Source organism: Theobroma cacao, chromosome 3 (assembly GCF_053813885.1).
Source record: "Theobroma cacao isolate CCN51 chromosome 3, ASM5381388v1, whole genome shotgun sequence".
Lineage (NCBI taxonomy): Eukaryota > Viridiplantae > Streptophyta > Magnoliopsida > Malvales > Malvaceae > Theobroma > Theobroma cacao.
In genome coordinates this window covers 42,720,950-42,783,065 of record NC_142641.1, presented here as the reverse complement: position 1 = coordinate 42,783,065, position 62,116 = coordinate 42,720,950, and the positions used below count along the sequence as shown (strand labels likewise).

Genomic DNA, 62,116 nt, shown 5'->3' with positions numbered 1-62,116 from the left:
ATATATATATATATATAATTATGGATGAAGTTTATAAGTTTTAATATTATAATTTATAAAAAAAAGTGATAAAATTTTGATATATTGATCCAAAACCGGACCAACCAAACCAATCCAATCATATGTTTGGTTGGTTTGATCTTCTTTTATATTTGATCAATTTTTGTTTATATTTTAAAAATGATTGATCCATTTTGTTTATATTTGATAAAAATGATTGATCCAATGGCCAACATTCCATAATTTCGTTTGTGATGGTTACCCACATTTAAAGGTGAGTAAAATCAATTCAAATTAATTATCGTCTTAAATTAAATATGATTTGAGTAAATTAGTTCGATTTAATTAATATATTGGATTAATTGGCGCAAAATGTTTGGTTCAATTAATTTTTTTATCGGTTTTTGATTTTAAAATTTTTGGACCAATCCACTTTAAAAACTAAACTAATTTTTTACATATTTATATTATTAATATATAAAATATTATTTATATATTAAGAAGAATTGATAGTAAACTTAATTAATAATATACTTAAAATATATTAGAATATTATGTGTACATATACAAGTCATAATGATAGCAATTTAATATTAATTATATTTATTTATTTATAAATCTATATTAATATGAAATTACAAGTTATATATTTTAAATGATAATTTATATGTTAATATTATAATATATGATAGTAAATATCTTACATGTTAATATGTTATAATTATTACACTTTACTAATGTTTCGTAATATAAAATGTTATATATATAATTGTATAAATATATTATATATACATATATTTAATTTATGCATAAATATTACTATAATTTATAATAAATTTTATTTATATGATTATATTTAATAACTTTATTAGTTATTGCATTAGATTTTATAATATATTATTTATAATTAGTTATTATTTATACAAACTTTAATATAAAATATTATAACATATAAATTATGTCATTAATTTCATATATATATATATATATATAATAAAGTCATATATTATATATACATAATAGACTTTAGTTATATGATTACACTTAATAACTTTATTAGTTATCACCTTAGATTTTATAACATATTATTTATAATTAGTTATTATTTATACAAACTTTGATATAAAATATTTTAACATATAATTTGTATAATTAATTATATATATAATAAAATAATATATTATATGTACATACATTTAATTTATATATAAGTATTACAATAACTTATAATAAACTTTATTTATATGATTACATTCAATAAGTTTATTAGCTATTACCCTAGATTTTATAACATATTATTTATAATTAGTTATTATTTATATAAAATTTGATATAAAATATTATAACACATAAGACATATCATTAATTTCATATATATATATAATTATGGATGAAGTTTATAAGTTTTAATATTATAATTTATAAAATAAAGTGATAAAATTTTGATATATTGATCCAAAACCGGACCAACCAAACCAATCCAATCATATGTTTGGTTGGTTTGATCTTCTTTTATATTTGATCAGTTTTTGTTTATATTTTAAAAATGATTGATCCATTTGGTTTTTAAATATGGTAGACTAAACCACTTAATCCATCAATTTACTCACTCTATCCACACGTCAATATACTTAGAAAATTTGAGACATATAAGAATTTTGCAGAGATATTAATTGTCTAAGCAAGTTACGTCCAACTATATCTAATTCTATCAATAGAAAATAATTATATATAATTAAAAAAATATTCTATGATTTAAGACGGAATGAATTTGTATTTCAAAATTTATAATTTGATATTGTTTTCAATATTAATAATATAATAAAATCAGACAATGTTAAATAAAAAAAATTCAATACAATATTAATTTAAAATTTCCGGTGGCAAATTTATTGTACCTAAAATCACAGAAAATATTTCTGTCATTTATCGTATATGCCTGTATAAGTTTGTTATTTAACCTAGCATATTTATTTAAGGCGTACATCTGCTAATAAATTCTATGAGGTATACTAATTTTGTCCGAACGTTCTCTGTTTAGCCTTGTCCTTTTCCAAAAATCAAATAACCTTCTCTTTCTGCTGACGGAATTTTATAAAGGGGCGTATGGTTGTCAAGCTTTAATAATTTAGAGAAGATGGCTACAGGAGACAGTTGAGCTAAGGTGAAAACCATTGCCACCTTGGTTTGAACACAAGAATGAAAATCTCATGCATTTTATCCTGAAAAGCATCAGGGATTATAGTAAAGGTTTTTCCATCAGGGCAAGAAGGAAACTCACGACAGCCACAATCATGGAAGAAAATATCATTGACTTGATTGAATATGCAAAATCTAGTTTGGAACAGTGTCCAGCTTCCAGCAAAGAAGTATGCAAAATCTGATGTGAAAAGCATTACGGTTTTACTTGACAGGACCACCCACTTTTGTCTGTAATGAACCATGACCCACCAGATTGCAATGTCTGACCTTCTTATACACTCAAAGACATTGGATGAGCATACCACACATGGCATTGTCTTGCTTCTGCCTCTTCACTTGAATCAGGCTCTGATGGGCATTCTAGGCTAAGCCGGCCTTAGTTTTTCTGGTTTTTTGACTGATCGCCAAGCTGTTCGTGGGGTTGGTTCAATGCCAGATCTTAGCCAAAAGGCTGAGAAAGGTATAACAAATGTAAACATTTCCATGGAATCTTCGATGATCAATGCAATACCTAATCATGATCTCTCATTTCTTAGGAAAAAAAAAAGGGTTGAATTATTGCAAAAACTGATTGACCAGACATGTTAAACATGTTTAATTTATATCGGATTCAGAGTAAGCTAATTGAATATTTGACAACTCATTTCCTGAGAATCCCTTTTTAACAAACTTGTTAAAGCGTTTAATAGAGTTCTGACAGATGGATTTAGACTAATCAGTTCGCCTAATACAGGAAGAGAATCAGTCCTCTGATAAGATACAGTCTTCACTTCTGGCTTGATAGCAATGGATCACCTCATTGAGTTACTGTTAGTTTGGCATAGAAATCACAAGAAAATGAAGGTGGGGAAAGCAGCTTGATCAATTCTGAATCTTCAAACTTCTAAAAATTGCCAAAAGTTTGTGCTTTATCAAGCAAAAGAGACACGAACATCTAAGCAATGAAAAAAAAAAATGAAAAAGAGCGATTATCACACATCTAAAATTAAACTAACCATATTTTTACATTCAAAGGCATATTTACATTTAAAATATATTTGCAATTACAGGTTACGTATTAGCTGCCTTCTTCGCAAAAATGGTAGTACTTCTCAATATAGAGACAGGCTCCATGGACTGTTACCCTTGTTTTGAATGCAAAGAAGAAACGCATTTCCACAAGGCAATAACAAGGGCAGAAAGGAGCAGTGTACAGTGATCTTGAATTGTTCAGTTGCCTATACAGTTGATCTCTTGTGAGTCAACGACATTATAGTACAGAGAAGATATTTTATCATCAAATCTAGAAGCCAATTGATGTACAGACAATCCACAATAGCGCTTTCCCAGGCGGTCAATGCAGATATCAATGACTTTCTTGAACATGCAATCTTCTCGAATCAGTGGTTGCTCCACAAACTGAACTAAAGGCATCCACTGCACGATTGCCAATTGACAAAATTAATATTTATTAAGCCAACAATTATTCTTGATAATAATATATAGGAGGAAGAAGATTAAACAGAAACTGATCTGTTTCATCATCTGTTGAAAGACTTTAGTGGTTCAAAGAGAAGAAAGATGTCTTTTGAATCAGTATATTACACCCCAAAACAGTAACTGGTGAGAGAGGCAAGATGAAAATCATAATCTGAGTTGGTACTTACCTTGGCTGCGTGAATTTCATGATCATCAACCATAATCTGAGTTGATAGTGGTTTTAGCATGCAGATGAAAAACAAATCTGACTTTTCAAAGGCCACATTGTGCACATGCCTGGGATGGAGTTACAAGCAAGTATCAGTAATCAAAATATCACAAATTTACTGCATGAAGTAGGACTTGCTATACAAAAATTCTTTGGACAGAGGTGGTGACATTTGCAAAGTCAGTTCCATTGTGTTACCTGAATGCTACTACTTCCACAAACTCAGTGTCAATCTGCAATGTGGAACAAGTGCAGCTAGTATTAATACGTTAGCCCAATTAGACAAATTTGAACTCTCTGAACTGAGATTAAGTTACTGATAACAATACGATTGAAATAGCATCTTAGAGGCAATGTACCAAGCAAAATATACTTACCCCAGTTTCTTCCTTGACTTCTCTTACAGCTCCAGTAAAAATCTCCTCTGACTATCATACCAAACAAAACTTAATTAATTGAAAGATTCAGCCGTTTATAACAAAAAAAAAAACGGTTGGTATTTTCTTCTTTGATCTAAAACTTTCATTAGGTCAATTCAAACCCAATAATATACCTCAGCAATGAAACCGGTTGGTATTTTCCAAAGCTCAACAAATGCTGGAGCACAGTATTTCTCTTGTACTACAAGAACCTGTAATAGATCGTTGCAAATACTTGCATTAGAATTTAAGTTATTGGTTTTTAATGCTTGTAAAACTTTATACAAGTAACTTAAGAAAATGGAAGGTCCATGTTATTAAAGTAATATAAAAAACTCAACCAAATTGGTTTTGTATATGGTCTGCTTTTTCTTTATAAGGAAAGGATGTGCAAAGCCATTAAATACATCAGCATAGTATCGGTCTAACTTCCAGCCTCAAAATCGCTAAGTCCATGAGTTGCCACGTCCAACTATCAGTTTCTATAAGAGAAATATTATTATTAGGGTAAAATGCTTTACTTTTTAAATTTTAATCGAAATTATACGAAAGTTCATTAGTTTTCAAAATGAACATCTTATCTTAAAAAAATATTTTTTTGTTAGATACGTAAGTTTAACCATTAATCAAATGTTAGTATTTTTATCAACTTACTGTGATAAAGGTAAAAAAATAATTTCTCTTAATTAATTTTTAAAAATACTAATATATAATTTTATTTTTTTATTAAGTAAAAAAAAAAACCTCTCAAGATGGGGAGCATCGGAGGTCCCTTGGGGAGCCCCAATCGGACTCCCTAAGGGAGCACCAGTGCTCGGGATCCCCAAGGGGAGCACTGGTGCTGCTCTCTATTGGGAGCACGGATCGATGCTCCTTTCTTTTCTTTTTTTTTTAATTTTTTAAATTAATAAAAAAAAATTTAGTTTTTTTTTAATTTCTGTCAACAGTGCTTACATTTTTTGAATAGAGTATCTATTTCAAAAATTAATAAACTCGTTTGGAATTTCGATTAAAACTTAGAGATATTAGAATATTTTACCTTATTATTATTGTGATAGTACCTTATTATTATGATTGTGATAGTATTATCTTTATAATAAACTAAAGAAGCAGCACTAAAGCAGCTCATGAAAATTGTCCTAGATGTGAATTATATGGAATACCTCGGAATCGGAAAAAATACATATTCTTGCCACTTTAAAATAGATAGCTCAACCATGGTTCTCTCTTCTCATTCATATCAACTCAACCTCAACTAACCCACATACCTCATTTTTGTCATTGATGACAAATCCTCCAACCCCTACTTGATGTGAAGCATTAGCAGGAAGCATGCTGGGTCCTTCAGGTAGCCAATAAGTTAACATTACATATCCTCTCTCTGCGTGATGATATTCAAATCCTTCCTGCATCGGGGTTGCTAATATCAGAGATCATTGAAGAGTGAACTGAATGTAAAAGAATGGGAGGGAAGAACTTTTCCTTCTTCCCTGAACATTTTGTGAACTCATGCAACCTAGTTGCTAATTGCCAAACCCTGGAAAATTGATTTCAATTCTACTTTCAATTTGAAAGAAAAGTAAGGAGTAATTTAGTGAAGCCAGTGAAATGCATGTGCAGGTTTTAGCATCTGGAATTACCTTGACAGCAACTGGAACAAGATCTGATTTTTCCGCTGGCAACTTAAGCCAAATTCCCTTCTTTTCCTGCAGTTTGATGACATAAGATCAGAGTAATCACAAATGTCATGAACTATAGAAGAATTGAAATTTGTCCCGATGAGCCTTTTTTTTCCTTTCTGGTGGAGCTATGGGCACAACAAATTTTTGTGGTTAGCGAGGTGAAATCCTAAATCAATTTCAAAGCCGATGGTAACTTTAGTTATAAACAAGAAATTTACTCTTATGTTATGCCATCGAAGAGTTGCTATGTGAATATACAGGGGACTATGGTTAAAGGCAAAAACCAGTTTCATGGACGAGAAATTTGTAATTAACTAAGATGAGTTAAAACCGAACAAATTTTCTTTAAGATGATCAACAAAATGCATACCTGAATTTGAAAAATCATAGACAGGGATAATTAATTACCTTCGCCTTCCAGTGAGAAAGTGAGAAACGAAGCATGGATGCAAAGACATTTGGATTAGGCGGTAATCTTTCTGTATCAACAATGACTCCACCATACTCATCATCAAAGGCATCGAGTATTCTCATATTCCTGGTGAACAAACTTGAATTTGATCCATTAATCTGATATAGTAAATTCCCTGCTCCAAGTTTTTCTTGCTCAACTGAACTGAGAGCTTTCTTTGGCAAATAGGTGTTATTCGGGGTACTTGAATAAGAAGCCTTCGGAGATATACCTGGAAACAAGTGTGATGGGGAGAAAAAGGGAAACAAATCGTTAAAACCAGAACTTTCCAATCAATGGCATCTTACATTAAAGAGTGAGATAAGATGATGGTTTTCTTTAGACCTGGGAAAGAAAGTTGATTTGGTAGGTTAGTTAGATCGTTGATGCTCAAATTTCATCTGGTAATACGTACTAGCTTAAACAAATTTAGACAGCAAAAGCTTAAGGCTGAAAATGCAGAAACTACTAATGAAGAACCAAGAACACCAGGAATGGCCTCTTGTTTGATGATTAAACATATTCATTGGGGCCTTTCTTAGTTTTCACATAGTTTTTGGTTTCTTTCGTCAATTGACTATGAAAAAACTACTTCTAACAGAATCAGAATCTTAAAACAGGACAACTAATCCAGTAGTTTATGTTTATGGACAGAACCAAAACAACTCTGTTCTACTAGTGCAGAAAGCAGAAAGGAAAAGAAAAGAAAAGAAAAAGAAAACTCAGAAATCTGAAACAAGGGAGCAACAATATTCACTTGACTGACAAACTGCCAGCTGATTCAAGCCGTAGAATTACCTCTGCTAAAACAGAACTGCGGGGTCGACTTAAAATCAACCAATGGCCTGAAACTCAAAAACTGGCTTGAATATGTCCTTTCCATGTATGCTATCTCGGACATTGGCATACACTTGGAACTAAAAAAGCTGCACTCCATTTGCAACAGTATCTAAAACTCCCAACTACTCCAGTTTGGACGACTGACCACAACCCCACTGGTTAACAATATCAACTGCTTAATATATAAATATCCCCAGATGTAAAACAAAATAATTGTACCTATTAGAATAGTTTTGATTCCGGAAAACAAGAAAGAGTTATAGAATTTAACGCTGGGCCGGGGGAACGGATTGACCAAAGAGATTGCATGAGAAACTAAAACACTATGGAAATGCAATGAGGGGAGAAACCAAACACACGAAGCATGAGGATTAGAATCCTTGAACAAGTTTTAACGGTGGAGACAACCCATATAAGCCATGACTAAGCCTATATACCTTCATCCAATTAAGGAAAAGATTAAGAAATTAATTAGAGTGATGTGTTGCTGAATTTGTGGTGTGAAATGGGTGTTGAGTGATGATGACACGCAAGGAGAGACGCTGCTTTAAAAAGATCTCCAATTCATTCACAGCTAAAATGAAGAAAACGAGGGAAATAACTAAATCTTGAAAATTGTTATGTGGAAATGAAATAAAAAAAAAAAAAAGTGGGATTTTTTTTTTGGTTCATACACGCCTTAGGGGAGCGTGGAAGGCTGCCGCTTAAGTCAACGAGCTGAATTTCTTGGAGGCGAGCAAAGCATATTCTTACTAGGAAACCACATATAAGGTCAAGTTTAGATTTATGTCTTCTTCCATGTCAACATTCCAAAGGATGGGATCCATTGAATTGGCCGGAGCATAATATGATCAATGGAAGCAAAATAAGAAAAAAAATTATAGAATTCGAATTTGCTTATCTCTAATTTCTCCAGCTTAATTATCTAAAAAGAGTTAACAAGAAATTATGCACTTAATAGTAGCATTCCTAATTCTACTTTATCAAGACTAAGGAAATTCAAATCAGTTGTTGCAATAACTTTGATATCAACTTTGGCAAGTGACGACCCTTTTAATTATATGATAATGGTGCCTCACAACATTATTGACGTAGTTGTTCCCCCAATAGACTGAGTGCAATTATAAAATCATATTAATGCTTCATAATTTTAAGATAATAAACTTATTCCACTTTCAAATAATAAATTAGACTAAATAATGTGTTCACTGATTTTTCATTTACGTCTTTTCCTTTACTTTATTCTATTAGTCTTTTGATAATTTTTGTTAATTTTGAAAATATCTTTTTTTTAATTAAAATAATTTTATTAAACAACATTTGTAATCATGAAAGGAATTATTTGAAAGATATGAAAATTAATAAATTTACACTGTGAAATGTATAAGAAATTATTTTTTTTATAAAACAAAATATTTCATGTAATTAAATGTTTATAAAAGTTTCTTATATAAAAAATTTTATTATTTCTGAAAAAAATTATTAAAAAATATTTTTATTTTATAAAAAATTAAATATTTTTTATAATTTTACAGGTTTATGAATTTCACAGCCTCACCTCCGATTCCAAAAAAAATATTTGATTCCAAATTTATTCTCGCGTGGAATGCGCATCCTTGTCGCGCGTGGCAAACCACAGTAATAGCTTTCTTTTTTTTTCCTTGGTGAGTAAATATTGCGTGGATGGCATTATATCACGTGAGTTTCAGACGTCGGGCAGCTGCTTTTGAGAGAAATGTTGGATTCTTGTCTTGTGCTCTGCTGGGTATACGACAACGAAGTTTTGGTCCCATACTGCTGGGGAACATGTTAATATCATACCAGAATCTCCTTTTAGCCTTCCCATTGTAGGATGAAAAAGAGTCTGGATTCTGGACCATCCAATGAGCATATCACAACTCTCTCATCAAAAGTTTAGATATTAATCTAAGGTGAAGATACATTGAATTGTAGCGTATGATTTCCTGGATATCTTATTAATTAATTAATTAAATTATTATGGGAATAATTGAAGTTGGGTTATAATTTTTGGATATGGTTTTTGGTTGTCGTCCACGTGTAATCAAGGACAACAACATTATTTTAGGTCGCCTGTTTCTATCCCATCAAAGCTGGAGATGGCCCAGCCCTAACCAATTTGTCGTTTTGCGTGGTGAACAGACATTAAATCAGTAAATTATCAGAATAATTATGATTCTTATCTCACAATTACGTTAATTATAATCAAAATGCTAGTACTAATTAAAGTTTTACTAACCTTGAGCATTAATTTATCCACGGCATAAGAAAGAAGGCATGCAAATATTGATTTCTTCTTTTGGGTACTGACTGTTGTTTTAGAAGCTATACCTCACATGTATCACGTTCATTGTACAAGTATGAAACAGGGGATCAGTCTAGGGGGGGAACGGGGCCAGCTTACCAAACTATTTGCATTATTTTTTAAAAAGGGAGGAAATAAGAATTTTAAGAGTTATATAATTTCATTATATTATATAAATTTTTAATAGTATTATAAATAAAATGTAGGTATAGAAATTATATATATTAATAAAATGGTATTTTTCATATTATTACTAAATAGAAAAAAATTATATATTTTTTTATATTTTTCTACATAAAAAGGCATGTTACTTAAAAAATTGCAATTGATGTTGAAAAATCGTAATGTATTAATTAACTTGATAGTTCCTTTGATTCGTAAAGGGATAGCTTAGTTCTTTTGTAATCTTCTTTGAAAGATCACTTGTGAATGATAAATAGTGTCTTTCATTAAAAGAAAAAAAGATAACTTAGTTAAGGGAAATGCTTATTTTCCGTAACAAGAAATAATTGAATCCACGCATGACCCAACTATTTTTGCCATCAAAATGGTTAACTTATGCATCAAATTAATTCACTTACCCAAAATTCAAGTAGTCTGTTTTTAGGGATAGGATCCAAAAATTTGTATGTCACCCAACACTTTTGAGAAAGCAAAATAGGAGGAAGTGGCGACAAACTTTAAAGAGAAATCGGCATTGCTTGAGTAATTGAGGAAAGAGTGTGATTGAAGAATGCCAGAAATACGGCTTTCTGCTCTCTTTATTTTTGTTTTTTATCTTGCCTTTTAACTGAGAATCCAGGTAGCTAACTGATCTTTGTCATGCTCATGCAAACTAGAATGATATCTACACCAATTTAGCTGCTTAATTATGGGTGAACTTCATACAAATATGCTTTCTTCCGGTTGGATATCTTTCTAACATGTTTTCTGCCTAACCATCTAGTCATTCTGCTGCCAAATTCATCAAAGCCAGAAATTAATAATCAAAGATAATTAGGATGTCTTAATAGATTGAAATCTACTTTTCAGATTAGTCAAGGGCTAGCCCAAAGATGTGAGAGAGCAGGGTCAGGAGCTCGGGAACATTTTGCAAGGGAGAAGAAAAAAAAAGTGTAGTCAAGGACCCAAGGTGATGAAAATGGCCTGTAGGTAAATTCCAATTTGGAAGGGCTGGTGTAGGTTGAGACCCAGAGACTTTTGGGAGGGCTTGGACATGACGAAAGCCTGAAGATTGGTCTACCAATAGTCAGAATTTCATCAGTTAAAAAGCCTATTTAGACATTCATTGACCCTTTTCTTTTTCCTTGTCATGTTTTCATTTATTCTTTTTATCTTTCTTGAGTGGGAGTTCATGTCAAAATTATGAGAAGAACAATGTAATAACAATGGTAAAGTATAGCAGACAAGTAATTTTGTGAAGGCAGTGTAGATGATGAAATTGGCATTAAAGGCTCTTGTTGATAGTTCATATGGAATCATTAAGGAATATCAGTCCACTCTATGGATATTAAGGCTCGAAAGGGCTTTGTAGGCGACTAATGGGTGAATACATCACAAACAAAGAGACTAAGAAAAAAAGGAAAGGCCAAAAGATGGGAGCATTGGACATCCGAAACGCCATTCAGAGTACCCCTCAGACTGTGTAATGTGGGTTGACATCGATATCCAAACCTCTCAACTTTGCGAAGGACTCGACTCTGCCTTTCAAGGTATGAAGTTCTCTTAATCTGCATGACATGAAAAAGAAATATTGGAACTAGTTGAGCAACTCAAATATATATGTCGGTTGAATTGAATGTGAGCGAGGAATGCAGCTGAAAGTAGGTGAAATCGTCAATTTCTTGAATCGGTTTAATAGTCTTTATGGATGGTATAGTTCTCTCAAGAAAGAGAAGATACCTTGCAATCTCTGCACGCCTTCTGGCTTCTTCTGCCATAAGACTGATGTCCCTAAAAGTGTGCTTTTCAGAGAAGATCTTTGGGTCCGAAGACTGTAGGCCATGGCGCGTTCGCTGATCAGCCGCCCATGCAGCCTCACGAGCCTCCTTACCAAAGTCCTTTTGAGTGTTGAATGCCGTCTGGTAAATTGAATAGCAAATAATGCATGTCAACCATGTGCAACTTTTTGTAGGAAACGAATCGGACATTATAATTCAATCGGAACTATGAATTTTTTGTGAGGGAAGTGTTGTGCACTTACCCTTTTGTTAAGCACAAGATCCCAGGCTCTACCACTGAGCGCATATCGAACTGCAAACTTGATGGGATCAAGCAGTGCGTAGGTTACAATATTGTAGAGCCAAATAACGCCTGACCATCCCCATCCAATAGCTTTAATTCCAGCGAAACCCCATGACGCATGAGCAGAAATGGCAGTTGCTACCTGTATAGAACAACCCCCCCCCCCCCCCCCCCCCCCCCCCCCCTCACTGGTTTATAACTGAAGATCAACCAATCATCTAAGATTTGGAAATTATGACAGCAGCATACTGCTCTACTCCAAGTGTGCAGCAGACTCTATGCAGTCATAAAAATCATTCCAGCTTGTGCACTATTATTACTGTAATACTAAAGCCATCTGTCTTGGAGCACTTAGCTATTGTCCCTCTCATTATCCACTATAACAACATAACTAAAGTTTCCAGTTAACTTACTAGTTGAGCAATGATAAAAGCAGTAACAAGAAGAAGACCAGGCCTCTCCATGAATGACCATCCTTGGGAGCGAGTCACGAATATTAGAGCCTGGCTGATGGTGCTAACTTGGAGGTACACTGCAGATGCCAACTGTGCATTTAAATGATCCCTGACACCCTTATCTGTAAGATTAAAGTTGTTTTTGTAGAAGCTTCTTACACGAAATTTATCCTGAGGTACAAAGGAGAGAGAATTAACACATATACCTTTATCCTTAGGCATAATTCACTTACCAGAACCAGAATGGAGTTCAACTGTATTACTAAATCAATTTACATTGATTGTTTTTTCGCAGTTCTAGTTGCAATTCATTCTAGGTTCGTTAATCTTCATCTTTACAAAAGAATATTAGAACAGAAGGAGATCAAACAAAAATTTGCATTTACTGGAAAGAAATCAGTTTCATAGGCTGCCCAGAAGAATATAATAGTCATTAAACCCAGGTAGCTGCCTAAAACAATCCCAGTAGCAAAAATTTCTTTGAGCTTCCAACTGTCAGGAACTGGTGATGGCTTGACCCTGTCTTTGGATATTGTCATAATGGTACCTGGAAACAAGAGCATCAGTCCGTAAATAAAAAAAATGGATTAAGAATTCATGTGAATGGAAACATTATCAGAGATGAATGCTAATAACTGCCATATGCAAGACAAGATCCTACAAGAAGAGTACCCTCTTACCATCATTAAGAATGGCAATGATTAGGACCATGAAAGGAGGGAAATTGAACTTCCAGATCACAGTAAGCAGCATAAACCCTAACTGCAAGATGAAAACCAATTTCCAGTTAGAAGGGGCTACAGTAGGTAAAACAGATGGTTTGTTCAGGATCAAAAGGGAAAATGGGACTGTAGTAGTTGAAAGCGGTTCTTCTAACGCCATTCTCTGAACGAGGGACCATAGCAAAGTTCCTTGGCATATGAAACTAATCTCCAATACCATTGAAACGCTCTCAAAATCCATCAGGAGAGTCACCTTCAATTATACCAGCCGGGAAATTAACTCAGTAGCTGACAGTCTTACAACTTCAGTACCTTCTTTGAGCCACCAGGATGAGATCTGTCCTCGGTAGCTTAGCAGGGGTCTGTTGTTTATAGAATTTATCAATTGGACTTCCCTTGCCTTGTAGGACAATTACTGGAATGCATTAATGTTGCACTTTCTTAGTTCGCACATCAGACTACTTCTGATGCTTGCCAATCCTCGTATGTGAGGATTCTTTTGCTTCTTTTGAAAACTGTACAGCTTGTTATGTCTCTTTAAGATACTTAAAATGGGAAAAAGCATATTGGGACTTACCACTATACGTATTGTGATGGATACTGCATATATCTAGAAAAAGGAGAATACAAAGTGAGAAACTGGAAAGCTTTGAGGTAAATTCCAATTCCTAGTGCATAAAACGAAATTCGCATTTTACCGTGTAATTCTTCATTCTCTGAAAGATTGCACGGCTCGTTAAAACAGCACTAATGATCACACTCAAACCAGGTTCTGTCAAAACAATATCAGAAGCACTTCGAGCGGCATCTGTGGAATCTGCAACAGCAATCCCTATGTCTGCTTTCTTTAATGCAGGTGCATCATTGACCCCATCACCCGTCATTCCAACTATGTGTTTTTTAGCTTGAAGTCTTTTCACAATCTCAAACTTGTGCTCTACATTAAATATGGAATCAGATACATGGAACGCAAAAGCATATTTATAGAGCTCAGAAATAATAGCAAATATATTTACCAGGGAAAACTCCAGCAAATCCATCAGCATTCTCAATAAGTTCATCAATTGGTAAAGCACCAAGTGCTTCATTCTTATTGTCACCAAGCAGAGATGATGAAGGATACATGTTTGTGCCCATCCCAAGTCTTCTTCCTGTCTCCTTAGCAATTGCCAGTTGGTCACCTGGAACAAGAACCATAAGTTTCCTGTCTCCTTGACAGAAACACACTCTATGGGAAATGCCAAAGGTCTCAAGTGGAGATCATACTCCAGAAGAGTTATTCTATGGCAGGGAAGGAAAAAAGGTTAATCAGACATAATGCACACCTGTTATCATCTTAACACTGACACCAAGATCCAGGGCTCTTCGAATGGTCTCAGCACTGTCATGGCGGGGTGGATCAAATAAAGGAAGAAGACCAACAAATTCCCAGGGTCCTCCAGCGCTATCTTTATTACCAGCAGGCACTTCCTACATAAAATAATTGCACTTCTTCCATTATCTCAATGAAGGAGTGATATTCTAAGATAATATAGTGATAGTAAAAGCTTGGATACCTGTCGAGCAACTGCAAGGGATCGAAGTCCACGCTCAGCAAATTTATCAATTATGGAATGAACTTTCTTTTCAATATCTGATTTATTCCAGGCCAGATTGAGTATCTACAAGTTGCACATAGAAGGGGCCAATGACTAATGAGTTTCAGACAACCTTCTGTGATGCAGTGTCAGAAAACAGAAACTTTGGTTCATTAGTAGTATGGTTTGTACCTGCTCTGGTGCACCTTTGCTGACTCTATGCAACTTACCAGCTTCATCAATGTAAGTAAGGGCTGTTCTCTTATCAGTTGGATTGAAGGGAAGGAAGTGAACCTCTGTGATTCCAGCTCGTGCCTTACAACAAACAACAGAATAAATTCAACACACGAGAGATGTAAATGTGGAGAATATATAAGATATTGGAATGAGAGTTTCAACCCTTTTTTTTTGAAAAGTAATAAGTTTCATGCAACCAGGGAGATTGGAATGAGAGTTTCAACAGTTAGGAAGGCATTTCAGTTTAGGGAGTTAAAATTCCATAGCAATGCCACAAAGATATAATACTACCATCTTACTTCTTAATGATTTTTACTCATAAATTTCAAGAAGTTGTCCTATACAACCAAGCCTCCACCTCAAGGAGGAAATTGTCAAAGGTTTGAAAAATCAACTGTATATTCCGAATGCGATTCCTGACTGATGAACTTGTTCTTCCATCTTGTTCTTAATATTTCAACTTATAAAAGACCATCTCTAAAACCCTTCTATTTCCCACAGTTATGATTTTTGAAACTGTTTTTCTTCATTGCAAAAGAGCAACCAATTGAATATATACCACAATTCTTGATTTTACTTTTCATCACAGAAATCCCATAACCAAAGAAACCCACCAACTATGATCTTAGGCAGCCACAGAGTGAAACTGTGAGGATTATTGTACAACAAGGAAAAATCGAATTAGAAACTATTTTAATTAAATCAGATTATAGATATGCTACCTCCTTAGGATCGCCCAACATTGCAACAATTGCAGCATCTATAGCATCTTGATTCTCCAACCTCGAAGCTCTTGCCGCCATCAAAACTACCATATCCTTGTCAACATTGTTGACAAAAACCTATATAATGAAGTAGATCATTAAGTTTCAACATTGTAGTTGGTATTGACAGATCTTGAACTGTCAGTTCTCTGAAGAATAAAATTAAATGAGTAAATTCTACATAACAAAAATATTAACTCTCAAAAAAATATATATATAAACCTTAGGCTGTAGCTCTTATAAATAGAAGCTTAACACAAACTAGTAGAAAAGAATTGGAACAATTCTGTATGTCTTCAGGGAAACAACAGATCCAAAAACATTTTCTGAATAGAAGATCTATCATTTATTTCTAAGAGCCAGTGGGAAACTAGTATTGTGAAGTTTGAACCTTGAATGATTATATGCCTTAAGTTACACACATGCACTACCCCTATAGTTACTTGCTGTGTCTCCAATACAGAGTGATTAAAAGTCTCACCTCTATCAAATTTTTGTCCACTGTAAGTTTGTTGAGAGTCAATGTGCCTGTTTTGTCACTGCAAAGCACATCCATTCCTGCCATTTCCTCGATAGCTGTCATTCTCTTTGTTATGGCACCCTGTTCAGAAAGTTGAGTCGAAAGTTAAGTTAATCTGGTTATTGCAATTAACGAAAAGGCAATTCAATAAATAAATAATTATAGATTTGTGGACCTGCTGAGATAAGCGATGAGAGCCAATAGCCATAGTGACAGAAAGCACAGTAGGCATAGCAATTGGGATACCACCAATAAGTATAACAAGCAAGTTATCTATACCAGTTCGATAAGCCCTATTATGAATGCCATATATAACAATGAGTTCAATCACCATTCCAATGGCAATGGAACATATACAGAAGTTACCAATAGCAGTTAAGACCTGAAATTAGCCACCAGTTAGCATGATGCCTCAGTATATGGCACAATTAGTAATCTCAAAACTTTAAATGAAATGACCTCCCTCTCATGTAGGGTTTAACATTCACAAAACATGTAAGGATACAAAGAAGTTTCAATATGAACCTGTTGAAAGTGCCCAACATGTGTTGTGGTTTCCACAAGATGAGCTGCCTTCCCAAAGAAAGTGTGTACACCAGTTGCAATAACAACTGCTTCAATTTCACCTTGTTTACATGTGGAGCCTGAGTAAATTCCATGACCAGGATGTTTCGTCACTGGTAGAGACTCTCCCGTAAGAGCTGACTGCAAAAAAAAAAGAAGTACAGATTATTTAGACCATAGGTTAGAGTTAGCAGCAATCGATGGACTTTAGCATATCACTATTCTTGAGAACTCTTAAGTTCTGAACCTGTCATGTGTGATTATCTCAAAAATATAAAGAAAGCATACACCATATGTTGCTCAAATTGTTCAAAGAGTTGATGTTTTCTTTTTGGGCCAAGAATTGACATAACATCATTTATTTAAGGGGAAGAACAAAAAATCCAAATCATTCAAAGTTCTATTGATGTACCTGATCGATTTTCAGTGGATCTCCTTGAAGCAAACGAGCATCAGCAGGAATAATGTCTCCTAGCTTGATACTAATAATATCTCCAGGAACCAACACAGAAGCATCCTCTTCGCTCCATTTCCCATCACGTAAAACCTGATTAAGCCAATTAAATTTCAGTGAAGCATGTAACCAAAACCAAGGAAAAGAAAAAATTTGACACATATGGTGGATGAGACGGAGAAAACAATGCTTCCAAGAAATATAAGCTAGATAGGTAGGGGAAGAACCTTTGCTTTTGGAGCCAGGCGAGCCATAAGGGCTGCAGCAGCATTTCCTGCATTGTTTTCCTCTATGAAACTGATTGTTGAATTGATTATAAGCAGTGCTAGAATGCCAACAAAATCATGGTAATCTATATCCTTTCCCTGCAGAGAGAGAGTGCCTCAGCTATTTATTATGATCAAATCAAGGTTTCAGCCATTCAGTTTCAGTGCAAACTCATTTCCTGAAGAGGATTATGGACTTACCCCGCCATGTGCAAGAGAGATAGCCATAAGTGCAGCTGCTTCCATAACCCATGAGAGAGGATTCCACATAAATCCCAAAAATTTCAGGATTTTATTTTCCTGTGCATGAGATGCAGACCACAACTCAGTACAAAGGAACCTATAATCAAAGATATTGTATTTCTGAAACTTAGGCCAAGGTTTACAAAACAAAGAAGATTACCTTCTTCTCTTCAAGTTTGTTGTAGCCAAAAAGGTCCAACCGTTTCTGAACCTCATCAGAGCTTAAACCTCCTTCTGTGCATTTCAGCTTTTCGAAAACCTCTTCAACAGGGATGTTCTCCTGCAGGAAGCAACTCCCAGTTTAGCATCAAAAGGGAACTTCCAAAATCTATATACATTTTCTATCAAATATTAACTACTGCAAGAAAATCAAACGGCTTCTATCTCTTCAAACATAATCATGCATCAATCTAGATCACTAGTTAACCGCCTGAGTCTAGGCAAAACAGATTGTCTTTAACTATCTACCAAAATTTTCTTCTTTTCCCTATGTTTCCTGTGCTAAAGAACAAAGAAATAGATAACTATATATATTAGGCTATAGGTTTTTGACAGAGATTGCAAGAAATGTACCAGATCAACAATTTCCTTGCTGATAGCTTCAAAGGCAGCTGCTGTTTTGTCCATGTCCATTGCAGTTCTTTTTTTTCAACTCCCAACCCTCAAAGCAAATAATCTGCCAAATAAAGAACATTCCATATGATCAATTCACACCTTTCTCTTCTAAAAGAAAACAAAGGAACAAAAACCTATCATTACACTTAATTCATCACTCCAACCATTAGAAGTTGCTTGAGTCATTCATGATGTCTAAAAAAAACAAATTCCTCCATTTATAATTTCTTGTTCTTGGATTTCACACTGAAGATTTTAGATTTTCCTATCTTTCTGGCATTTTTCCTGGCAACAATGTTGTAAATATAGATGAACTGCAAAACTTCACATGCAACCACAGCCAGAGACTAATTTCATGTTATAAAATCATTGAAAAACAGAGAGATTAACATAGAAATCCTCTATTCCTGTTTCTGTTTTTGTGTTTTTATATGTTTAAGAAAAGCATGTCTACAAAATCTAGTTATGTCAAGTTAAGAGTACTCTCAAATTGCGAAAACATATTATAGATCATACTAACAAAACAAACTCATGTACAACTTAACTTTTTTATGCATAAACAAAACCAACAGAGACTTCAAACATACATAAAGACGAAAACCCACATTTTGATTAACTAGTACCTATCAAGAACTGGAGCAAGTTCTTGCCTTGTTTTACATGAAAACCGACTCAAAGATGGAAGCCAGAGAATTGCGAGGGGGAGTAGTGTTTGAGAAAACAAGAAATGATTTGGTATATATAGAAATTGACACCAAAGGAACAAGATACAATGCAATCGAATAGTAAAGAAGTAAATAAGAGCCAAGAGGTGGAGACAAAAACATGGCTTCGACAAGTCCGTCGCCAGCATTTGGATAGCAAAGTTAAACTAGTTGTTTCCAAGGATAAATAAATGCGAAGGTGATGACTTTGACACAATAATGATTGGATGTATATCTTTGGCCTATTTTGCTTACAATGGTTTTTTAACCATCGCAGCAAAGAGCTTGGTTCCCAGCAAGCTCGCATTGTACTCTTGTCCTAACAAGTAACATGCCTTCCACGGCATGATCAGGGAAAGAATGTTCATCACGCCATGTGAATTTTTTTTTTTACTATAAGCTTTGTCTTATTAATTGAAATAGAAACTTGTATTGTACCAAAAATTGTTTAAGATTATTGATGAAATATGGGTATAAGACAGATATGAACTGTTATTGTTTTTTTCTTATTCATTAGTTACGTCTAGTACTTTATTAGTATTTGATACACTTACGATGGTATCAACGGATCCGTACGCAATTTGTCATTGGAAAAATCATATTCTGTCTGCAATTTGTCTGAAATTGAGATGAGATGATGAGATCCCAGATTTCAGAAATCGACAACGACAAGCAGCAACGACTCTTCAAGAAAATTCTTGTTAGCTGGCTGTTAGTATAAGCTTATTTTCATTGGCTTGTTGCCAGTTTGCTACAAGGCGATTGACTGGCTTGTAGGAAAATGTCTAAGCTCATGATTTAGATAGGAATGTCAACAGGTAGGGTATATTATAATTTCAAGATACCCGAATTCTAATTTTATAAAAAATTAATTACCCTAATCCTATTAATTACCCGAATAATTTTAAATGTTACTATCATAATCCTAACCCTATTACATTTTTATTACCCCTATAATTATCCTAACTCGTTTAAAAACCCGATTAGATTAAAAAATTATTAAAATCTTCTTCATAAGTACCCAATTACCCGAACCCCATATATATATATATATATATATATATATATATATATATATTTATCTACGTATTTCATAAAATTAACTACTAACTAAATTAATAAAAATAAAAATAATAAAATTTAAATTTAAATAATCAAAAACCAAGATTTTAAACATAAATTTAAATAACTAAAAATAAATATTCATACAACGATATAAACTTAAAGACTCTCTTTAAGTATATATATTATAAGTTATAATTTTTGTAATCTTAATAAAAAATAAAAAGTAAATAAATTTATATTAAAAATGTATAATAATTATATTTCTTTGTAATATAATATAATATTTATATTATTTAAATATAAATAATAATTTAATAATTTTTTTACTTATATATATTAATATCATGACATTAATAATTTAACTAATTATATTTTTAATTTATTTATCATTATTTAACAAAAAAATTATTTGTCAAGATGGGAAAGGCTTTGCGTGAGTAATTGTAAGTAAATTCGGGGCAAGTACCCGTTGACATCCCTAGATTTAGACATGCAAGCGTCCTCTTGGCTGCTTACACGAGAATGTGACATGAAAAAGAAGTATGGGTAATTTAACCATATAAACGGGTTTAATTTGGATAGCTACTAGTACAATTTCTAATTATTCTTTCTTTGAAAACACCGGAAAGTAGATTCTTGATCGAATCGGGTGGAAAAAAAAATACATTAAGTAATGTTAAGTGGTTGAACTAAAATAATAAATGGGGCCCTACCTAGCGAAAGTACACATACTTCATCCCTTTTGTCCTGTTAAACAGTTTATTCCTTCTCTGTACTTGAGACAAAGGGGATTTTCTATTTAGGCATAAAAAATAACACATAAAATTTTGTCCTGTTAAACAGTTTATTCCTTCCCTGTACTTGAGACTAAAGAGGATTTCAATTTTAGGCATAAAAGATAACACACAAAAGTCTTTTTGGACCCAAAATTAAAGTATTTAAAGATATATAGACATGACTGGCATGTACATATCATAGATAAATTTTGAATTTACAAATAAATTTTTTTTATGATAGGAAAAAAACGTTACACAGTTAAATTATATTAAATTAAAAATGAGACAATCGATCGGTGACAAATACAGACCCCTTTATTTGTTTGAAAGTTTTAGTTTTATAAAGGTAAAGTATATGATTATATTTAAAATTATAATTTTTCTATCATTAGAAACGCGATATAAGTACGAAACTCATAATCTTTATTTTTTTAATGTTTTTTTACTATTTTACCCACATATTTAAGTTAATTAAGTATGAGAAAGAGATCTGAGTGGATTCGAACCACCAACCTCTCAAAGCCCAACTCGGATTTGAGCGCTCTGCCTTTTTTGAGCTTACAGATCTTTCCGATGACAATCAGAACGAACCTATGCAGACCATGCAGCCGTTAGAAGTGAAACCTCCTTTTACTTACGCGTCTTATACTTCACATAATACTCCCCAGTCAAAATAGAAATTACTTTACCCAACATATTTTAATCTCTTTAAATTTTTTTTTGACCAAAAGAAAGTATTATTAAATAAATACTATTATTTTATTATTCTTCTTTTTTATAACAACCCGAAACTGCCGAACGCTTTATCTAAATGGTAGCACTTTTAATAGCCAATAAAATTACCTCATCGATGAGAAGTCCATATTGTATCCATGCTAAAAACTATCCATTATATTAAATAAATTAGGATTTGTCTCCAACTCCATGCTGAAAATCAAATGACTGCGGTAAATAGATGCAGTAACATAGGTTAAAAAAATTGCAACAGATGTTCAGTAACATTGGTAAAAGAATTTAAACAGATTGCAGAAATGCAGTGAAAAGAGAAGGAAGCCTCAATTTCTCACCTCAAATGTTGCATGCCCAAAGCACTGAAGGTTAAAAACATAGAGGGCTAATTGAAATAAAAAACACGAACATGTAACTTCTTATCTAAAGAAGTGATGAAACAAGAAGCAAAATCAATCTTGTGAAACAAATAAACTCAACAAAGACAACAAAATTAACGTGGAAAACCCCTTATTATCAAGGGGAAAAACCACGGGACCGTAGTCCACTGAAAAACTTTTACTATTTAAAGTTGGATGTACAAATCTGACATGTACCTTGAAAAGAGCAATCTCCCAGAAAATTGTAAACAGGTGATCCTCAAACCTCAACTTGGAAATTGGGGATCTGTCCTTATCTCCTTGCAGTTGAAGCCAATCATTTTAGTCCTTATCTCCTTGCAGTTGAAGCCAATCATTTAAGAAGGCCTAAGAAGCTGCTGCAATTAATTTGGTTATCAGGAGACTCGAAAGCTGTCATTCTTTTAACTTGCATGATGCAAGATGAAACCTGGAAAATTGAACTTGGCTTAACAAATTCTTCACTCCACAAACCTTGGAATAATCCTCATGGAGAACATGCCCGCTCAAGATGCACAACATGGCTGAAATCCAAAAGATTCTTCCAGCACACAATCACACTTACACAACATCTTCCAACAAAACCTTATTGCAACACAATATAACAGTGGAGCCCAACCAAGGGCTTCAAGAACAATAGAGCCGAGCACAAGCAAATACACTATCACATCATACAATATAGTATCCACCTACTACAACTGTAAGATAGAAAATCACAAATCACAATACAATAATAACACAATAGTTTGGATGATACTAGATTAAAGTAATAAGGCAATGTAAATAATACTAGTGGAGAGAAGGAAAGCCATTTCCAGAGGATTTGAATTTTACCAATTTAAGATATTATTAGAAGTGGAAATGTAAAGTCAGGTCTAAGAACAATGAGTTGATTAGTCTGATCAGATGCCCATATTTGAGTGGCACACACTTCGAATAAAGACTTTGCGTTGGCCAAATATTGTACTTTGATAGGATGCTTTGTGGTGAAACAGTATTGCAAGCATACATGTTTAAAACTGCAATTAAAAGGAAGGCAGCGCTATTTGCATGAACAGCAGCAATTATTTGAACAGACATCATATAGCGATTCATGTAATTGCAAATGCTGATTTGTGCCAAGGTCATCAGCAAGTTGGCAGATACAGAAAACGGCCAATCACATACTATTCCCTCCAGTTAAATTAAAAAGTATAATGTGTATCAAATTTTCAGAATCAGTTGGGCAAATAAGTCATACAAGTTGTCAGCTAAATTTTAATTTAATGACTGTACCACCAGTATATCAAAGCAAATTCAAGAGCATCATTATCTTCCATATCTCCTAGAAAAGGCTTCTGAAAACATTTTGGTAAAGTTTGCAATCAATTAGAAAATGCTGTTTACCCTATAACAGATAATGCATTTTTGGCAAAAATCTGGAAATACCATTAGCAATTTTGCAGACCAAAGATAATGACAAATCTAAAGCATGACACTTCTTAATTAGAAATTATCAAAAACAAGCCATCACTTTATGTTAGTAGGTGATCCTACAATCCTTTTTATATCAAAGATGACAAAAACCCATAAAACATGCCTATATTTACAAAACAAAGCTAGAAAATTGCTATTATTTATCAAAAAGGGAGATATATATGCAGCATGACCAACTTTAAGAACTAATCCATGTTAATGGGTTAGATTCATTGGAGCTATCAGTAGCAAATGTGAGGATTATAGCTTACAAGCCTTCTTTTCCTTAAATTCTAATGCATATTAGCTCAGGGTATAAAAGATTGCTACAAACATAAACAGTTTATGTTGAAAGCGAATTTGGATAAACTGAGTGTTCCATCGAGAATTCGTGCAATTAAACTAAAAGGCGAATTCCAGCAAAAATGATGTAAAATATACCTTGGGCTTCCCCATTTGAAAGTAGTAGATCAATGCCTTTGGCGAGCATGAGCTTTTCCGATGATGACATGGATCGTGAATCAAACCCGTATGGTGCAGATAAATATTGGGAAAAGGAAAAGAGAAAAACAAGACAACGCACACCAGAGGGGAGAACCCAGGCAATTCCCGTGCGATCTCCCCTCGAAACACAAAAAGATACAAATTTTATTAAGTTTGGGTGACCTGCCATGCAAGCGCACCTGTCATGGCAAAGGTCGGGATGGACAAAGATAGATCAGGACTCAGCCCTCAGCAAACAAGGCCTCTTTGCCCCGATATCTTACACATCCATTCAACTTACAAAACACGTTATCCCACATCGCTATTCACGTGTCGCCTTGATTCATCATCCACCATATATCAGAGAAAATAACCTCCAGCCGCCTCAAATCAATCAGCCAACAAATCTCCACCGTCAGATGTTGGTTTCTGATACAACACGTTCGACCAACCCTTTTCCCTGCAGAAAACAAACACGCAAATAAATCTTTCTTCTTTTTATTTATAAATATAAATGGAAAATCAACCCAAAAAACAAAAACTTACAAAGCAAGAGGCTTTGGCTTATGCGGACGGGAGGTTAAGCCATAGATACGACCGATCAGATCTCCTCAACATCGGAAACGAAATCTGGCATAGAAAGGCAGACCACGATGCGATCTAACGATCTCTGGAAGCAGAATCCCAGTAGGAGCAACCATGGGGAATAGATCTGCGTAACACCTAACTATGAGGGAAAAAATTGAAGGAACGGCTAGGTCTCCAAGAACCAAGATTTCCAATGATTATTTTCAACGAAAGCCTAAACTTATAGGGTTATCGGCAATGAACGGCAGGAAACAAAAGATTGTCAATAAGATGGACGGCTGACACGACTCCACGTGGCTATGTATTTGCTAATATCAAAGAAAGTTCTGAACTTCGAGAAAAAAAGCCCAAATCATGCATCCGCAAATAAAGCCCAAAACAACTTTAAGCTCCAAAGCCCAAGGATGGAGCTTTTCTAGTGTACCCAAAATATGGTCTCAAAACGGGTTGTGTTCTATTTGGGATTGGGCTTGAAAATATTTGGGATTTAATCCCAAGATACAAAAAGAGTGAATGGAACCTAATAATTTTGGATAGAAAAATGATCAGAAGATAAGAGGTTTAGATTTAAAATTATGGTGTTTCATGTATCAATCATGTTGAAAATTTAAGATACTAAACGAGTTAAATTTGCTTAATTTATATAATTAATTAGATTACTATGTCGATCTATATAATTAATTAATCATATATAAACAAATTGTCAATTGTATCACATCGTATAACTTAATCTGATTCATTTAATAAGTGTGTTAATTATGTTGTATCTTGTAATTTATTTATTAAAATATATATGTATATTTTTAAATCTTTAACACATTTAATTAATCATGTTATATTTATATTTAATAGTATAATTATTAATATCTTATCTTTTTATAATACAATTAAAACATGTGAACACAGATTATCAGATCTTAAATACATACAGCTCCGAATCAATAATCTTACGTTTTTTTACCATTTGAATCAAGTTCATGCAACAAATTGCATCCACTCATCAGGTGTCTCTTATATACGAGGTAAAGTTTGAAATTAAACTTAATAGAATGTTTTATTAATTGGAATTAAATAGCTATGGAAAGCTTGCATAAATGGATGGAGGAGAATGATACTAGATTAGATGCGCCCACACCAATCCGTTCTATCAAATAGACCCAGCATAGCTGGTTGGACTACTTCTTCCACCAATAAAATGTGGATCCGAATGGCAAAAAGTAGTCATTGACCTCGTGCTCAATGTACTAGCTTGGTCTTCAGTCAGCGCGTGGTTATTTCAACAAACTAAAGTTCAACACTGACTAGCGCTATCGCCTTAAAGCATTCAGCTATTTGTAATGTTGAATGTCAAACGGTAAGAGGATGACCAAATCGTAACGTAGATGTACGCATGCATGCATGCAATTATTGAGAAGCATTGCCTTATGGTTAGTAGGTCATCAGCGAAGACTTAAAACGTGATGGAAATTAATTGGTGATACAGATTAATTAGGAATTGTTTGACAACAATAGTATTTGTAAACGTAATAGCTGGTTTTACGTGATAATTTAGTATTATTCATTTCAAGTGAAGAATTTATTAAATGATTTATTAATGATATGTATTTCTCAAATGGTTTTTTGAATTACATTTATCATACGTTTAATTTGATTATGGAAAAGTTCAAATGATGAGTCAAATTAATTAATTATCAAAATTAAAATTTTACTCACATGGATTAGTTTAGTTGATGAGAAGAAAGAGTTATCCTTTTTTGTCAATCAAGATTCAATCGTTATAAGAACATTTCAAAAATATAATCCTAAAATGTATTAAGTTGATACAAAGAAGGAATGCGTCATTAGGTTTAGATAAATTTAGAAATAAATCTGATTTTATTATAAAAAATAAAATTCCCAGTTAATAAGTATATATTTTTTACATTCATAGAGTCTCATTCATTAGGAAAATCAATTGATCTGTCCATCAGCTCTGGGAACTAAGCGTAGAAACTTGAAAGTAATATTCCAAAGAGAAATAGATGTCTCGAATTTTGATCTTCTTCCTTTTGTTGAGATATGACTAGCTGGGCAAGACTGCCACAAAGTCAGTCAATTAGAATTAGAAGTAGCTTTGACATTAAAAAAACCCTGCTCTACTCCTTCCACTTGACAATCAAAATAGGGTGGGTATTTTTTCCAATTATTTGCTTGCAAAACAAGTGTAATTCTCTCTTTTACATAATCCAATATATAGAGTTAAATTCTTGCATAATATAGGCTGAGTTGAACTAAGCAATAGCTAAGCCACTAGATAATAGAAAAGCTCAAAGTTGATTGAAAAATCACCCTTTTCCACCCAGTCTAACATGTTTAATTGACCATTTACGTATTCTCCGAGTTTGATATGCAGCTATAGTTGACAAAGCTCGCCATGGTGAAATTCAAGACAGCATTTGCTTTAACTTGGTTTGTTCAACCAAAATCAGGCTTGGTACAGATCTGACGCCATCAAAATTCAAAGGCCAAAATAGTGGTCAAAGGAAATGATCATGTCGTATATAAGTAAATTGTTCAGTAGTAAAAACGCTAAGCCTTGAAAGATTTCGACACCCCATTAAAATTAAATTGCTGTCTTGTCTTCTCCATTATGTGCGACAAAAAGTCAGATAAAAGAATTAGCCCTTCGAGAGAAGACCCGTTTATTTCTTTTAAGGTGGATGAGGAGATGACTTTGACTATTTAGGATAAAAGAATAGGGGATGAATGAATCGTGCTTTCTTGGCTTGGGGTGAGAAGTCCATTAATTAATTGATTCATTCAAACTTCAAAATGAATTAAGCACTTTGTTTAATGTTGAATTTTTGGCCAAATCCACTGGTGATATTTATTTTTTCTGTTGTGTTAGTTAGTTTGGTTTCAACGGAACACTTATGATTCTCTACGGGTGTGTTTAAGGCCATGTTCCTTTCCCAAATTCGAAGGGGATCACATGGCCCTGAACTTTACGATTCCTTTTAATATACCTCCACTCTTTTCCCTTCTCGATTTATTTATTCTTAATGGAAAAGGGTAGGAACCGGTTGTCTTGTTGCTTCAAAGGGTAGGAAACAAGTTGGAAAGAATCTAATATCAATGACATAGCAACTTTTAAGAGTAGTAATTTATATATCTCATTAAGAATGCATATATATAGATAGTACTTATAAGACTTGACATTTAGGATTCAAATTTTGCTGAATTAATGACAATTAAAATCACTCTTCAATTTTTCAATACATCATCATGGGTGGGAATTATCATGGAATCAAATTCTAAGGTGTAATTTTTTTAAATATGTATTAAACATTAGAGATTTTGAGATAAATTGAGTGTTTTCAACGAAATTGATCGTCTTTAAATGTCAATCGGGAATATAATGTTTAGAAGCATTCTAAAAGAAAATAATGCATTTTAGTCAAACTTGGAATGAACAGGTCAAAAATGTTTGATATCTACAACAAACGTTAATTGGTCGAATTTTATTCAAAATTCAAAAGTTATGAAATTTATTCATTATCTTTTAATAATAAAATATATTTTTTATTAAAAAAATATTAATGATACACTATGAAGAGTTGGTAACTCGAAATCATTAATGTGTGTGAATAGTCATGTCTTGGAAACATTTTCAATGATGCCAATAAATCCTTTTCTATTTTTGTCAAAAACAGTTAAAGGGTAGACTTTTACCCCTTAACTCTTACCTCCTAGCAGCATTTGATTAGCATGTTGCAGGAGGCAATCAAGTCAAGAATTCTGAATCTTAAGCATCGGCGACAAATCTGCCATAATATTTTTGATTTCGAAACTTTTTTCATAACCTTTTAAGATAAACTCAACATTGTCAAACATCTACACGCCGGTCATAATTGTACAGTAGTATTCCCTCATACTAGGAGAAGAGGTGGTTTTCCACTTGGATGCCGTTGCATATATCATTGTGTCTTCCCCGGCCAAATGCACCAAAAACCCTTTATCGATCTTTTGCCAACTTTTCAACCCACACCCAAAATTGTCAAAGCCAGGTATTACTGCAATTCGAATTAGGTTTATACTCATTGTCAATTACTCTTTTTTTTTTTTTTGAAAAGCATTGTCAATTACTCTTCCCCTTTATGTAGTTAAATATATATATATTTGTAAGATAACAATCACATGCAAGTTTTGCAAATTCAAATTTATAAAATATTTTGTAGTCAAAACCACAAACCAAGAGTTTTTCTTCGATAACAAATTAAACAAAAGGAGATGAGGATTAGAACGAGTATGACTGTGGATTTTTTTATATATAATCATTTACACTATGAGTGTAGAATTAGAACTTAGAAGAATGGAATAATATATAATGATTAACAAAGGCTACAAATTCAATCGATTTATTAGCTCTTAGATCACGTACACATTACAATATAATGATTACGGTGACAAAGAATATAAGACATAGTATTAATAACAATGATTAAAATGGTAGAAAGAAAGAAATAACAATGAAAATCATCTTGTTTTGAAGTCAATGTATAATTGAAAAATATATGATGCACATTTTAAAAAAAATAAATTCTTTTCAACAAATTTGATTTCGTCAGGAAAAATGTATTAATTTTATATTGTCGTATATCCCAACCAAATTTATAATTGAAAGAGATGTTCAACTTTAGTAGGAGATGATTATTTTTAAGTAAAAAATTTAAATTATTTAAATTGGGTGAGAGTTAACTCTTTCTATATATTGAGTTCTAACTATAGTTTAGTAGGCATTTTACATACTGAAAAGGGTAAATGAATAAATTGGTTCAACGTAAGCAATAACGATAGACATCTCAAATATATAATAAAATTGTCTTCTGCATACCTCAAACCTTTAGCGTGAATATGCAAGTAAACTCTTTTGTTGCCTTTGCAATTAGCATGCGTGTATAATGAGGTTCAGTCACCGTCATTAACTACTTTTATTTGAATTCAACTAAATTTAAAGCCCATTAATTATTTCAAACTTGAGCTTTCATCCCCCAAAAGAAAAGAAAACCCTTAACTCGAGCTCAATCAATTTCGTTGACATACTAAAAGAAAACCCTTCTATAAAATGATTAATAACATATTCAGGATTTATAATCACACTCTGGTAATATTTCAATCAAAACAATACAACTCAACTTGAATAAGTTTCGAAATTAGGAACTAGAGGAAGAAATGAATGCATGTAAAAGAGTTATAAAATAACGTTTACTCCCTATTTGAGTATTTTCACTGTATGTGATATATATTTATTAAGAAATCCGTAATAAATAAAGAAATAAATGAAAGTTCATTAAATTTGAGTTATATGGTGAAAATAATTCTCTTATATCTCATAAATTGTAATCTTTTTTTTTTTTTTGCGAAATAAATAATAAAAAATCATGAGTGCAAAATTAAGAAATAACAACTTTATCCAGAGAGAAAAAGACACAGGCAATTTTTTCAAGCAAGATGAAAGTAGGGTCAAAAATTGCGGTACACTTGCTGATGGTGACATAATGAGATGCAAGTGGAGCTTCTATTGTTGAAACATCACAATCTAAATTTAGCTAAACGGCAAACCTCAATAACTGCTTGTCCGCATGTAACCTTCCTTAAACTTTCCGTCATCCATTCAATTCATCATTTCATTTGTTCATGAACGGGTGACCTGCCGGGGTTCGTGAGCGTCGTGCGACTGATACTGTGCTTTGGGCAGTATATTCTAATTCTGATTCGGCTAAATTCGAGCTATTATTAATATTTTTTAAATATAAAAAATATTTATATTATTTTAATGATAATATAATTTAAACAAATTTAAGTCAGTAAATCGAATCAACGTCTAGACTTAATTTTTAGAACTGTCAATGGATCTACTTTGTAATGTCATTACTCATTGACACTTTTATTTGTTATATAATTAAGTGATGTTTAATATTTTACAATACAATATAATTATAGGAAATGTGATTATAACAGTATTTAGTATATAAACAAAGTAATAATTCAAATGTTGAGATGATAACATTACAGTATTTGGTTTATAAGTATTTTATTGAGAATGTAATATTAATTTTTAAAATTATCTATATATTAAAATGTAAATTTAATATATTTATTTTTTTGTTAATTTTTTTATAATATCATCTCTTAAATATATTTTTAAGGTTATATATTTTATTTTCATTTCTTATTATAATCTTATATATTTTATTTTTATTTGTTAATATAATTTTTTATATTCTAAATTTTAATTTAATTTTTTTAAAAGATAATATAAATTTTATTACAGTCACCATGACCAATGAGAATAAAAAAAAATCCCTCGAAATTTATATAAAAAATAAATTATAACATTTCAAAATATTTTTAATAAAATAATAAAATTGAACAGTAAAAATATTTTTAAAAACATCGCAGAGTACAATGTAATATGATTTTATTGGTTTTGAATTGCAATCACATTACATCCATTAAAGTAGTGTTTGGTATAAGAAAAGTGAGAATACATTCCTAATAATGTATTCAATTAAATTATATTACAGTATTTATTTTGTAATATACCACAATAATGTAAGATTGAAATGTAATCATATTATAGCCAATAGATGTAATGTGATTGTAGTTTAAAACTAATACAATCACATTACATTGCACTATAAAAAGATATTTTTACCCTTAAACTTTATAACAATAAAAATATTTTTGTAATGTTATAATTAAAATAAAAAATATTAAAATTTATATAATATAGGTAAAAAAAATTAAAATAAAATCACATTACTTGCAATCACATTACCTAAAATCATATTGTATTATAAAGTATCAAACGCCATCTAACTATAATGTGATTGCATTGTAATTTTACATCGCAATAGTTTGTTGTAAAATAAACAGTGTAATATATTTTATTTAATTAGGTAAATTGTAGGGAATGTACTCCACTTCTCTCGTACCAAATGTTACTTTAATTTTTTTTTTGAAAAAAATGCTACCTTAAATTGTTATTCTCAATTTTTGCAACGTTTTTTAATTATCTCTTATATTTTTTTTATTACAAACAAACTTAAATTGTTTTAAAATATACAAATTTAGTGAAATGGTAACATAATATGTAAAATGCCTTTGATTTATTCTATGTATCTCCTTGTAAATATATTCTTATTACTTTTAAAAAAAGTATATCTGACTTGGAGAACTAATTATTTAACGTTTTGGTGCTCTATACATGGTTTTCTTTTTAGGTGGGGGAGAAAAATATATCCAAATAGAATTGTTTCATACAAAAAATATATAACTTTTAATTATTCAAAAAAATATTAATCCATATATGTCTTTCACTTGTTCTTTCAAGTATTAAAAGTAATAGAGGTAATAATTACAAAATGTAAGTATTATATAGTTTATATCAAAATTAAATAAAAGGGATTAACTTAGTGATCTTAGTTTCGAAAAGAAACCAATTCATGGACTGATTTCATATGTTTGCATAGATTCAATTTGTTTGGCAAGCCAAATTCATCATACATTCTAAATTGTAGAAACAAAATCATTTTATTTAAGTAAATTGAAATTGAATCCAATCAGAATCCTTTGCCTAATTCTAAAAACAAACTCAAACAATATAATATAGTTTATATACAACCCAAAAAAATTTCCCCATCTTTCATAAAATATCCATGTCATCCAATAACCGCGGCTTAATACTAACACTTCTCGTCATATAACCATGACTTGGGGAAACCCTAACGACGGGTATGGCGATAACGGCGACAATGGCGGCACGTTAAAAATTCCCTTCACGTCTGTATCCCAATCCAAAAGCGACGCCCAATTTGACGGCGTCAAAGGCACATCACCGTTATCTCTCGCTTTCGTGACGTCATCATTTTCTCTCTTCACCGCCTTTACTTGTCTCTCGGCTCCTTCGCCATCATCTCTGCACCGTTTCCTTTCTCCGTCCACGTCGCGTGCATTCAACCTCCCGGCTTCAAGAGGGAAGTTGAGGATCGCTTTGGAGCCACGTAGCCTAAACGCCGCTTGGTCGTAAGCCTTCGCGGCTTCAATAGCCGTGTCAAAGGTTCCTAACCAGATCCGAGACCCTCTTCGGGTCGGATCTCGGATCTCCGCCGCGAACTTCCCCCATGGCCTTTGTCGGACTCCTCTATAATGCTTCCTGTCTTCGGAATTTGAATTCTTCGGCTCTACCTGAGCTAAATCCGGTTTTCCGAACTGGATCCACTCAACTTTATTGGGTAATGAGATTTTTAGTGACGGTTTTCGATTCTGAGAGCTTGAATTCAAAGAAGCTTGAGGGTTTGTTGCTGAAAGTGCGACGATTTGAGGTTTTTCTTCAAATTCGAAAGCACTGGCGTTCGAAGAGAGGGACTTGGGTGTCGTGAGATCGACAATTTGAGGTTTCGACTCAAATTTGAAAACATCACTGCCGTTTGGCTTGAAACCTGGGAAATGAGGAGAGAATCTAAAGAAATCATCATCGTCGAGGCAGTTAAAATTGGATACTGTAAGAGAGGAATCAGAGCTCGAAGTCTGCGAGTAAAGAGACTCAGATTGAGAGGTGGAAACTTCAGGTTTTGCCTCAGTTATCCATTGATATTTACAGGAAAAAGTACTTCCCAATCCCACGGGGGAAAATTCATCAAGTAAATATTGTTTGATATATTGAAGCGCGCATGATACTTCACTGCTTGTTTCCATAACCCAATAATTGGAAAGAACAAAAGAATTAAAGAAATTTCAGAGAGCTCAAAAGGATGAAGCAAGGATTTTTGAATTTGTTGAATTTGAATTGAAGAAGAGAGGATATTCAAATTTTGCTTGAGAGTGGAAGGGGAGAGTGGGAAGGTATTTATAAGGTATAAGAAGGTTTGAATTTGATGACTTTTCAAACTTTTCAACCGAGCTTCGACGATGGAAGAAGGAAGCAACGTGCTTTGCACTGTCCAACAGGTGTATGTACTCAGTTGAATATTTCAGCCATCGGATTCATAGAAAAAAGGTAAGTCAAATTGATCAGGGCCGGACGGGGGGTGGTTGAGGTAATTTAATTTGCTACCTTTATGTTTTGTCCCTTTTGGTGCTTTCTTGTTGCCTGCATTTCTTGGCTGGTTCCCAAAGAGGTTCTGCTCTGGATTAAATGTTTGAGAAAATTGAGGAATGATTATTTTAGTAATGAATTCTTATCTACTATTGCATTGTGGATGTACTGAGGTATGTTTCAATAGTTATATTGAAGAAATGTTAATAAATTAAATGATAAACAATATAAGAAATGGACATACGACAACCTTTTAATTTTGTTTGTAAAATCTAAAAGCTTCTCGACTGGTGTTTAAATTAATGATATCCCTTTTAAGTAATGATAATGGTGGTTTAGACAAAGGGTTGAGGGGTAAAAGACAACATGCTTAGATTGATGATTTGGTCAGCTGATTTAGCGGTGATCATGGATTAAGATAGAAGCTAATTAAATCATGTTTACATTCTAGAATGTTAGAAATTAATTGTTGCCATCTTACGTGCAAGCAAAGAAGAAGGTTTTCAGGTTATCGGAAATGGAATCTTTCTTCTTGTGGTTTAAGTATATATGTATTTACAAACAAATTTACATTGGGGTTAAGGTCTTTGCTGCCATGGTGTGTACGGGTATCTTTTTGATCTGGTCGAAATGGTGTGTGAACATAATGTTATTCTGCATCTCCGCCATGTTAAATGCTGATATGTTCAAATTCAAACACCCAGGTATTTTTAATTAGAACTGAAACTTTTAGCATACTTTTCCATTTCCTTTAGCTTTGAGGGAAAAAAACCCAAGGAGTTTTGTTCTGGATCATTTTCTTGCCTTAAATTTTAATCCGGAAAGTAGTGTATAAGGATTAAATATGGTGGCCGGACAAGCTCAGTAATAACATATTGAGAATGAAGGCATCAAGCTCGCACTCATGCAATCAAATTCTATTCAAGTAAAATACAACAAAAGACAATAAAGTTTTCCTTTTCTTTTTACTTTCTTTTATTGCTAGGTCTGCAATGAAATAATTTTCTTTTCCTTTCTTTGTTCTTTATTGTTTTCTTTGGCTAGGTCATCCATACATCAATGCTGGTTTGTGATGCCAATCTGATGCAATTAAACATTGATGGAGTAGTATGGCCAATGAATGAATGCTTCGGTGAGAAGTAGTCAATTTGCATAGTTGTATTACTGGTTCCTGGTCTCAAAGTCTCCACCCCGGCCTCAGATTCTCAACCACTCTGATTATTTTTATAACATAAAAAGCAAACTTAGGAAACGGCATGAGGGCACTTTTTTAAACCTAATGAAAGCAAGTGGAGTTGAAGCTTAAACCAAATCAAAGATTTATACTTTACCACTTCTTAGCCTAAATAGTGAAATCACTGCATTGAAATGATCATGATGGTTTAGTCATTGCTTAAAGACTTGGCAGAGTAAACCTCATAGGTTACGTTTGCTTAACGGAATAGATAGCAATAGAATAAAATAATTATTATTTAGTTTGATACTCTAGGTGAAATAAGTTTAAAATAGTTATTATGATTTGTTGTGAGGTTTGATAAGTAAAAATAACTTTGAAATAAAAAAGAATAGAATATAAAACGATAAAAATACTATTTATTATATATATTATTATTTATTTTTATTTAATATTATCATTTAAATATTTATAATTTATAATTTATTTAAAATATTAATAATTGATTATTTAAATATTAATATTTTATTTATAATTTAAATATTATTATGATTATTTATTTTTATTCATTTTTAAAATATTAATTTTTTAATAATTTATTTAAAATATTCATAATTTATAATTTAAATATTAATATTTTATTTATAATTTAAATGTTATTATGATTATATATTTTTATTTTATTTTGAAAATATTAATTTTTATCATTTATTTAAAATATTCATAATTTATAATTTAAATATTAATATTTTAATTTACAATTTAAATGTTATTATGATTTTTTATTTTATTTTATTTTTAAATATTAATAATTTATAAATAATTTAAAATATTAATAATTAATCATTTAACTATTAATATTTTATTTATAATTTAAATAATATTATGATTAAAATATAAATAATTTTAATCAATTTTTAAATTTAAAAAATATTTTTATAATATATTATTAAAAATTTTAACTTTTTTCTTTTTAAAATAATATTAGTAATTGATAATTTAAATATTAATATTTTATTTATAATTTAATCATTAACATTTTAAAATATTAATATGTTATTTATACTTTAAATATTTTATTTAGAATATTTTAAAATATTTAATATTTGAATTATAATTTAAATGTTATTATGTTTCAAATATTAATAATTTTAATTAGTTTTTAAATTTAAAATATTATTTTTTATAATATATAATATGTAATTTTTCAAACTTATAAAGGATATTTTGATTTTTATAATTTTTTAAGGCTATTTCTTAATCAAGGAGTAGTTAATATCATGGGAGGTGTTGGTATTAGGTATTCCTTAATTTTAACTTATTTTGGGGAATAGCCATTCATGAGGAATTGCTATTCCTTGGAGCATGTGGGAACCAAACAAAGGAACATTTGTTCCTTGGGAATGTATATGATTGGTTGCATCCATAGTGATAAAATCTAGAAGCATGTATGTAGTCTTAATTTAAGTTTGAAAGGTGCGTTTCTCCTTTGTTTAAAACTTGAGGTGTTTTCATCAATCATAAGTTACTCCTTTTAAATTACTTGTTACTAAGTCAAGATTAGATGGGGACATAATTTATTATATATTCCTTGTTCTATTTTGGTGCTAAAAGATCGGGTATAATTCCTTTCGAACAGAAAAGAAAAAAAAGGGTATAATTATCTGTTCTGCATAGACGCAGGTTGTAAGTGTTATAATCTATGAATATATATATATGATCATGGCAAGTCAAGGTGCACAAGTTCCAAAGGGAAAATTTCCTGGAGAATTGGATTTGGCAGTTAGCTGATTCAATGGTATATTTTCTTTTGTAATTCGATGCATTAAACCTTGGAAATTGTATTATTTGTTTAACTTGGGAAATTAATTTGCTCAAAGTTTGATGAGATCTAAACTGACCAAATTAATGCGTGCTTTGCCTTCTTTGACTTGGTTAGAGGAAGTTTCTTTCATTATTATTGCTCTATTAAGACAATATTAATATGGTAGGCCATGGAAGTAGGTTATTCTGTCCTTGAATGCAAATCCTCGTTTCAAGTGAGCAGTTAAATGTATCAGGTTTTTTACTAGGTCATACACTTTTTTTTTTTTTGAAAGGCATGTTTTAACATTTATTTGCCTACATCTTAAACTAGATTTCTTAGATCTAAAATCCTCTTTCGAATGTATACTTTTTTAGGACAAACGTATTTGAACTGTAAAACAAGAAAAGAAGTCTGTGCAGTATCTTGTACTATATCTTTTATGCTGTATATAAATTGTCAATCTGACTTCTAATTTTTCTCATTATAAAAGTTTTTAATATTACCAATTCAAACCTCAAATATTTACTCCCTTACATTTAGATCCAATTTACCAATTGAATTTAATTTACGTTAGTTATGATGTAGCTTTTGTTGTTGAACAACACATTAATTTTACATTTTTATATTTTTGTTTATGTAGCCTTTAGATTATCTTTTAAATTTTGTACAGTTATTATTTTATTTTTAATTAGCGATGTTATAAAATATTTTGCATATACTATTGTTAATTTAACTAAAGTTTGAACGTAAGCCACAAATAATTTTTTGTGTGTGTTAAAAACTGAACTTGCTAAAGTGAATGAGTAGAATGTAAAATCTACAGGCTTCTTGATCTAAAAAGTATATTTTCTTCTTCAATCAGATGCTGGCATAATCCATCATCCTAATTAATTAAATAATGATTAGGATTAAGGCAGGCTTCGATTAAATGTTGCTATTTACTGCTTAATTGAAAAGGAAAAAGAAGAAAACATCCCTTTCCTTGGCAGCCCCCAAGTGGGTCCTGAACTCTTTCTTAAATAAATCAGTCGATATATTACTACAAGCCATAAAAGCAAAGCCTCTGGTGTTGGAACAGACGGTCAAATTTAGGGAATTGACCATCTTTAACGGATTGATTACAATTTTAATACTATTTTAAAAAAAAAAAAAATTCAAATGATGTGTTTTTGGAGACAAACAATTTCAAAAATCATAACTTAAAACATTTGTACGAAATTTGTGCTCTCAATTTCTAAAAGTTTTGCGGTTGATAAATGATGACAAAGACGATAATTATTTGTGAATAATAATTTATAAATATATTATCCTTATTAACATGATCTATTTGCATGTGCGTGTCTCAATAATTTTTTTTATTGAAAAATTTCTCATGACATTTCTCGTATGGAGTCCATTCTTCAGGACTAAGAGCAGACTTTTTTGGTATCAGTTAAAATCGACAAGCATGCTTCAAGACTTTCTCTAGCTTCCTGACAAGGCCAAGATACTCCCAGGCACCTCCTCCTCCATTGCCACAACCTGGTTTTCAAGCCTGTTCAGTTAGGCTTCCTTGTTTTGCTCATCAACTCTCTCGTTTTTTCTTTGTTGTATCTATAAATATTTTCTTTTTAATTTTCTCTGTTTTTGGTTTCTCTCTCGTCTCTAGTCAGATACCCAATAATTTTTCAGAGATTATTTGGTTAGTAAAATTAGGAAAGAAAAGATTGAACATAACTAAAATAACAAACCATAAAAGTAAACATATATATTTTATATAAATCATTAATGCCCACCAATAATTCATACATTAATATATTAAGTAATTAAACCTAAGTAACTAAACACAACCATTTAAATTAATAGGTAACTAAACAATAATAACAACTATAAACAACAATATAATATCCTATAAATATAGTATATGGTCGGGCATATTTAGATATCCTTTAATGACCGTTATCACGATGCTCTTTTCTTGCGACTTTAGTTTCGAAACCACGCTTGCATAAATCACATTTGTATTTGATTTGTGCTCTGTGGTATTGCTTCTGGTGTTGTAGAATATCCTTCAAACTTGAACCGTCATAATCACAAAGGTTGCAAAGGGAATCATAGTCTCTACGACTAACATTCTCGACAGCAGTAGATGCCATTTTGAAAAGATACAAGTTAAAGTAAAAGAATGAAAGATTTCTAATTAACTCTTATCAAATAAAGAAGAGAAAGAATGATTATATACAAAAAATAAATGCTTTTTGTATGAGCTGAAAGTTGAGTCATATAAAATGAATAGGTGTTATTTGAATCAGTGAAAAAAGAAAATGATTTGGTTTGTGTGATAAAAAAACTACTAAAATCATATAGATTTTGTGATTTTCAAATTCTTTTGAATTTTTATAAAAATCATGTAAGTTTTGTGACTACTCATTTTTTCTAGATGATTGACAATTAAGTGATGAATTTCAATAAATTGAATGAAAATGTATATTATACTTAATATGATATTAAAAATGTAATTAACTCATAATAATTCCAAGGTTCTTATCAAAATCTTTCTTAGACCAAATTTCTTAACATTCAGACTATCAAGTACAATTTTTATATATATGTCACATAATTTACATATGATGTCTTAATCGTCACTAAATCAAATTGCAATCATGTTTTAAAAAAAAAAAAAAAAGAATTGTATTGCATTGCTTGGAAAGACCAAGTAGCCTGGCTAAGGAGAAATCAACTGGGGTCTCCGAATACAATCATATACAATTATACATCATCGTAGCACATGCTACTTCCTACGAAGCAACCCTGGAAAGACTAAAAAAAAAAACATGTCCACCTATAATCGAACAGCTCAAAATATTCAGAACAAAAAGTAGAGAAATATGGTACACAAAAAAACAACCACATCATGGCACAAGAAGTCAGTCACAAGCAAATGTAAGAGCCATAAACAGACAAAAATTGATCTTTATTTCCAATTATTGCAAGATCTGTCGTCTCTGCAACAAAAGTGAGACACCAACAGCTCAAACAAGACTCACCAAGATAATAGTGAAATTAGAATGATTGGGGTAGATAGCATCTCCAAACACTGATCGTTAAATGTTGAATTGTCGTTAGATAATTGTAGTTCATCCTAAAACATCAATAGATATCATATATATATATGTAAAATTTTGGATGAAAAAATTCAGAACATAAATCCAAGTGGCATAGTGAATATGTCTATGCTTATATAATAAGTCTAACAATTAGTACTTTGATAAGTCTAATTTGAAACTTTGACAAGTCATACTCAATCTCAAAATTCATTTATTTTGCTTTACAAATTAATGAATGGCTAAACTTATGCTATGCACGTGTGTAAATCATATTTTATATAATTTCTGATAATCTATGTACTACAATAATTAAGAAAAAAATAACAATTCTATAAACATTAGTTTGCATATAAGATTTACAATGATATTATCAATTTTTTTTTTTAAATGCTCTCTGAAAATAGGTTTATGCAGCTCTCAAGGCATTAGTTTCTATCCTTGCATGAGACTTTTCTTCCTAAAAGTTGGTACAAAGATATGCAATACATATGTCAAGCTTCGAATATGCACCCCAAGCTTTTTCTTCTCATAAAAATACAAATTGCGGATAAAAATTAAGTAGTATGCCTTTAAATGATAAATTATTAACATTTAAAAATAAAATAAATATAAATATATCATAATAACATTTAACTTATAAATTAAATATTATTATTTTTAATATTAATGATTGAATTATAAATAAAACATTAATCTTTTAAAATAAAATATTTTAAAAATAAATAATCATGATAAAATTTATATTATAAATAAAATATTAATATTTAAAATAAAATAAAAAAAATTATATATACAATAAAATGTATTTTTACTTTTCTATTTTTTATTTCTTTCTTATTCTAAAGTTGTTATTACCAATCAAATACTGCAATAAATCATAATAATTATTTTTATTTTATTTTATTCGTTATATTAAATTACGTAATAACTATTTATTTTATTTTTACTTTATTTTATTTTTATATAATAATTATTTTATTTTATTTTTATTTATTCAATTAACTAAACGCACTATTAATGCTAAGGGTGTGCATCTCGATAAGTAGTAGGTACAAAAACGCTCAAGTGGTGAGGGTAGGATGGGTTTGGTACAAATCTTAGATTTGAGCTGTAAAAAACAAAGAAAAAAGGGTAAGTGACCCAGTTATCTTAATTGTATGACCTGTTTTATCTCTTGTAATTGTTCATATAAAGCTTTCGTAATGTCAGCGAAAAATGGCTGCTTAGGGGAATGAGCCCAGAAAATAGAGAAGCCCCAGTTTAGAACAGTATGATTTGGGCCTCACCTTGTATGAAAGCATATGGGCCAAACTCTACTGACCCTATTTAACCATAACTCTTCAATAGGGCTTCATTTATCCCAAAGTCTAATGGTACGTTTGGTTGGCGGAATAGACAGGAATGGAATAGAATAGTTATTATGTGGGAATAGAATGACGTGGGAATAGAATAGAATAGTTATTACTTAGTTTGGTATGACAAAGGGAATAGAACATGAATAATTATTATGACTTATTGTAGTGTTTGGTTGGTAACAATAATTTTGGAATAAGAAAGGAATATAAAATAAAAAGACAAAAACACCCTTTATTATTATGTGACATTTTATTTTTATTAGATTTTTAAATATTAATAATATAGAATTTAATTAAAATATTAATAATAAATCATTTAAATATTAACATTTATTTAATTTAAATATTATTATGATTAATTTTTATTTTATTTTATTTTTAAAATATTCATATTTGATAATTTATTTAAAATATTAATAATTGATAATTTCAATATTAATATTTATTTATTTTTTAAAATATTAATATTTTATTTAATTTAAATATTATGATGATCAATTATTTTATTTTATTTTATTTTTGAAAATTAATAATTGATTATTTATTTAAAATATTAATAATAGATAATTTAAATATTAATATTTTATTTAATTTAAATTTTATTATGATTAATTTTTTATTTTATTTTTTAAATATTAATAATTGGTAATTTATTTAAATATTAATAATTGATGATTTAATTATTAATATTGTTTATCTAATTTAAATGATATTATGTTTATTTATTTTTAATTTATTTTGTTTTTAAATAGGAATAATTTATAATTTATTTTATTAATAATTGATAATTTAAATATTAATATTTTATTTATAATTTAATATTAATATTTTATTAAAAATTAGAATCAAGTGAGAGATAGAGGAGAGAGAGAAAAATAATATTTTATACTAATAAAGTTGTAAATTTTTAAACTTGTAAGGGGTATTTTTGTCTTTATTAATTTTTAAATTTATTCATCAACCATGGAATAGCTAATACCATGGGGGAGGGTGGTATTAGCTATTCCTTGGTTTTAAAGGATTTTGAAGAATAGCCATTCCATAGGAATGGCTATTCCTTGAATCATTTTCCAACCAAACAAAGGAATAAAAATTCCTTGGGAATAAAGGGGGAATGGCTTAGCCATTCCCCCAACCAAACATGCTATAAAGGTCTTAATCCAGTGAATGCAGGTTAAAACGTTTTGAAAAGTAATGAAGTGGCAGACCATCACTTAAAACATTTTTACCCTGCCAATGTAAATAGAATCAGAAGAGAATTGCATGAATTAAGACGCTGGTGCATTCTGTTAATACAAGATTTGGTGAAGGAGAAATTTTTCAAAATTTCTTTTGAAAGTCAATCAATGGATTTCATTAAGAAAGGGGAATGAATTATTCCCCCAATCGCCATGACATCACTGGGATGCAGATAACGAGCGAGGTATATTGAACGGTATGCCCGCATCCTGTCACGAGGTATATCCCTCTAATATCCCTTAAGCCCAAAGCAAAAATAGTATCCCTCTAGTGAGAGTTCAGCATTGGAAGCATCTCATTGAAAAGGAAGCGACTCAGCTATAGGACTCTTTTTCCAATTACGGCTAAATTCTCATCGTAAAACTTTGCAACTAGAAGAAATAAGGAATTAACAAAAAGTCCTGAATTAATCCCAACTAATGAATACTGCAAGATGTTCTTTCCTAGTTTCAATCAACAGGTGCTTCACGGTATTTCAATTAATGTACAATAAAATTTGCTGGATTATTGGTATTTGAACAAACTCCTGAATTAATCCAGCTAATGAATACGGTGGAATTGAATTGTTCAAATTTGTTTATTTTCCTATTGTATTACAAAACTTTAAATCTATTCCTAATTTGAGTTGGATTGATTCTTTTTATTTTTGAGTTGTACTATAACACTTGAAATTAATTTCTAATTTATATTGGATTCGGGATGCCAAGAATATAAAAACTTAATTTTTGTATATTTAATTACCATTACTTGCAATTCACAAAGAAGCAAAACATATCAAGTGTAAAGTTAGGTAATACTCTTTTCTATTTCTTTTCTTCACGTTTTCCTTAATATTTTTCTACTTTTTCAAATTGTTTCATTAGCAATAGCATGGAGAATGTTGAAGCAAATTGGGAAAATCTTCCCACGCTCTGTTTCTTTTTAGTTCTTAACAAATTAGATGCCTATAGCAATCAAGTTCGATTTGGTGCAGTTTGTAAGCATTGGCATTCAGCCTTCAATAATTTTGTTGACTTGAAAAGGCAATCATCACCTAATCTAGTTCCCATGTTGTTGATTCCAACAAGAATGAGCAACAGAATTCGACAATTATGTAGCCTACAAGTCAAAACAAAATTCTGCAACATTGAATTACCAAAATCTCATATTATGAGATTTTGTGGTTCTTCTTATGGTTGGTTAGCGGCTGTGAACAACAATATGGTTATAACTCTCGTAAATCCTTTTAAGGATGGAATCACAATTGATCTTCCTGAGATTGAACTTCTATCAGATCGAACATCAGTAGGTTACCAATTTGACGTTCATAAGGTTATCTTGTCAGCTGATCCTTTATCACATCCAGATAATTATGTGGTTGTGGTTATTTATAGCAATAGAGCCAGATTAGCCTTCTATAAGCCTACACAGAAAAGTTGGATATATTTGGATAAGAATTTGACAGCTTTCACTGATGTTATTTTTTACAAAAATTTAGCATATGCTATTGGAACTCGGAGTTTGGTAATATCTTTTGCTATTAATGATAGTCTTGACGATAGTTTGAAATCACCAAAAGTGAAGATAGTCAGGTCGGCATATCAAAGGATAGAAGATTATGTTAATCGAGCATATCTTGTTGAATCATCTAAAGGAGATCTATTCTCTATTAAAAAGAAAATCGAATTTGAGGACTCTCGTGATTATTCTTATTTTACTAAGAGTTTCAAGGTTTTCAAGTTGGTTTTGGATGATCAAAGTGGTAAATTGTTAGAGGAAAAAGAGGTCAAGAATATAGATGGAGATGTAGTGTTTGTGGGTGATAATCAAACCTGTGTTGTTTCAGCTTTGGATTTTCCTGAAGGCCAACCTAATTCTATATATTTCACAGATGATTATTTCATTTTTACTGGTTATTGGCCACTTGGCCCTCGAGATAATGGTGTTTTCAACATGAAAGATGGAAAAGTGGAAAAATATTATCGACGAAAAGCTCAGCAAACAGATTTACCTCCTCCTCACATTTGGGTCCAACCATCAGTTGAATTTAAATTTCGATAGTCTTGATTTTTGAGGATAAATGTTAATTTTATTTTTTAGTATAGATATTGTCTTTTAAATTTTATTTAATTATTTTTTTTATTTTTAATAAGTGACTGTTGTATTTATTTTTCTTGTTTTTATGAAATATAATGACAATCTTATTTTTCTAGCATTTTCTATGCACTATTGTCAATTCAAGAAAAGAATACGAACTAATTAACCATATATATTAATAAGCCATATATAACCCATGATTATATATAATCATTAAAGCACTCCTTATAGAATCAAGGGCGGGTAAAAATAAACAACAAAAGAAAGAAAAACTTGTAAAATTTGAATAATTTCTATACATTATCGTAAACCCATTGATAAAGGAGGGCATTCGCTGTAAACATCAGCTCGTTCTCTAGCTTTATCTGTTGAGCTGCAACTTGCAGAGCTCTGAATTCAAATGTGATATATAAATAGAGCTTGATACAGACAAAAATATTCCTTGGGTTGAGACATTCAAATGTGACAGTCATAGAATTCTTCTGGTTGTTTGTCAGACAATTTGAATTCATCAACACAGCTGATAATTATTCTGAATAGAAACCTTTGTTCTTGAACCGAGTGAGCAGTAGTTAATTTTTGCTTGATGCATTGCAGAAAAAGAAGACAGTTGTAGCATGCTTTTGTGGTTGAATAGTTGAAGAATATTTCTTCTCTTGTCCGTTTTGTTGTACTGTGTCTTTAATCGTTATAATTAAATTATTTTAACAATTTTATGTTTCTTTAGAAATGGGCTTAATTATATCTGAAATTATTAGGTCTTTTTGATAGTTCTTATTTGTTCATTTTGATTTGGATCCTATTCCGAAAGCTAATAATTTTAAAAATCATTCTGAAATTGGGATTACTAAATCTATGGCTTCTGATATTCTATTCTAGTTTGTTGTTTATTAGATTTTATTATTAAGTTACTAATTTCTTTGCTCAGATAGAAGCATTTTGGATTTTTTTTTTCTTTTCAAAATCTAATTGTGTAGATATTATTGCGTCCAAAGGAAAAGAGGTTAAAGGGTTTACTAAGATCATAAAAATATGCACGTTTCAAAATTTTTAATGGCCACAAAACTTTAGTGTTTTATGTTAATAGTAATTCAACTATAGTTGAAGTGTATTATTAATTTGAATTCTATTCTGTTTATTTTTCAGTTGTATTAGGACACTCGAAATCAATTCCTAATTTGAATAGTAAAAGCCTCGTTTCTATATACTAAAATAACATTACTTGAACTGTGCAACTCAGAAAGAATCAAAATATATCAAAAACAAAATTAGGTAATTTTTTTTACTATTTCTTTTTTTCAATTTCAGTGGTCTTTTATCATAATTTTTTACCTTTTCACATTGTTTCATTAACAAAAGATTTTTTTTTTTTTAGTTTTGATTTAGAAAAGCATGAAGAATGTTGAAGCGGGTTGAGAAAAGCTCCCAACACTTTGTCTCTTTTTGGTTCTTGACAAATTAGGTGCCCCTAGCAATTTGTTCGATCGGGTGTAGCCTGTAAGTATTGGTATTCCACCTTCAATAATTTTCTTAACTCAAAAAGACAATCATCACCTAATCTAGTTCCTATGCTATTGATTCCAACAAAAATGAGCAACAGAGTTAGATAATTATGTAGCTTATAAGCCAAAACAAAAATCTACAACATTGAATCAACAAAGTCTCGTATCAAGAGATCTTATGGTAGGTTAGCTGCTGTAGATAAAAACATGGTTATAACTCTCTTAAATTCACTTTTCAAAAAAAAAAAAACCCTCTTAAATCTTTTTAAAGATGGATCACAATTGATCTCTTTGAGATTGAAGTTTCTAATCCAATGTCAGGATATCCATATGAATATGATCAATATGATATTCATAAAGTTATTTTATTAACAGATCCTTTTATCATTTTTTTTTTGAAAAGTATGTTTTGACATTTATTTGCCAACATCTTAAACTAGATTTCTTAGGTCTAAAATCCTCTTTCGAATGTATACTTTTTCAGGCCAAACGTACTTGAAGTGTAAAACAAGAGAAGAGGTTTATGCAATATCTTGTACTGTATCTTTTATGCTGTATATAAACTGTCAATTTGACTTCTAATTTTTCTCATTATAAAAGTTTTGCAAGAACCTTGTTTCTCTTGTTCGGCTAGAAATTGTGTTTCTCTTTTTCTCTTTCCTCTCTCCTTCACCATCAGCATTTCCGTAGAAAAATAAATAAATTAAAAAAGCATCAAATTGTGATAAAAATATGCACGGGTTTCAAAGTTTTCAATGGACACAAAACTTTAGAGCTTTATTTTAATAGGAATTCAATTATAAGTTAAAATTTCTTTGTTTTTCAATTATATTGTAAAGCTTCACTTATATTATTAATTTGAAATGGATTCTATTTATTTTTTGGTTCTATTATTACGCTTGAAGTCAATTCCTAATTTGATTTGTACTTACCATGTCCAGAATATAAAAGCTTAGTTTCTGTATATTTGAATTCCATTACTTATTTTTTTAAAATTGTTTTATTAATAAAAAATTCCTTATTTTTTTATTGTTTATGTAAAAAAACATGGAAAATGCTGAAGCAGATTGGAAAATCTCCCAACACTCTCTCTTAATTGGTTCTTGACAAATTAGATGTCCTAAGCAATCTAATTCTATTTGATGTAGTCCGTAAGTATTGGTATTCTATCTTCAATAATTTTCTTGACTCTAAAAGATGATCATCACTTAATCAAGTTCTCATGTTGTTGATTCCAATGAGAATGAGTAACAAAATTCAATAATTATGCAACCTACAAGTCATAAAAGCAAAAATTTACAACATTGAGTTACTAGAGTCTCATATTAAGAGATTTTATAGTTCTTACGATTGGTTAGCCGTTGTGGATAAGAACATGGTCATGACCTTGTTAAATCCTTTTTAAGGATGGGATCACAATTAATCTTTCTAATATTGAATATCCTAATATAATGACAAGACACAAATATTCGCAATTAATCTTCCGAAGATGAATATAACGTTCTTAAGATTATCTTGTCAACAAATCTTCTAATGCATCCAGATAATTATGTGATTGTGGTTATATAGAGCCTTAGACACAGATTAGCTTTCTACCAACCTAGAGAGAGAAATTGATATACATAGATAAGAGGTTGACAAATTTCACTGATATTATTTTTTATAAAAATTTGATTTATGCTATTGGAATTTGAGGCTTAACAATATCTGTTGATGTTAAGATAGTCTCAATGACAGTTTGAAATCACCAAAGGTGACGATAATCATGCTGACACGTCGAACGTTAGGGGATTATGTTGATCGAGCATATCTTTTTAAATCATCAAAGAGAGATCTATTTTCAATTAAAATGGAAACTGGCATTGGATGCTCAAAATGGTGAATTGTTAGAAAAAAAAAGGTAAATAATATAGATGGAAATACAGTGTTTATAGGTGATAATCAGACCTTAACTATTTCAAATTTAGATCTTCTTGAAGGTCAACCTAATTTTATATATTTCATAGATAATTATTTTATTGCTACTGCTTATAGGCCACTTGGTCCTCGAGATATTAATTTTTTTCAATATGAAAGCTGGAAAGATAGGAACATATTAACGATTTAAAACTTGGCACAAGTATTTGTCTCTTTACATTTAGATCCAACCACTAGTTGAATTTAAATTATGTTAATTATGTTATAGCTTTGGTTTTTGCATAATATTTTATATTTTATATTATTGTTTATGTAGTCTTTAGATTGTTTTTTAAATATTATTTTATTTTTAATTAGAGATGTTATAGCTTTTGCTGTAATTTTTTTTTTCTTATGAAATTATTTAGATGATGACAATCTTATTTTAACTAAAGTTTGAATGTAAGGCACAAATAATTTTTTTAATGTTAAAAACTGAACTTGTTATGGTGAATGAGTAGAATGTAAAATCTAAAGGCTTTCAAGCAGATGTTGATGGCATAATCCATCATCCTATTTAATTAATTAATAATTAGGATTAAGAGGTTGGAAGATGAGATTTGGCTTCGATTAAATGTTGCTATGTACTGCTTAATTGAAAAGGAAAAAGAAGAAAACCTTCCTTTCCTTGGCAGCCCTCAAGTGGGTCTTGAACTCTTTCTTGAATTAATCAGTAGATATATTATTACAAGTTAGAGCAAAGCCTTTGGTGTTGAAACAGACGATCAAATTTGGGAATTGACCATCTTTAAAGGATTGATTACAATTTTAGTATTATTTTTTTAAAAAAAATTGAATTCAAACCATGTGTTTTTGGAGGCACAGCAGACTTCAATAATCGTGACTTAAAACATCTATAGGGAATCTGTGTTCTTAATTTCTTAAAGTTTTATTGTTGACAAGTGATGACAAAGAAGATAATAATTTATAAATATATAATCGTTATTACAGTTTTGCTGCTGATAAGTGATGATAAAGAAGATGATAATTTGTAAATAATAGTTTATAAATATATAATCGTTATTAACATAATCTATTTGCATGTGAACACTCTAATAATTTTTTTTTTAATTTCTCGTAACATTTCTAGTTTGTTACGTGGTGATTTTCAAAAACCCAAATAGAGGACTAGAATGGAAACAGTAGTGTTCCAAGACTGTTGCATCCAAAGATTAGAGCTCTGGGCTCCCCTTATCTTGTTCTTTTTTTTGAGAGCTGTGCTATTGTAGAGGTGCAAAAGCAAATTCCAATAAATGCTCTGCTATTTTTATCCCAGTCAAATTTATAGCTTGAGATAAAATAAACTGTTTATAGCAGAATTAATGCTGCTTGCTTGTACATTTATAGAGTGAATATCTCTATAATTATCTCCAAGCATTATGATCAGCCATAAATATTTCAAGATATTTATTAATCTATTCAATGACCCTGAAATATTTCCTTGGGCTTTACTTGATAAAGCGGATTATTCCTTAAAAAAGCTTTAGTAAGCTTTGCTGTCTCAGTCCAGAATCCCTTTGCTTCAAGCAACATGCCCTCCCGCCTGACAACACTTTTGCTCTCCAAAAATTTCTCTGTAAAGCCTTTATGCAATCCTTTGCAACACCAAGACATTGACAATATATAGCAGCAATTGCTACTGCCTACTTGCTCCATTCTTCAGAGTCAAGAGCAGATTTTCTAGATCAGTCAAGATCGACAAGCATGCTTCAAGACTTTCCCTAAACGCCCTGATAGGCAAAGATACTCCGAAGCACATTCTCCTCCATTGTCAACCTGGTTCTCAGTTGAAATGGGTTTCTTCTGTTTTACTCACCATCTCTCTTGTTTTTTTTTTCTTTATTGGTATCTACAGAGATTTTTTTTTCTGTTTTTGGTTTTTCTTATCAATAAATTTTTAATAAATTATTTTAGTTACTGGAATTAGAAAAGGAAAAGTTGAACATAACTAAAATAACAAACCATAAAAGTAAACATAACAAATACGTAGTACAAAGATATGCAATATTTACGTCAAGCTTAGAATAAGCACACCAAGCTTTCCCTTGCTCATAAAAATCCAAATTGTGGGTAAAAAGTAAATACGTAGTACGTCTTCAAAATGTTAATAATTATAAATTAAAGTAGAATTCGATAATTAAACAAGAAAATTATAAGTATGATGTATGTGAAAAGGACTTGAATTAATATAACATAATACAAAGCATAGATCAAGAATTGAAATTTGAACTAATTGGGATGTCTTTTCAAGATGTGACTATATGTAATTTCGAAGAAGCAAATTAGCAGGAATGAAAACCTTTCTCCTGCTTCTGGTAGCTCAAGGCACAAAAAGGAAAGGAAAAGAAAGAAAAATTGGTCGTCCCAGTCCTTCCGTCTCTAGACCACATCAGTTGAGCAGAAGAGATGGGGAAAGCAAGATCTTGTTTCAAATCAAATTTTCAATGGTCACAAAACTTTAGAGTTTTATTTTAATAGTAATTCAACTATAAGTTAAAGTTTGTTTATTTTCTAATTATATTATAACAGTCGAAGTGTATTATTAATTTGAATTCTATTCTGTTTATTTTTCAGTTGTATTAGGACAGTTGAAATCAATTCCTAATTTAAATCGTAAAAGCCTAGTTTCTATATATTTAAATATCATTACTTGAACTGTGCAACTCAAAAAGAATCAAACTATATCAAATACAAAACAAGGTAATTCTCTTTACTATTTCTTTTCTTCAATTTAAGCGGTCTTTTATCATAAGTTCTTACCTTTTTAAATTGTTTCATTAACAAAAGAATTTTTTATTTTTTTATTGTTGATTTAGAAAAGCATGGAGAATGCTGAAGTGGATTGGGAAAAGCTTCCAACACTTTGTCTCTTTTTGGTTCTTGACAAATTAGGTGTTCCTAGCAATTTGGTTCGATTTGGTGTAGTCTGTAAGTATTGGTATTCCGTTTTCAACAATTTTCTTAACTCAAAAAGGCAATCATCACCGAATCTAGTTCCCATGCTATTGATTCCAACAAGAATGAGCAACAGAGTTAGACAATTATGTAGCTTGCAAGCCAAAACAAAAATCTACAACATTGAGTTACCAAAGTCTCATATCAAGAGATCTTGTGGGTCTACTTATGGTTGGTTAGCTGCTGTAGATAAGAACATGGCCATAACCCTCTTAAATCCTTTTAAAGATGGGGTCACAATTGATTTACCTGAGATTGAAGTTCCTAATCCAGGATACCCATATGAATATAATGAATATGATGTTCATAAGGTTATCTTGTCAGCAGATCCTTTATCGTATCCGAATAGTTATGTGGTTGTGGTTATATATAGCATGAGATCCAGATTGGCGTTCTACAAATCCGAACAGAAAAGTTGGATATATCTAGATAAGGATCTAGAGGCTTTCACTGATGTTATTTTTTATAAAAATTTGGTTTATGCTATCGGAACTCGGAGCTTGATAATCTCTTTTGATGTTAATCATAGTCTCGACAATAATTTGAAACCAAAGGTGAAGATACTCATGTCGATGCGTCAAGGGTTAGAAGATTACGTTGATCACGCGTATCTTGTTGAATCATCTCGGGGAAATCTATTCTCTATTAAAAAGGAAATTGATGTTGAAGAGTATCATTGCTGTGCTCATTTTACGAAAAGTTTCAAAGTTTTCAAGTTGATTTTGGATGATCAAAGTGGTGAATTATTAGAGGAAAAAGAAGTAAAGAATATAGATGGAGATGTAGTGTTTGTGGGTGATAATCAGACTTTGACAGTTTCGGCTTTAGATTTTCCTGAAGCTCAACCTAATTCTATATATTTTACAGATGATTATTTCATTTATACTACTTATAAGCCATTTGGCCCTCGAGATAATGGTTTTTTTAACATGAAAGATGGAAAAGTAGGGAAACATTATCGATTCAGACCTTGGCACAAATATCTACCTCCTTTTATTTGGATTCAACCACCAGTTGAATTTAGATTACGGTAGTTTTGATTTTTGAGTGCATATGTTAATTTAATTTTATCTTTCTCATTTATGTTACTTTTAGATTGTGTTTTATATTTTATAAAATTATTTTTTATTTTAAATTAGTGATGTTATAACTATTGCAATAACTATTCCTCTTATGAAATTAATCAGATAATGATAATTTAATTTTTTAGTATTTTCTATACATTATTGTCAATTTAACAAAAGAATATGAACTAATTAACACTATATTAAGAAGCCAAAATCCATAATTATATTATCATTAAAAGCATGTTTGGTCTTACTTTTTTTTTTTAAGTTAAAGTTATTATAAAGCTCTTATGAAAAATAATAGCTATTAAAATTAAGCTAAAATTATTTGATGAATTTACTTTTTATAAGCTCTTTTTTATAAATAAGCTACTTAGCAAAACAACTCATATAAACTATAATTTTAGTTAAAATTACCATAAAAGGTATTCAATAAATAACTTTTTATTAATCTGAAATTTTTTTTGTTCAAAATAAAAAAATATTAACTTTATTTTTTTATCTATTTAAAATAAAATTTTGAAAACAATTTTTATATAATATAAAGTTTATAATTAATAATAAATCATAAAAAAAGAGATAAAAGAAGCAATGAGTCTACTACTAGAACCCTTAACCCTAATAATAGAGGAAAACTCAAAAAAAAAGAAGAGAAGTCTAAGGTGATAGTAATATTTTAGAAAAATCATATTTAGCTATTGATGTCCTTACCAACAAAGTTTACCTTTATGAACAATATTATCTCAATAACCATAATCAACAAATATTGTCTCAATTTTCACCTAATTTATCCCAACAACCATTGATCTATTTGATTAATTATTTCAATCATAATCATCAAATATTATATACATCATAAATAAGTTAAGAAAAAATAAACATAATATAATTATCATATCAAACAATAAATTGAGAAATATTAACTAATAAAGAAAGTTTTCAAAGTAAAAAAAAAAAAGATAGAAAATAAAATGAAAAACAAAATAGAAAGAAAAAGAAAAAATAATATCTAAAGATAGTTTTGAATTTTAAATCTTATTTGTTTTTTATATTTGTAAGAATAGAAAAAACCCTAGAATAATGATTTGAAAAAAAGGGAGAGAGGAGAGGGAGAATCGATAGGGAGAGAGAGAGAGGGAGAATTTTTTGATAGAAGATCTTTTTGAAAAAAGTAGCTCTCTTAATGGCTGATGTGTCTTTTTTTTTTTTAAATAGAAAGCTCTTCATTAAAGTTTTTTTAATTTTTTTTTAAAATTTTATTTTAAAAAAATATTATTTTTTAAAAACTTTTCATGAAATTTTAGTTGACTCGATTTTTACTTTTAAACAATGGATAAATTAAAAATAAGCTAGACTAAATGGACACTAAATCACTCATTATAGATTTTAGGGCGGGTATAAATAAATAATAAAAAAAAACACCTTCTCAAATTTGAATAATGTTCCTTCCATCATTCTGTGTTTCAAAAGGATCATTTTCAATCTGAGTCAAAATGATCGTAAACCCATTGATAAAGGAGAGCATTGGCGGCAAACATCAGCTCGTTCTCTCGCTCAATCTGTTCAGCTGCAACTTGCAGAGGTCTTAGTGACTGTCGCATACGCCGAATACCTTTTTTTTCCTTGCCAATCTCACTCTCATAGCCCTCGGGCGATGACCCTATTTGGACAAGCAATTTTTAAAACTATAAAAGTTCAATTTCAGCTGCAAAGCCGAACAACCTTTTGCCCCCCGTGTGGCCATCCTCCATCTCAGCCACCATTCCAATCTCTCAATCCCAATTTTTCCTCCAAGGCCCTAACAACCCAAATCCAACCAAATTTTCCTCCCCAACAAAACCCAAATATTTCTTCTTCCAAAACCCCGATAATTTCTTTCCCCAAGACCCTAACATACAACTACAACAGGTACTCAATAGAACCGACAGCAGCCACAGGCAACCTCAGAACCAGATAGACACCACCGCCTCTGACCAAGTCCCGAAGGGGGTTCGGGAAAGAACCGACCAGGCCGTGAAGCAGGCCTGAAGCGAGCATATTGCGTCCGGAAAGGGTGTTACGGCGTGGAACGTTTCGCAGGCAGCCCTTGTGGCGCTGCAGGCTGATTTATGGAGCTCGTTGGGATTGGATATGCAGGGGATTCCATCTCTTCAAAAGCTTATAACCATTGAAGGAAGGGTAATTACACAACAGAAATTTAATGTATCCATGTTTGGTTGCGATTTAGTTAATATGGATATTGAAATCCTTGAGGTAGAATAGGAAGCAACTAAATGCCAATTTTATTTTTGTTTGTTGCCGCTGATAAAGTTTTTTTAAGAAGATTGGGGTTGGTTACTTAATTTTTGTGTCCGCTCGAAAGTACGATTTAAATCACAAAGCAAATAATTTTTTTGAAAATTCCAAAGTTAAAACGTTAAAATTAATTGGAGAATGAAATGCATGATTTTACTTTTATATAAGAATGGTTTTTTTAGAGATGGTAATTAAATTTACTATTTTAGTCAAATTTGAATTTTTAATGAATTAAGAATTTGCTTTTACTTTAATAGTAAGCAACAAGCGATTACAGATAAGCAAGTAACAAAAGTGACAACTAAACAGAGCCTTATGGAAAGAGTAGAATTTATTATTTATTTTGACTTTTGAGAGTTGAAGATATTTATTGCAGTAAAAAGTTGAATTGTATGGAATTATACACTTTGATGACAAAAAGTTTGTTGGTTTCCCTTTTGGGGGAGAAGGGAATAGACAGGGCATATCTGTCTAGCTACATTGAGAAGAACTTTTCATATGTAGCAGACAATTCGAAAATTTCTAGCCTCCTGCAATTGGAGACCAAATTATTATTTGAAACATGATGATTATTTTCTTCAATCCTTTTTTTTTCCCAATTTCTTGCTTTCTTTTCTGTCAATTGTTTGGGTAAATGCATTTATTCAATGTTTTGTGGGAGTATGGCAAATTACTAAGTTCTGCGAGTTGGAGTTGGCAATATGTGAGAATGAGGGTGTTAAGACATCTAAAACGCTGGAGCTCGGCCCTTTGCTCCGTCATATCCTTGTCTTGCATTACTTTCTACTAAGCTCCGATAATACAGAAGTTTTTGAAATAACAAGTGAGGACATAATTCTCACCTTCATGAATATATGGACATCATAAAATTCAAGAAATTATTATTGATGGATTTCTGGGTTTTGTTGCTGACAAGCAAGGAAAAGCTTGGCGTGCATATTCGAAGATTGACAAATGGGTTGCATATATTTCTACTAACTTTTAGTAGGAAAACTCTCATGCATTGATAGAAACCATTGCCTTGAGATTTGCATAAAACTGTTTTCATAAAGAATGCCTCTAAAGACTAATGTCTTGGTTGTTGGTTCAAAGGCGCACCGTTGATAATTATGACCTGGTAAAACTTTCATTAGTGTAGTATAATATATCTATAACTGTTAGTCCTTAACAGTAATGGAGTTGGCCTTTTGTCAGCATAGCCTAGGAATCAATTACACTTTCAAAATTTCCTCTTTTGGCATTAAAAGGTAAAGTTTTCTATGTAACATAGTTGAAATGTTTGTTTTCTATGCACTTTCCATATGATACGCTGTAATTTGGTTATATATGATGTGGTTGGCTTTCTTTTCACCTTTTGTATGATGTCCTATAATTTGGTTATAAGGCTTTTTTGGGTATCAACATCATGCATGTGAACACATTACCTTATGAAGTCAACTTTTGACTGCCTAATTGCATCTGCTTTTAGAGTTAGTCAAATGATCTGATTTGTTAGTATAATACTTACTGATTGGGAGTAAGTGTTGGAATTTTAATTGAAACATGTGCATAGAGGAGGAGGGAGGGAGGGAGGGAGGGAGGGAGGGGGAGAATCTTTGTCTACCTATTTACATTACTTTCTTTTAAACACTTCCACACGTGCTCTTAGATAGTAGAACAGAAAGAGACTTAGGTACAGAAGTTGTTATTTACCTAAGTGCTAAATTGCAGCAGAATTTAGTAAAAGCTCCTTGCCTTCTTTCAGTTATCTTCTTTCTAGCTTTTGGTAACTTGAAGATCATGTGCGTATGACATAGCATTGTTTACTTTCAATTGTATATTAAAGCATACTTCTGTTTTTACCTTTTCCTGGTAAAAATGTTTCTTGCTACAGTTGAGGCATTTACCTAAGTGCTAAGTTGCTGCTGGATTTACTGAAAGCTCCTTTGACCCCTTCAGTTGAGGCACCTTTATTGAGACACTCTCCTTTAGTGCCTAGGGTGTGCACCTGGAAAGCGAGTAGGCACAAAAATGCTCAAGTGGTAAGGGTAGGATGGGTTTTGTAGGAATCTTAGATTGAGCCTTAACAGTCTTCAATGTACCAAAAACGGTATGCCTCAATTAAGTGACCCCATTTTTTTTAATTGTATGAGCTGTATTTTCAATATACATAAAAGGTCTTTGAATGTGTTTTAACGAGAACAAGGAAAGGATAATGTTGTCCATATGTAACTTCTTCTTGGAGGTATAAGTGTAGGGACCTTATAGCTAGAGTTTAATTTGATGGTGACTTTTAGTTAATTATGATAATGCTTTTAGCTTTATGATATATTAGGGCTAGGAATTGAGCCAAGTTTCTAAATGCATATACTTCGGGTTTTTCATCTTTGGTGCCTTGATGTTGATACTGCTTGTATCTATTGTGATATATTCACTTGGGTGAGTGCCTTGTTTATGTCTGGTCTTAGTTGGTACAACAGTCCTAGCACCTTCAGTGTGCCAATGACTGCATTGACTTTTCAAGTTTGTTTTATGGATTCCTATCTGCTAGCATCTTTATTGTGACAAGTTATTATGGGATCTAGGATATGATAAAACTTTCTTTTTCAACATTACAGGTGACACCTATCAGATATTGTACAAGTAGAAAGAATTAAAAGAACAAATTACAAGGAAGAGAAGGGGTAAGAGCCTGCAAGTTGCAGCTCAACAGATGGAGCAAGAGAACGAGCTGATGTTTGCAGCGAATGCCCTCCTTTATCAATGGGTTTACGATATTGTATAGAAAACTATTCAGATTTTCTAAGCTTTACCTTGCTTATAAAAATCCAAATTGTGGGTGAAAAGTAAGTACGTAGTACGTCTTCAAAATGACAATAATTATAAATTAAAGTAGAATTCGATAATTAAACAAGAAAATTATAAGTATGACGTATGTGAAAAGGACTTGAATTAATAACGATGTTAATAACGATTATATATTTATAAACTATTAAGCACAATTAGTATGCACATGCAAATGAATCATGTTAATAACGATTATATATTTATAAACTATTATTCACAAATCATCGTTGTCTTTGTCATCACTTATCAACAGCAAAACTTCTAGAAATTGAGAGCACAGATTCCGTACGGTTGATTTAAGTTGCGATTTTTTAAGCTGGTTGTGCCTCCAAAAACACATGGTTTGAATTAATTTTTTTAAAAAAAAAGTAGCAGTAAAATTGTAATAAATCCGTTAAAGATAGTGAATTCCCCAAATTTGAAACGTCTGTTTCAACACCAAAGGCTTTGCTGTTATAACTTGTAATAATATATCTACTGATTAATTCAAGAAAGAGTTCAAGACCCACTTGGGGGCTGCGTACGAAAGGAATGTTTGCTTCTTTTTCCTTTTCAATTAAGCAGTACACGGCAACATTTAATCGAAGCCAAATCTCATCTTCCAATGCCTTTGTCCTAATCATTATTTAACTAATTAGGATGATGGATTACGCCAGCATCTGATTGAAGAAGAAAATATACTGTTTAGATCAAGAAGCCTTTAGATTTTACATACTACTCATTCATTACAACAAGTTCAGTTTTTAACATAAACAAAAAAAGAATTATTTGTGCCTTACGTTCAGTTTTTACGTCAAGAAAATTATTGAAGACCAAATACCAATGCTTACAGACTGCACCAAATCGAACCGGATGGCTAGGCACATTTAATTTATCAAGAACTAAAAAAATACAAAGTATTGAGAGATTTTTCCAACTTGTTTTATTATTCTCCATACTTTTCTAGATCAAATTTTTAAAGCAAGATGTCCTGTTATTATTATGCTTCTTTCATCGAACAGCCAGCTGCTTAAGTTGATACCAATTTAAGTTTACCTTTTGGTCCCAATTTATTTGGAGAAGCATTATAATTTAAAATAAAACCAAGTGAACAACTACAACATCATTGCACTATCAACTCTTTCCATTATATGATAATGGAGGAAAAAGGTTCTCCTCAACTAATATATGTATATATATATAACCTAAAAAAAAAAAGCAGAAATTATTTAAATTAATTGAATGAAACGTTTGATCGGTCTAAAAGGTTCTGGAAGCCCAATTGGAGAACAATTCTGGTTAAGTAGGGTCCATCGAGTTTGGCCCATATGTTTTGTGCATGACGAGGCCCAACCCTTACTGTTCTAAACTGGGCCTTTTCTACTTTCTGGGCTCATTCCCACTCTCAGCTATTTTGACCTGACACTACAAAAGCTTTATATAAACAATTACAAGTGACAATACAGCTCATACAATTATGAAAAATAGGGTCACTTAGCCTTTTTTACTTTTTTTTTTTATTTGGGTACGATGGGGACTGTTACAGCTCAGATCAAGATTTGTACCAAACCCATCCCACCCTTACCAATTGAGCCTTTTTGTGCCTACCTTTCAAGATGCACACCCTAGGCACTCAACTGAAGGGGTCAAGGGAGCTTTCACTAAATTCTGCAGCAACTTAGCACTTGGGTAAATGCCTCAACTGTAGGAGAAGGTAAAAACAGGAGTTTGCTTCAATATACAATTGAAAGTAAACAACGTTATAATGTCATATTCGCATGCTCTTCAACTTCAACTTAACAAATGCTAAAAAGAAGACAACTGAAAGAATGCAAGGAGTTTTTACTAGATTCTCCTGCAATTAATTTAGCATTTAGGTAAATTGCTATGTGACCAAAATTATGTATGTGCAAGTGCCTATGCACATCTGTCCCTTCGAGTATCTAAGACCACGTGTGCAAGTGAGAAGGGTGAAATAGAAGAATAGAGCGGCAAGTTTTATAGCTTGGCCAAAAGGACCTAACCATCCATGGAATGAAAGATGTGACCATCTCTATCCTAACAAATCTCTCCAAGGTTGGTAACAAGTCCACTTTATGCCAAGAAACGTAGTTCAAATTACTTATCAAATTGAGTAGAGATCGAGAGGAGGAAATCCTTGACGACATCTCTAATTAAAAGTGCTAGGAGTAAAATGAACACTATGAATGCAAAGCAAGCAAGCGTAATAGAGAGGTCACATTCAAACTGAGCTGTATGTGTCTCGCTCTTGTTGCGGGATGATTGTCTAGCTAATAGATCATGATGTGGCTGTTTTTGTGTGCCATATTTGGCTGTTTTTATTGTGAATATTTTGAGCTGTTTGACCATGGGTGGACATGATTTTGTATAGTCTTCTCAGTGCTCTTTCGCAGGAAGTAACATGTGAAATGGTGATGTATATGTTCCGTTGGGATTGTATTCCAACGCCCTGCTTCATTTCTCTTTAACCAGGGTACTTGACCTTCCCAAACAATGCAATAAAATTTTTAAATTTTAGAAAAAAAATATGATAATAATTTGATTGTAACAAAACAAGGTTAAGAGGCAACTTATAAATTATAACATATATTAAAAAAATGCTTGATAGTCTAAATGTTGGTCAAAAAGATTTTGATATTATTATGGATTAATTACATATTTATTATCATATTAAGTAAAATATAGATTTTCATTCAATGTATTCTTCCTGTTAATTGTCAATCATTACAATTTTTATGATCTATAAAAGAAGTGAGAAGTCACAAAACTTATATGATTTTTATAAAATCTTATAAAAAAAATGACAATCACAAAATTTACATGAATGGTACTTATTTATCACATTAGACAACTCATTTCTTTTTCCTACTAATTCAAACAACACCCATTCATTTTATGTGAATCAACTTCCACTTCATACAAACAATATTTATTTTTTCTATATAATCATTCTTCCTTCTGTTAATTTGATAAGAGTTAATTAGAAATCTGTCAATCATTTACTCAATTTATATGTTTCAAAAATAGCTTCCAATGCGGTTGAGAATGTTAGTCGTAGAGTTAGTCGTAGAGACTATGATTCCCTCTGCCACCTTTGTGAGTATGAAGGCAAAACATTCAAGGGATTTCTGAATCACCAAGCAACAAATCACACTGCAGCGGAAACTAAAAACAAATGTGACCTATGTGAACGTGGTTTTCCAACCAAGAAAGCAAGAAAAGAGCATCGTAATAATGGTCACTAAACAATATCTAAAAATATTCACCTATGTTATATCAATAGGATTATATATTGGTACTTTTTGTTATTGTTATTTAATTACTTTAAAATATTTTAAATTGTAAGTTAGGTACTTATGTTTACTTATTTAATACATATATCAATTATTGGTGGATATTAATAATTTATATATATGTTATTTTATTTGTTACATTTACTTTAATTGTTGTTTTAGTTATAAAATTATTTTATATCAAATATAATAATTGAATTTATGATTTTTTATTAAATTAAGATTAATATTATCTTAAAATAATAATCTTAAAAAATGTCACTCATCAAACGATACAAAGAGAAAATCACCTCCGCCATAGCACAGCTTTCAATGGAAGTAAGAGAGTACAGAGCTACAATCTTCGGCTACAACAGTCTTGGAAAAAGACAACAAGCAGAGAGCAGCCTTGGAAAAAGACTATAAGCAGAGAGCAGCCTTGGAAAAAAGACTATAAGCAGAGAGCTTCCGATTAAGACGGCCTGCTTATGACATTGATGGCTTTAATTATTACCCAATGCTATGTTTTTCGTCTAATCTACTATTTGAGGTCTTGAATACAACCATAGCAAACTATAAATGTTATGAAAAAAATTATTGGGACGTGCACAAGCAAATAGATCATCGTATTAAATATATATATATACAATTATTAATCATCATCATCTTTGTCATCACTTACCAACAGCAAAACTTAATTGAGAGCACAGGTTTTATACGGGTGTTTTAAGATGAGATTATTGAAATTGGCTGTGCCTCCAAACGCACGGTTTGAATTTTTTTTTTTTTTTAAAGTAGTACTAAAATTTTAATCAATCCGTTAAAGATGGTCAATTGCCAAATTTGACCATCTGTTTCAACACCAAAGACTTTGCTGTTCTAACTTGTAATAATATATCTACTGATTAATTCAAGAAAGGGTTCAAGACCCACTTGCGGCTGCCAACGAAAGGAATGTTTTCTTCTTTTTCCTTTTCAATTAAGCTGTACCACATTTAATCGAAGCCAAATCTCATCTTCCAATGCCATAATCCTAATCATTATTCAATTAATTAGGATGATGGATTGTGCCAGCATCTGATTGAAGAAGAAAATATACTTTTTTTAGATCAAGAAGCCTTTAGATTTTACATACTACTCATTCGCTATAACACAAGTTCAGCTTTTAGAATAACAAAAAATTATTTGTGGCCTACGTTCAAACTTTTATAGTATATACAAAATATTCTGTAACATCACTAATTAAAAATAAAATAATATTTGAATAAAATTTTAAAAAAATCTAAAAATTACATAAACAAAAATATAAAAATATAAAATTAATTTATTGTTCAAGAATCAAAGTTATAATTAACGTAATTTAAATTTAACTAATGGTTGGTTCCAAATGTAAAGAGGTAGATACTTGTGCAGAGGTTTGAATAGTAATATTTTCTCACTTTTTCATCTTTCATGTTGAAAAAACCAATATCTCAAGGACCAAGTGGCCAATAAGCAGAACTAATGAAATAATCATATGTGAAATATATAGAATTAGATTAACCTTCAGGAAAATCCAAAGCTGGAACAGCCAAGGTTTTATTATCACCAACAAACACCACATCCTTATCTATATCCTTTACCTCTTTTTCCTCTACCAATTCATCGCTTTGATCATTCAAAACCAATTTAAAAACCTTGAAACTCTTAGAAAAATGAGCAAAACAATGATAGTCCTCAATATCAATTTTTTTTTTAATTGAGAATAGATCTCTTTTAGATGATTCAAAAAGATATGCATGATCAACATAATTCACTAACCTTCTACCTACCGACATAAGTATCTTCACCTTTGGTTTCAAATTATCACTAAGACTATCATTAACATCAAAACAAATTGTCAAGTTTCGAGTTCCAATTGCATAAGCTAAATTTTTATAAAAAAAATAACATCAGTGAAAGTCACAAAATCTTTATCTAGATAT

At 31.2% G+C, this 62,116-nt stretch overlaps 5 protein-coding genes, 2 long non-coding RNA genes and 1 pseudogene across 8 annotated transcripts; 3 read left to right on the top strand and 5 right to left on the bottom strand.

Moving 5' to 3' along the window:
* Positions 1-3,187: 3,187 nt before the first annotated feature.
* NUDT8 (nudix hydrolase homolog 8) lies at positions 3,188-7,723 on the bottom strand. Its single transcript, XM_007039680.3, has 9 exons — positions 7,240-7,723; positions 6,399-6,673; positions 5,949-6,014; positions 5,577-5,714; positions 4,443-4,520; positions 4,267-4,317; positions 4,088-4,122; positions 3,849-3,957; positions 3,188-3,618 (listed from the first exon to the last, which is right to left on the bottom strand). The coding sequence occupies exons 1-9, from the start codon at positions 7,376-7,378 to the stop codon at positions 3,412-3,414; spliced, it is 1,098 nt and encodes a 365-aa protein (XP_007039742.3). The 5' UTR covers positions 7,379-7,723; the 3' UTR covers positions 3,188-3,411.
* Positions 7,724-11,032: 3,309 nt separating this feature from the next.
* On the bottom strand, positions 11,033-18,328 carry LOC18606206 (ATPase 11, plasma membrane-type-like). The gene is made up of 21 exons (XM_018118602.2): positions 18,224-18,328; positions 17,811-17,930; positions 17,609-17,707; positions 17,369-17,506; positions 17,100-17,234; positions 16,649-16,828; positions 16,299-16,505; positions 16,085-16,204; positions 15,562-15,681; positions 14,795-14,917; positions 14,582-14,686; positions 14,351-14,495; positions 14,042-14,206; positions 13,724-13,962; positions 13,603-13,635; positions 12,984-13,065; positions 12,690-12,850; positions 12,262-12,474; positions 11,808-11,990; positions 11,507-11,685; positions 11,033-11,334 (listed from the first exon to the last, which is right to left on the bottom strand). Exons 1-21 carry the CDS (start codon positions 18,281-18,283, stop codon positions 11,241-11,243), a joined length of 2,901 nt encoding a protein of 966 aa, XP_017974091.2. The 5' UTR covers positions 18,284-18,328; the 3' UTR covers positions 11,033-11,240.
* A 3,600-nt stretch (positions 18,329-21,928) lies between these two features.
* LOC18606205 (uncharacterized) lies at positions 21,929-24,649 on the bottom strand. Of its 2 annotated transcripts, XR_001927211.2 has the most exons (3): positions 24,422-24,635; positions 22,412-24,335; positions 21,929-22,293 (listed from the first exon to the last, which is right to left on the bottom strand). It is a non-coding gene; the product is annotated as an uncharacterized LOC18606205 (long non-coding RNA). The 2 variants fall into 2 exon arrangements; XR_001927210.2 differs by having other exon boundaries at positions 21,929-24,335; positions 24,422-24,649.
* Positions 24,650-32,019: 7,370 nt separating this feature from the next.
* On the bottom strand, positions 32,020-33,333 carry LOC18606204 (ethylene-responsive transcription factor 5). Its single transcript, XM_018118548.2, has one exon. It carries the CDS (start codon positions 33,200-33,202, stop codon positions 32,204-32,206), a length of 999 nt encoding a protein of 332 aa, XP_017974037.2. The 5' UTR covers positions 33,203-33,333; the 3' UTR covers positions 32,020-32,203.
* A 9,740-nt stretch (positions 33,334-43,073) lies between these two features.
* LOC18606203 (putative F-box protein At5g55150) lies at positions 43,074-44,243 on the top strand. Its single transcript, XM_018117134.2, has one exon. The coding sequence runs from the start codon at positions 43,074-43,076 to the stop codon at positions 44,241-44,243; it is 1,170 nt and encodes a 389-aa protein (XP_017972623.2).
* Positions 44,244-48,831: 4,588 nt separating this feature from the next.
* On the bottom strand, positions 48,832-49,556 carry LOC148763847 (uncharacterized; annotated as a pseudogene).
* A 1,003-nt stretch (positions 49,557-50,559) lies between these two features.
* On the top strand, positions 50,560-51,726 carry LOC108660458 (putative F-box protein At1g65770). Its single transcript, XM_018117133.2, has one exon. It carries the CDS (start codon positions 50,560-50,562, stop codon positions 51,724-51,726), a length of 1,167 nt encoding a protein of 388 aa, XP_017972622.2.
* A 1,463-nt stretch (positions 51,727-53,189) lies between these two features.
* LOC18606202 (uncharacterized) lies at positions 53,190-56,931 on the top strand. Its single transcript, XR_016025079.1, has 2 exons — positions 53,190-53,937; positions 56,652-56,931. It is a non-coding gene; the product is annotated as an uncharacterized LOC18606202 (long non-coding RNA).
* The last annotated feature ends 5,185 nt before the right edge of the window (positions 56,932-62,116 follow it).

Excerpts from the sequence above, each read along its gene's own strand:
- LOC18606204 (XM_018118548.2), bottom strand. The coding sequence starts at position 33,202 with ATGGAAACAAGCAGTGAAGTATCATGCGCGCTTCAATATATCAAACAA.
- LOC18606203 (XM_018117134.2), top strand. The coding sequence starts at position 43,074 with ATGGAGAATGTTGAAGCAAATTGGGAAAATCTTCCCACGCTCTGTTTC.
- LOC18606206 (XM_018118602.2), bottom strand. The coding sequence starts at position 18,283 with ATGGACATGGACAAAACAGCAGCTGCCTTTGAAGCTATCAGCAAGGAA. Across the intron at positions 17,708-17,810 it reads ACAAACTTGAAGAGAAGAAG|GAAAATAAAATCCTGAAATT; the intron begins GTAATCTTCTTT and ends TCTCATGCACAG. Across the intron at positions 16,506-16,648 it reads ATGTTGGGCACTTTCAACAG|GTCTTAACTGCTATTGGTAA; the intron begins GTTCATATTGAA and ends GGCTAATTTCAG.
- LOC108660458 (XM_018117133.2), top strand. The coding sequence starts at position 50,560 with ATGGAGAATGCTGAAGTGGATTGGGAAAAGCTTCCAACACTTTGTCTC.
- NUDT8 (XM_007039680.3), bottom strand. The coding sequence starts at position 7,378 with ATGGAGTGCAGCTTTTTTAGTTCCAAGTGTATGCCAATGTCCGAGATA. Across the intron at positions 5,715-5,948 it reads TTGTTCCAGTTGCTGTCAAG|GAAGGATTTGAATATCATCA; the intron begins GTAATTCCAGAT and ends ACCCCGATGCAG. Across the intron at positions 3,619-3,848 it reads ATGAAATTCACGCAGCCAAG|TGGATGCCTTTAGTTCAGTT; the intron begins GTAAGTACCAAC and ends GCAATCGTGCAG.